At 37.9% G+C, this 72,089-nt stretch overlaps 2 protein-coding genes and 1 pseudogene across 2 annotated transcripts in view; 2 read left to right on the top strand and 1 right to left on the bottom strand.

Moving 5' to 3' along the window:
• LOC149811332 (uncharacterized) overlaps window positions 1-22,027 on the top strand; it is a 22,059-nt gene extending 32 nt beyond the window's left edge. Inside the window, exons 1-11 of the mRNA XM_089992648.1 lie at window positions 1-10; window positions 2,327-2,346; window positions 2,423-2,750; window positions 2,859-2,995; window positions 9,786-9,899; window positions 10,004-10,081; window positions 10,698-10,859; window positions 16,224-16,350; window positions 19,300-19,451; window positions 19,537-19,663; window positions 19,912-22,027. The exon at window positions 1-10 is cut by the window's left edge and continues 32 nt beyond it. Of these exons, the coding sequence (XP_089848774.1) occupies window positions 5-10; window positions 2,327-2,346; window positions 2,423-2,750; window positions 2,859-2,995; window positions 9,786-9,899; window positions 10,004-10,081; window positions 10,698-10,859; window positions 16,224-16,350; window positions 19,300-19,451; window positions 19,537-19,663; window positions 19,912-21,618 (2,958 nt within the window). The 5' untranslated portion in view covers window positions 1-4 and the 3' untranslated portion in view covers window positions 21,619-22,027. The remainder of the gene's footprint in view (window positions 11-2,326; window positions 2,347-2,422; window positions 2,751-2,858; window positions 2,996-9,785; window positions 9,900-10,003; window positions 10,082-10,697; window positions 10,860-16,223; window positions 16,351-19,299; window positions 19,452-19,536; window positions 19,664-19,911) is intronic.
• A 9,238-nt stretch (window positions 22,028-31,265) lies between these two features.
• Window positions 31,266-32,412, bottom strand: LOC149811331 (uncharacterized protein At4g14100-like). The gene is made up of 2 exons (XM_089993847.1): window positions 31,723-32,412; window positions 31,266-31,537 (listed from the first exon to the last, which is right to left on the bottom strand). The coding sequence occupies exons 1-2, from the start codon at window positions 32,375-32,377 to the stop codon at window positions 31,338-31,340; spliced, it is 855 nt and encodes a 284-aa protein (XP_089849973.1). The 5' UTR covers window positions 32,378-32,412; the 3' UTR covers window positions 31,266-31,337.
• A 10,194-nt stretch (window positions 32,413-42,606) lies between these two features.
• Window positions 42,607-45,909, top strand: LOC149811330 (LRR receptor-like serine/threonine-protein kinase RPK2 pseudogene; annotated as a pseudogene).
• Window positions 45,910-72,089: the final 26,180 nt, after the last annotated feature.

The following is a 72,089-nucleotide window of genomic DNA, read 5'->3' as shown; positions in this document are numbered from 1 at the left end:
TGAGATGCCGGTGAGTGTGCTCTCACGATTCATTCTCGACCCAATTTTAGAGCTCCCGACTCTTATCGATTCGTTTTTCTATTCCTTTTGATCGAGTTTCGGTTGAAATCTATCGTTTTTTTGATGGATTTTGGGTCCTGTTTGCATGGATGAGATTGATGGTTTCGTGGGAGCTCTTTTTAGGGTTGAAGGTCTCGTTTTTGAATCGACTGTGATGGAGGGGATCCGCGGTGTCTGTGGAGATTGAGATTTAGTGTCGTTGGGATTGTTGGTTTTGAGTTTTATATTTGGATTGATTCGATGTTTTCTGTTTGGTTCATGTTGTTTTCTTCAACCGCGTGGAGTTTTTTTCGTTGCGTTGGTTTGGGATTGTGGGATCGAGTAATTGGCGGCATTCAGGGGAGTAGGTTTTGTTTCGAAAAGACTGTTTTTTTCGTTCGTCTTTTATACAGGTTTTGAGGAGAATGAGCTATAGAGCGTCATGTTTTAGTTGTCGTCTTTTGTTTTAATAGCTTTCGGCACTCGTGCTAGACAAATTGGTTCAATTGGGAAGTTAATGAATCATGCTAGATGGAAAAAGGATGACCGTAAGGGGTTCTTTCAGTGGGCGGATTTAGTTGTACCGAGTAGGTCGACCTCAACTAACTTGAGAATATTGAAACTTGGAAAAGTGTACAGTGAAGGCCAATCCTGGTCATGGTGTTCGCCTCAGAATTGGGCAATTGCCCTCGATAATGTTTTCAGTTATCGTGTCCTCTAAAGCTGTTAACTAGTTTTGATTGGAGCCGTTCCGTTATTGGATGTTGAATTGCTCGTGTTCGGAATATTGATCCATGCAGCGTAATTGAGGCTTTAAATTTTGTTGGTAATGTAGTAATGCATTCTAATGCGAGAAAAAGGTCTTAGTTCTGGATTTGTGCATTCTTGAAGGTTATAGGAGTCTTGATTTAGAATTAGCAGCGTTATATGGGGCTGCACTTTGGGGAACTTCATCAGTTAAATTCTGAGTGTGGAAGATGTTAACATGGCTTTACCTCCAAAAGCCATATAAAAAGCAATGCTCTAAGAATCCCTTTGAGGCTAAAGGCTCCAGAATTTCTGGTTTTTAGGACCTGAAAATTCACTACATGTCCAATCTCTGTTCCTTTTACTAACTCTCATCGATTAGACTTCTGGGAACCTTTTCATGTAAACCTTTCCCTTAGTTCCTATATATGCTTAATCTTTCGAAAGGAAGCTGTAGAATTGTTATGTCAATTACTCTTCCCACATCAAATTTCTCACAGAAAGTATGTCTTGCCCCTCTTTATTTAGTAACACCTAATGGATACGGGAAAGAAATGGAGTGTATTTCTCTGTGTCCATTCTGCTTCTGCTTATTCTATAAGCAACTTATACCAGCCTAATCTCTGGGTAAGCATTGCAATGACAACTACCTTTCTTATGAAAAGCACTCCAAGGCTTTCAGAACTGTCCTTATGTCGTTGCTATTGAATATTTTAAGGGGCTGTTTGGTTGGGTAGGATTCCATCATGTACTTTCATCATTTCATACAAGGAATTGCATGGAAGGTAAGGAATGCCATGAATGTCTTTTCTGTTGTTTGTCTTGTGAGAAATGTCACTACTCACAGCCTTTGTAGAAATTTTCTGGACAAAATAATGCTAAATATCTAAGTTTTTCCTTTCGTTGTTCTTTTTTTTCATAGCCTTCCTGACATGAGAGCAGAGAGAACCGACATTGATGGATTGTCTGCCTACCTGGAAAATTTCAACTTCTATTTCTGGTCATCTCATGTTCGGAAAGTGATCACTAGACAAAAGTTGAGCTGATAAATATTTCTTGGACAATTTATTTCCCATTCGTTTCTTTGTGGTGTTCCCTGTTGGAGGTCACCCACCTAACTCCTCTCATCTTCCTAACTGCATCAGTGGAAATGATCAGTGAGGTTGTGAGTGTTGAACACAACATTTGGGGGTGGGGGATCGAGAGAGGTATATTAAGACAATGGATTGGTAAGTCAACAATAGGTTATCTAAATATAGATTAAGCATAATTAACCTGAAATGAAATTCCTATATCACCTGGTTTTGTTGCTTCTTTCCACTACTTTTATTGTATAGTGCCACCCTTGGTTGGATACATGGTAGCTATGTCAGAAAAGGTTACTCTGAATCTTCATGCAAGAAATTTGGATTTTTTTTTAATATCATGAGTAATTGGTTGCACTTGTCGGAAGACATTGATGGATTTTTTTTTAATGAATAATAGAAAGCTAATCTGCAAAAGGTGAGCTGATCAGGTACCGTTTGTCTCATGGATGCAGCTTGTTGCCTCAAAGAAAAGGTACACGCAGAGGCAGTCAAAGTATCTGCTTCAAGATATGCTGAGTTTGTTTGAGTTAACTTTGTATTAGATGCAGAATGGCAGCTGGTCAGCAAAAAAGGCGCCTGAATGCAGTAAATCTTGCAAGTTGCAAAATACCAGAGCAGCATAGAGAAAAAAGGAGGCGGGATGTGGAGTTATCTCCCTCCATATTGAGATTGAATCCTCACATTTCCCTTGAGTGGAAAGAGAATAAAAAAAGAGTTGTTGCAAGGAAGGATCAGATTGGAATTTCACGAAGACACTTATCTCCTTTTATTGATGCAGCTTCCTTGTCTCATTCTAGCACTGGCTTGGCCGATGTTTTCACCATTCCTCATGAAATCTTTGGGTTGGACAATCTGAAAAGCTTACTTTCTTATGATGTAATTACTCGATGATGGATGATCTGTTGTGTCATCCTTTCAGTATATTTTAAGTTTATGTGCTTGTAGATCATTTGGTATTTGACTCAGTCCTCAATAAAATTACAGGGTTGGAGAACCTTCCTTTCCGAGTCAGAGAGGAAGCTTCTGTCTCAGTTTCTGCCTAAAGGAATTGATGTAGATCAAACAGTACAATTATTGCTTAAGGGGGAAAATTTTCACTTTGGTAATTCTTTCCTTGAATGGTTAGTATAATTGTCTTGAATAACTATATCTTTTTACTGTCATTTGTGGTAAATATAATTTGCTAGCTTTTCTTATAGTTCAGTAAATTGAGGCATGGTGCCTAAACACAAAGTCTTGCGGTCCAAACTTGAGCATGTGCATTTCTTGGTGTTTGTTACCGTTATTGTACCAATTTGTGTATTCTTTGATCCATGTATCTGTTAAATCCGATCCATGCAATAGAGAGATGCATAGCAAGTTAGTGATGGCCACTGTCTTGTTACCTTGTCACATGGTTCTTGGTGTATGTGTTATTATCTCTGATTTTATGCTCCCATCATGTGATTTTCTTTCCTTTTCTAGTTCTTGTAGATGTGGTACTATTTTGTGTTATTTTTTTTTGCCAGATCATTTTTTTTAATCTTCAAGAGCTTTTTGTTCTAGTTTATGATGCCTTTCTAGAAAATGCCTGAAGTAAGGAATGAAGCTGTCCTACCTGTTAAAATACTGTTTATATGTTTTTGTATATAGCTGATATATGTGTATTTATAAAATATACGTATATCAGGGGCATTTTGGTCATTTCATGTCCTGTAATAAATACAGTTCAATAGGAACTGTATAGTCTTTTTCTTTATTTATTTTTTCTGTTTTTTATTTATAAGTCAAATATAACTGTTGGGAAGGCAGTCCAACTGGTCGTTGGACTGCTCCCAACGGTCATATTGAATTGGACTGCCTCCCCTCTTTTGCATGTGAGGCTCTATAAATAGAGCCCCACTACTACATGCATTTTATGCTTTTAACAAGCATATGTGTGGTGCTATAAAAATATTTTATTTTTCCATTGAGCTCTTGTGAGATTGCGTTCTTGTGCGACTCTTTTGTGAGATTGTATTTGACCCAATAGTAGCCTTTGTGTGTTTGCGATCTCTTGTAGCCCCTTGGTGGCATTTCATTGTGATTGTTATTTACTTTATTTCATGGTATCAAAGCCTTGAACTCTTATACTGGTGAAAATCATCTTGGGTGTGCTCTCTTTGTGGTGGTGGTCTTCAAGCTTATTTCTTCAACCTCAAGCTTATTTCTTCAACATTGGTTAAAGAAAATTCTCTTCCGTCATCTCATACAAGCTCAACGAAAGCAACTACTTGATGTGGCTTACCGCAATGGAAAACCATATTAAGAGAAAAAAGCTTTAGGGTTTTGTTAGTGGAACCACTAATGAACTCCAACTAAAGCGAACGAGAAGTGAAGGAGATTCAATCAAAGTTGTCTCCGAATAAGAAAAGGAGAAGGCTTTGCAATAATATCAAGACAAAATGAAAGATTGTGAGGCTAATAACTCTCAATTACTCTCATGGTTTATGAATACCATGGAGTTCAACATTGCCACTAACATCATCAAGTTCAAAAAGGCATGCGATACATGGATTTTCTTAAAGAGCACATTCATTCAAAAGGACATGGCTAGGCTATATTATCTTCAAGACAAGGTACACACTATTAAACAAGGAGATAAGAGTGTAAGAGATTTTTATGGTCTCTTATATCCGATTTGGGATGAGTTGGCTATTTTGGAACAAAAATGGGAAGGATTGGTTATTGAGATGAGAAATCAAGTTGAAAGAGAAGATTTTTTCTCTTTCTTATATGGTTTTCGATCGAAATTTGAGCAAGTTAGGTCATCTTTACTTCATAGGACCTCGACTTCTTCTATAAGTGATGTTCTTGATCAAATATGTCAAGAAGAAACTAGACTCGAAATGCACAAGTCTAGTGATGAGGTGCTTATTGTATTAAGATCCAGAAACTTTGTAAAGACTTATAAACCTACTCACTTTGAGAAAAAATTCAATGGAGAAGGATATAATAGAGGTGGATACAATGGAGGAGGATATATGAGATGATACAAGGGTGGTAAAATTACTTGTCCTCGGGGCATATAAGGCCGAATTGTCCCAAACTCAAAAAAGTGGTCGCGGTAAGTGAAGAGTCTACAATATATGAAGAAACAAGAAAATACGACAACTTTAATGATTTGATGACTGCTTAAATTGTGGAGGCCATTTCATAAATCTTAAAAGCCACTCCTATATCCGGTGTCGCCGTCTCTTCCTCTTCTCCTCCGGATAAGTTTTTTTGGATTTTGGATTCGGGGGCCTCTTTTTATATGATACATAATGAGTCCTTACTATCCGATTGCACTAATTAATATTTTTCATGTGTGTCAACCGCTGATGATACTCTTTTAAAAGTTAAAAGTATAGGAGATTTTTACAAAATTACAAGGAATTCAAATTAGTTTTTTATTCCAAATATTAGACTTATTCCAAAACGTAACCTAAACCTTCATTCGATTTCTCAAATTTTTTATTATGGGTGCAAGGTCTTCTCATCTAAGGCTTGTTGGGTGCAGAATCTCCAGTCAGGAAAGCTCATTGGGCAAGGCCATAGAAGATGCGACCTTTACTATATGGACTCTTTATGTCTACCAAAAAATTCTTTTTGTAATCATGCCCAAGAAATTGATTTAGATCTTTGGCATAAACGATTAGGACATCGAAGTATATCCAAACTATCTCTCTTTTCTTTTTTGGAAAAATTTTGTAAGGAGAAAGAATATGTAAATATTGTATACTTAAAAAAATTCAAATGTTACCTTTTGGATCTGGAACTTCTTTGACTAATGAAAATTTTGAATTGATGCATTCGGATGTATGAGGCCCCGCTCTTGTTTTGTCAAAAGGTGGTTACTCATATTACGTTACATTCATAAATGATTTTAGTAGATATACTTGGATCTACTTCTTTAGACTCAAATTTGAAGTTTTTTCACGTTTTAAAGATTTTCATGTTTCACAATCGTGTTAAAAATTAATTTAAAACAAATATTAAAATCTTTCGGAGGAGAGTCTTTCAATTGAATTTCAGTCTTATCTAAAAACTCATGGTATTTTGCACCAAAAATCATATCCTAGGACTCCTCAACAAAATAGAATTGCCGAAAGAAAACATAGTCACATTATTGAAACTACTAGGACTTTACTTATTTTAAAGGAAGTTCCAAAAAGGTTTTGGGCTGAAGCCGCTTTCACTGCGGTCTATTTAATAAATAGAATGTCTTCTCAAATTTTAAAAAACAATTCTCCAATTGAAATACTTGTTAAGACTACTCCCGATTTGAAAAGATTAACAATTTTTGGATTAAATGATTTGTGCTTCTTGAAAAACACAACAAACTCTCTCTTAAAATTATTGAATGTGTTTTTATTGGATATTTCAGATAATAAAAAAGACTATGTTATGATATGCCGATAATAAAAAAGGCTATCGATGCTATGATTAAAAAAATGATAAGCTTTATGTATCTAGAAATGTTATATTTTTTGAAAAAAAAAATGATTTGATCTTGAAAAACTTAAGGAAGAATCCGCGTATGCCTTTTTGTTTGACTTATTGCCTAAGTCTAATTATGACAATAATGAGATGAAGTTAGTGATAATGTTGAGCAAAATAATGAACCAAGAGAAGAAAGAGAACCAACTCATAACCTTATACAATATTCTAGACATGACAATAGGGAGCATCAATGTTTTTTTGAAAAATATAGTCATCCACTCAATGTAGAACCTAGTGTTAGAAGATCTAAGAGAATATCTAGAATTTCAAGTAGGTTTGTTTTATATGAATCATTTTCTCCAAATTATAGAACATGTTTTCTAGCAATCACTCGTATCATGAACCATCCAACTATAAAGAAGCCAAAGACATAAAAGAATGGGTCGAGGCTATGAAAATGAAATTAGATGCATTACATAAGACCCATACTTGGAAAGTCCAACAGATGTTCAAGGAGAAGATAACAATAGGATGTAGATGGGTATTTAATGTCCAAACAAAGAGTGATGGATCCCTAGAAATATATAAAACAAGATTAGTTGCGAAAGGGTATTCTAAAAAATATGGTATAGATTATGAGAAAACGTTTGCCCCAGTAGCTCACATGACCACAGCTATGACTCTAGTTGCACTAGCATCTATTAGGAAATGACCTATATACTGGTTAGATATTAAGAATGCTTTCTTAAATAAAATTTAAATGAAGAAGTTTACATGGATCCTCCCCCTGGTCTGATTATTGAAAATGGATCTTCAAAAGGCTTTATATGAGCATAAACAAACCTCTAAAGCATGGTATGATTGGTTTAGTGAAACTATAATAAATTTTGGATTTAAATCCTGTTATACTAACATTGTTGTTTTTGTAAGATCTACATATACTTTACTCATCATTTTGCTCTTGTATGTTGATGATATGATCATCACCAGAAATGATCAGAAGAAAATTGAAGAAATTAAAATTATGCTTACGAAATCTTTTGATATGTCTGACCTTGGTTTTTTGAGATATTTTCTAGGTATTAAAGTAACATATTTGCCAAGAGGATACATTTTGTCTCAAATAAAGTTTGCAACTGATATTGATGCATGTTCGGGAATCACAAACACAAAATATGCTGACACTCTTGAAGTAATAAATGCTAAAATATGAGCTAAAGACAGAGTCTTATTAGATGATCCAACTCTTTATAGGCAACTTATCGGATCACTAATATACTTATCTATTACTAGACCGGATATTGCGCATGCAGTACATACCATGTTAAGAATAGTTTGATACATCAAGAAAACTATATCTAAAGGGCTATTCTTATCCTCTTTCTCTTTAAATTGCATTGCTTATATTGATTCTGACTGAAGAGGAGATCTCAATAACCGACTTTCAACCATAAGTTTTTGTGTGTTTGTAGATGATTCTCTCATTTCTTGGAGATGCAAAAAACAACAGAAAATGTTTTTATCTTCCACGAAAGTTGAATATAGGGCAATGGTTACAACAACCGAGGTCGTATGGATGAGATCCTTACTTTCAAATATGTGTATTGATGTTTCAGAACCTTCAAAGTTATGCTGCGATAACAAGAGTGCTATCTATATTGCCAACAATCACATGTTTCATGAAAGAACAAAGCATATCGAGATGAATTGCCATTATGTTTGAGAAAAGTACTTGAAGGGGACAATTACTTTACCATATGTTTAATCCGAGTTTCAGATTGCAGACTTCTTCACCAAAGCTCTTCTCCTACCAAATTTTTTGTTTATTCTTAACAAACTTTCGGTGATCTCACCGTAAGTTTGAGGAGAGTGTTAAAATGGTGTATATATGTTTTTGTATATAGCTGATATGCGTATATTTATACAATATATATATATATATATATAATAGGGGTATTTTTGTCATTTCATGTCCTGTAATAAATACAGTCTAATAGGGATTGTATAGTCTTTTTTTTATTTGTTTTTTCTGTTTTTTATTTGTAAGTCAAATATGACTCTTGAGAGGCAGTCCAACCAGTCATTGGACTGCTCTCAAAGGTCATAAATATGACCATTGAATTGAACTGCCTCCCTCTTTTGCATGTGAGGCTCTTAAATAGAGCCCCACTACTCCATGTATTTTATGCTTTTAACAAGCATATGTGTGGTGCTATAAAAATATTTTATTTTTCCATTGAGCTCTTGTGAGATTGTGTTCTTGTGCGACTCCTTTGTGAGATTGTATTCTTGTGCGACTCCTTTGTGAGATTGTATTTGACCCAATAGTGGTCTTTGTGTGTTTGCGATCTCTTGTAGCCCCTTGGTGGCGTTTCATTGGGATTGTTATTCACTTCATTTCACTACCATGTCTTGTATTTTTCTTGTGGCTTCATTAATATCAGTTTCTCCTTTTTACTTAGGAGTACACCACTGTTTTATCCATCAGTGCTTAGATGAAAACCTGAATGCTGTTTGCCAATGTGGTGGTTCTGGTTACTCTTTGTCAGTATTTCATGGCACGTTCCTAAGGACTGGTCTTATGATTTTATTGATCCTCTTGCAATCTGGCAGTAGAATGTGCCACATGCCTTTAGCTTTTAGAAACAATACTTCAGTTTAGGGAGCAGGCATTGTTTTTATGCATGGAGGGGGTTTTTGTGGATGAAGGTTTGTGGTGGAGGGAAGATATTCATCATATATGGAGGGTTTTGGTTGCTCCTCTTTGTTTTATCACTGAAATGAACTAAGGAAAGAAAAATTGAAAATTAGATGATATCGATAAAGAGTAGGGAAAATAAAAAACAAAGGCGCAGTGGAAAAAATGGCTAATACATCCAGAGAAGTGTGAAGTAGATTGAGTGAATTTATATGTTCACCAAGGAAGATGTGCTTTGTATATGTTTCCATCTTCTCATATATTAGTTATGTACATCACTGTATAATGCACCATATGCGGCAATATGCCTGAGTACTTTGTGCAGCTCTGCATGTTGTGGGGCATAATCATATATTCATTCTTATTTGAGAAATCTTAACCTTACTGTTCTTTAGTTTCAACTGTTAGCTGTTCTTTGAGTGCAGTTAATTTCTCTGTGGATTATGGTTTAAGAAAACTTCACCCTTCTGTCAGATGTAAACATGCTAAAATTATATCTTTCTTGCCCTGGCAAAGTAAACAGTTAAAAAATTACTATATTTTCCATTTTGCCATGGTTATGTTGAAAACACATTGTTTTCTCACAAATCCTGTGGTATATCTTTATAATTTCTCCATGTCACACTGAGTCCTGATATGAAATTATGAATGTTTACACTTGGCATGACAAACCTTCGAAAGATAAATCATTTTTTTAATTTGTTCTTTTCTTTTTTTTTCTTTTGTGTGTGTGCAAAATTATCAATAGAAAGTAAGATTGCTGTTTGCAGGGGTTCTTTGCTTTGTTCTGGTAGTGTTCATCCAGATGCTGTGGTTCAGAGAGAGCTAATCTTCAAGGCCAACAAGAAGGGTTACTATTCAGGGTTGCAGAAATATCACAATGAGTAGGTGCCTAATTATCCATATTATCATGCTATAATTTTGTCCTTATCTGATGCAGTGGTGGTGCAGTTTATGATTTTAAAATTTTGATTTGTTTTCAATTCAGCATGCTAGCAGAGTTGCAGAGGTTGAAGGAGAGATGGATAAGTTGCAATGATCCAACAAATATCCAGAAGATACTGAGGTTTTTTATTTTACCATGAAAGGCTTTTTTCTTTATGTTTCTAAATGTCTGGTTTGATCTGTAAGATATGCTCCTCTGGAGAAGGGGGCTTTTGAATATTAGAAAACAATTAAACCTCATGTGAAGTTCATGGTGAACATAAAAAGTTTTCTTTCTCAAGTTTCAAGTAACATGCTGCTTGATTGTTTAACAACTTTTATTTTCCATCTGTAGCATGTCTTTGGTCTGTAATACCTGTTCCTTTGGAGAAAGGAGTTTTTTGAATATTGGAAAGCAATTAAATCTCATGTGAACTTCATGATGAACATAAAAAGTTTTCTTTTTCAAGTAACATGATGATTGATTGTGTTCACAACTATTATGTTTCCATCTATACCATGTCTGGTTTGGTCAGTAAGACCTGTTCCTCAGAAAACAACTAAACCTCATGTAAAGATCTTGACGAACATAACAAAATTTCTTTTTCAACTTGCAAGTAACATGATGTTTGTTTTTACATCTTTTGCCCAAAAAGGATACAAATGGTCAAAATGATTGATGTTTTCATCTTCTTGGCCATGTTTGTTATTATAAATTCCACACTATCATAATTACAATTTCTTTTCTATAAAACCAGATGTGGGAGGAAATGTCCGGAGAACAGTGTTTCATCTCATGCAAACGAATCAACACAGTTGAACATGAGAGAGAATCTTGGAGGGGCTACTGATTCCTGTTCCTCAATTGGAGATGAAGAAAATGATTTTTTGGATAAAAAATGTGAATATTCTCAAGAAAGGTAGTTATACTTCTATGAACTGAATTAATTTTTTATTCTTCAAATTTCAAGTCATTATACCTTTTATGAACTGAAGATCATCAGGAAATGTGTTATGGATGTTCATGCACCTGTTTGAGCTGGGGTGCATAATAGATTCTTCTGTGCAGCATCTTTGTGTTATTTATTGAATAGAGCAATCTTGATATTTTAGTATATTTTCATATGCATTATGTAGTTTGCATGTGTGTGTGCGTGTGTGCATGCATGTGTGTCTGTGATTCTTTCCAGGAGTAACTTTATTCTTGCGATTGTTGTAACCCAGCTTGCCCATATAAATGAAAGATGCTAAATTCAAATGAGCTGTCTCAGAATTTTAAGATTATTCAGTTAGAAACTTGGGTAACAATGTGTAATTAACTTAATTGCCAATATGTGTTTTTGATTTGGTGACTCATAGATGGTCCATGTATAGCAAAAATTACTGCAGATTGGAACTTCAGAGATCCATGGTTTTACTTGTTGATTTAGTTTTGATTTGTATTTAAATATTTCCTCTCATAATTTGTGGACTTATTGGTTCCATTCAGGGACTGCTTCCATTCAATCAAAGAGGCTAAAAACAGATTTAGTTCAAATAACTCCCATTTATGTGCATGGACTTCCTTGATGCATTGAGCTTTTCCATATTTTTGCAGGGCCGAGTTTATATTTGTTTTGAAATTTTGTCAGTTCCTGTTCTCGAGTTGGGTTTAAGCACAATCCTAGTTTTGGCAAGTCAATGCCAATAACAATTTCCTTCATGGTATTGTCTATGTCACATGGGTGTGGGTGCAGGTGCGGGGATGCGACACTTTAAAAAACCTTGGGTGTAGGGGTGTGGCAAGGCAAAAATGTAAAAAATTATATATATATATATATATATATATATATATATATATAATTTTGAAGTTTTAATAGTTAATATTGTCATAATATCATTCATCATGCATGCAATATATCAAATTAACAATCTACAATTCTATTCTACATCACAAAAACTAACACCACAATTAAATCAACCTAAATATCAATCAAATAAGTGAAGCAGAAAAGAACTAAATTACATATCAAAAGTATATCCTACAATGTATATGACGAGGAAGTAATGGATCTTAATAATTTTCTGCTTCATCATCAAATGCATCTTAAGAAGGAAGACTGAGCTTAGATAAATTGACGTTTGTCATGTTGAAATCATGCTCTCCTTCTAAGTCCCACTCTTCTGGGTTTACATCCCAAAATTTGGATGTTCTTTGTCTGTATTACAAACCCAATTTTAAAATATTGAATATAATATAAGTATATTTAAATGAAAAACTAAGAAATAATCAAATAACTAAGAGAGCAAATTAGTTCTTGTATTGATTATTGGTTCGCGAAAGTAGTCGAAGATTTGAATGAACATATACTAAATCCTCTGCACGCTTGCTGGTGAGTTTGTTTCTCTTCATGTTGTAGATTTGAGAATATGTGCTTCAATTTCTTTCACAAAAAGATGAATTAGCAGGCTAAGATAGCAATCTTAATGCAAGACGTTGGAGAAAAGGTGTTTCTGATCCAAATGTTGACCACCATGTGATAGGATCTATATTATCCTCCTCTCTCATGAGTAATGCTTGTCCATATAATCTCGAATATGCAAATTTTCTAAACTCTTGCATGACTTGATTTAGAATATGTGCTTCTAGAAAAAGTTTTGTCATACACATATTTCTATGTCTTGATAGCTCTGGGTTTAAATTTGGAGGGACACGACCAATACCACCTTCCTGCCACTTTTTTTTGCATAATATTTTGGATTAAGAGAATGTGTCATGCAATTCAAAGGAGTGTTGCTCTTATCCCATCTTCTGACTAAAATTGAATGAATATAGTTAAAAAATTCGGAATCATCTAATGTAGGATTTTTTTCTTTATGCTTGAAAACTACAACTTGTATTTTTTCAATTATATTATCCCACATTTCATAAACTTTTGTGAAGCACGAGCTCATCCTTATCAATTTCTCTCAACATTTTTCAAATAGGTTGCGTAAATTAAATGAAGTATACCACTCTGTCCCAAAACTCATCATCAACAATGAATTTCTTAATTTCTTGAGCTTTGACATCATCATCAGTACGATAGAATGTTCAATTTTCATCAGTCACCATGCTAACCAAAGCATTATTCACTTTTTTAGTCATTTTTATCATCACAATGATAGACGCAAAACGTGTTTCAGCGACCTTCAACAATTTCAGGTCAAAATGCCTATTAAATATAGCATTAGCATGATGGTGGTTAACAACAAAATTTCTAATGCTTTTGACATTTCTTTCTAAATCTTCAATCCTTTAACAAAAAGCATATGTTGGTGAATTTTCTTCTTCTTTGGGGTTGCAAATGCTCTTAAGGGCCAGATTTAAGCCCTGTGCTACACAGGGAGTCCCAAAAAATATGAGGGTACTCACTCTCCAAACTCAATGCTGCACTTTTACAAACTGGAGCGTTGTCTGTAATGATTTGTACTACTTTCTGATCACCGACTTCTTTTATGACTTCTATAAACAACCCCTTTAAATACTCCACATTTTTATATTCCCCAGATGCATCAACTGCTTTCAAGAATAATAGGCCACTAAGCGAAGAAGCAATGAAATTGATTAGTTAGATGCCTTTGAATATCTGACCACCCATCAGAAACAATATAAAATTCATTTTGCTCTCATGAATATTTTTTAATCTCTAACAACCTCTCCACATTTGCCTTCTTCTGCAAGAAGTGTGGTTCGTAGTTTTTCTGAGCTTGGAGGTATAGAACTACTCAAATTATAATTTGTCAAAGAAGTTACTAAATCCTTCCAATAAGGATTTCTAGCTGCATTAAATGGGAGTGAACTAGAATAAAAATACCTCCTTACTTTTCTATCCATCTCCTCCCTTTCATATGTATTGAATGATGCTTCTATCGTTCCTATTCTTCTACCTTCTACATTGACTTTTTTTTTTAGCATCTTCTTGGTGGCTTCCAAATGACACACTAATTACACAAGAATCAGGCATTGTCTTTCTCTTCCCATATTCTTCTTGTATTTTCTTGTATTGTCTTCGCATTGCCTCATCAACTTTTCTGCATCCTGAAATGCCATGTCCTGGTATCTTCAACAAATGAGCCTTAACTCTTGTGTAAGACTCAATAAAATCTTTTTCACAGAGCTTGTATCGAAATCTCTTGTTTTCACTACCTCCTTCAGTTTTTGCAAGCTTATCTACATGTACCCATAGTGGCCCCGCATCATGACTTCCACTACAACTATCAGCAACACTAGCAGCAAAACTCACATGTGGAATCGCTTTCCCCGTCATTTTTGTCCTGAAAATACAAAAAAAAGTTATAACTTATATTAAAATCAATCAATTATGCACACAATCAAGATTTATAATATTGAGTGCAAAGCAGGAATCCAAATACGACAACTGAAAACAAAGATATGTGAGAAATAGAAAAAAGTAAAAACCACATTGAGTGCAAAGCAATAAAAGTCAGCAAATAGAGACCACACAATAAAAATGTTGGCCTGCTTCAGAGATAGTGTTGAACTTTTTGGTGAAAAGATCAGGTGCAATATGATTGCTTAAATATTTGTCCATTAAGCAAATGATTTTTTAGTACACAAGTTAGGGAGAGGGGTCTGCACAAAACATGGAAAGATCACCCCTCAGATTGGCACCCTCTTTTGGAAGGGTAAATTTGTATAGACATCCTGCTTACTTACTCCATTCAATGAACCAGTAGGGGTCTACCTAACCCCAGCTTGACCAACTCCCGGGGCTGCTCCGCTTGTTTGGTAGGAGCTGTTAGTGCACGTCACCCTGTGTTGGGACGTTGCCAACCCCGGCTTGCCTTTAAAAAAAACAGTTGTAACTCCATACTTTTAGTAAGTAATCACATTTTATTTTTTACATATTTAAAGGGACAACTCCATGGTTTTGATAAGCAATTGCATTTTACTTTTTTTTATTTAAAGGGATTATGATTCTTCAAAGTCGACTAGGGGTTCATACCTTAGGGCTTTCCACATTTAGCCCGATAAAACGTCAAATAATTTTTTGGAAAATAGGGGCTTGAAAAATTCACTAGTTTTTTTTTATTGGCAAGCTGGGTTTAATCAGAGTCCACCAGTTCCACAACATATCATTGGGTTTTGAACGTGCAACGTTCCAACACATGGTGACGTGCACAAACAGATCCCACCAAACAATGGGAGCCCCATTGATAAAAAATCACTAGTTTTTTTTAAGACAATGAACATCAAATCACTAAACAAACTTTGAAATATATTGAACTACGACCCATTCATACTGAAATATATTGAAACATCAACATATGGTGAGAGAGAGAGGTTGAATGAGAGAGACAGAGAGAAGAGGCAGTGAGAGAGACAGAGAGAAGAGACAGAGAGCGAGTGAGAGACAGAGGTCGAGTGAGAGAGTGAGTGAGAGTGAGAGAAGAGAGGCAATGAGAGTGACGGAGAGCGAGTGAGAGTGAGAGAGAGAGAGAGCGAGTACCTGAGGAGGAGAGGTCGGAAGGAGTCATCAGAGAGCGTCGGCGTCAGGGTCGTCGTCGGCTTTAGGAGGAAAACTCGGGAGGATTAGGGCAAATTTTTTTTGCCCTAATCCTCCTCCCCTCCGCCCTTTTCATCAAGCATGTTTTTTTTGTCCAAAAATTGGACACAAATGACCCTTAGTGCATTGACCGCACCCAGGGTCCGGTTGACCGCACCGGGTGCCACACCTGCGTTGTGTCGCATCGACGCGGGTGCGGCACCCGGTTGGCCAAATCCCTGTGACTTAGGGTATTGTTGATATCACAAATCACATCATAATTCTAATACCATTGACTTGTAAGATGTGATTTGCATAGTTGATACTTGATACATATAATTCACTCATCTTATTCAAAAATACATCATTCACTTATGCAGGAACACTAAAATTCACCTTCAATAAGTTGCAACTCTCATAATCTCATTGCATTCAAATATGAAATATCTAAGATCTCAAATAGATAAATGTTTCTATACGCTAGTGTAGGAGAGCCAAGCAAGATAACGGTGTTTGTTCACGTACTTCACCTACCTAGGAGTGTCATTCAGCACCTGTGGCATCCATGGCTCTAGTCCTTTACCTGTTGAGTGCTGTTCATCTCTGTCTGGATGTTGTGTGTGAATATTGCTCGATGCCTTTGTTTGCAGCATGAACATCATACTTGGATATGTATGAGGAGTCATTCTAATTGGATGCCTCAAATTTTTGGAATAACACATAACAAGATGGTTTCTTTTGGTTGTGTTGGAACAGGTTATTAAAGCCTAAAGGTGGGAGATCCATAAGCATTTCAGCAAAGAAGAAACTGGATAACAATCTGGGAAAAGAGGATAGATGTGTTAAAATGCCGTTTGATTCCGGTGATCCTGATTCATGTAAGGTATGACATAATTTCTCATGTTTTATTTGGGTCAGAAGCCTGAAACCTGTCATCCTGCTTTGCTGGCTAGGTTATCTTGGTCGGTTTTTGTTATAATTGTGTTTTTTTAGGACACACACACACACAACGTGCATGCACGTTGAACCATTACAATTGGGTGTGTGTGCAGCGACAAAGATTAATAGCATTGCTAGATGAAACTGAATTTTGGTTTTTGTAAAGCAAGATTTTTTTTCCCAATAGTGTTGTAGATTTTAAAATCCACCAATCTTACCGTGTCAACAACAACAACAACAACAACAACTACGCCTTCATCCCAAAACAATTGGGGTCAGCGATATGAACCAAAAAAGAAATTCATTTTGGGTCTTCCACATGAATCCTTTTCCTCCAATCATTTCTATCCAACGCCATGTCCTCAGTGAGGTTCAAAGCATTCATATCCTTTCCTATCATCTCCATCCAAGTCTTCCTAGGCCTACCCCGACCTCTTTTAACTAATATATTTTCCCATTTCTCCAACCTTCTAACTGGAGCATCATTAGGCCTTCGCCGAATATGTCCAAACCACCGTAAACGATTCTCTCGCATCTTATTTTCAATGGGTGCAACACCTACCTTCTTACGTATCTCTTCGTTCCGAATCTTATCTTTTATTGTATTTCCACACATCCATCTAAGCATCCGCATCTCAGCTACACTCATTTTTTGAATATGATGTCTCTTGGCAGCCCAACATTCCGTACCATATAGTAAAGCGGGTCTAATAGTCGTCCTATAAAACTTTCCCTTCAACCGCAATGGCATTCTACGATCGCACAGCACTCCAGTAGCACTTTTCCATTTCATCCACCCAACCTTTATCCTATGATTTACATCTCCATCAATTTCTCCATACTTTTGAATGATGGATCCCAAATATTTGAAATAATCATTCACCGGTATATCTTGCTCACCAAGCTTCACTACACTCCCATCACTACTTCGTTGCTTACTAAACCGACATTCCATATATTCAGTCTTACTCTTACTCAACTTAAAATCTCTAGCTTCCAATGTCTGTCTCCATAATTCTAACTTAGCATTAACCCCAGCTCTAGACTCATCAATCAAAACAATATCATCAGCAAACAACATACACCACGGTACATTTTCTTGAATTGATCTCGTAAGCTCATCCATCACTATCGCAAATAGGAAAGGGCTTAAAGCAGATCCTTGATGTAACCCAACCGTTATCGGGAAATTGGTTGTCACCCCTCCACAAGTGCGGACATTGGTTACTACTCCTTCATACATATCTTTAATTATACTAATGTACTTGAGAGAAACACCTTTCTTCATCATTGTCCACCAGAGAACGTCCCTAGGTACTCTATCGTATGCCTTCTCTAAATCAATAAAAACCATATGCAAATCTTTGTTCCTCTCTCTATATCTTTCAATAAGTTGTCTAAGAAGATGTATAGCTTCCATAGTTGATCTTCCAGGCATAAAACCAAATTGATTCTCTGATATCATGACAACCTTCCTCAACCTAGACTCAATCACCCTCTCCCAAAGTTTCATAGTATGACTCATGAGTTTTATACCACGATAGTTTGTGCAATCTTGTATATCACCCTTATTCTTATATAAAGGCACCAAAGTACTCTTCCTCCACTCATTAGGCATCTTATTTGTTCGCCAAATCAAGTTAAAAAGATTTGTCAACCATTCTAAACCTTTCTCTCCCAAGCATTTCCAAGCCTCGATAGGTATACCATCTGGGCCAACTGCCCTTCTTGATTTCATTTTCTTCAAAGCCTCTGCAATTTCTTTCTTTTGAATCTTGCGCATGAAGTCACGATTTATCTCATGAAAAGGAATGGAGAAGTCTCCAAGATCTTGAGCATGACTATCATTAAATAGCTTATCAAAATAATCTTTCCATCTCTCCTTAATCTCCTCATCTTTGACTAAAACCCTTTGCGTTTCATCTTTGATACATCTAACCATACCCAAATCCTTCGATTTTCTATCTCTCATCTTTGCAAGCCTATAAATATCCTTCTCGCCTTCTTTGGTATCCAACTTGTCATAAACCTCCTTATATACCTTAGCCCTCGCGTTTCGAACAACTTTTTTAGCTTCCTTCTTTGCTATCATATACTTCTCCAAATTCTCATTATCACGACTCTTACTTAGATTTCTATAACACTCTCTTTTAACCTTAATAGCTAATTTGACATCCTCGTTCCACCATGATGTATCCTTACCTAGTGGTGCACCGCCTTTAGACTCACCCAATACCTCCTTAGCTACTTTTCTCATACCACCCGCTATCTTATTCCACATTGATTCTGAATCCTCCTCGAGACACCAATCAACTTCCTTAACTACCTGCTCTACGAACATTCCTTGTTTAGCTCCTTTCAGTGCCCACCACTTAATTCTAGGATCTATCCTATGTCTATCCCTTTTGCGGCATTGTCTAAATCTAAGATCTAAAATTAAGACTCTATGTTGTGTAGCTACACTTTCTCCTGGTATAACCTTACAATCGATGCAACAACCCCTATCTCTCTTTCTAAGTAGGAAAAAATCTATCTGACTCGTATTAACCAATCTTACCGTGTATAAGCTGATAAATGCTTTATGTTTTTTTGGTCAGTGGTCATTCATTACCTGTACTTTTTTGTCTGGGTGTGTTTCCCTAAAGTGCACACACTTGTTAAAAGTTAGGTTTCTGCTGAAAAACATACATTTCATTTTCTTTTTCTTCTTTAAGGATATAATGAAATGAAATGAAATGAAATGGGCAGGTGTTGCTTGTTTGGAGCTTGTAACCATGTTCCTTGTTTATCCTTAGAAAAATGATAATTCTTGTACTTGATTGGTGGGCCCATGACTGCACTTGGTTATATCATTTGAGGTCCTAACTGATTACAGCTGCCTTGGGGAATGCAGATCAGCAAGGCACATCATCAAATGGGCAAGAAACTAAATCAGACAGATGGATCAGTTAAGTTCAAATCTCTTAACCGCGTGTTGGGTGACATCAAAAAGCTTCAAGTAAAACCACATGGTGCTTTTGAGGAGAAAAAGTTGCATGACCATTGGTCAGTGAAGCTTTGCATTTGCAATATTGAACTATTATTACCTGTGTTTTTTTGTAATATTACTGCTGCAAACTTGTTTACATAGGTTGAAAATTGCCTGCACTGAAATACTGAAGGCTCATGTGGTTCGCATAGAAAAACAGTCGCAGATAAACCAATTGAAGATGTTGCTATGTCGAGAAATTGCAGATTATAGGCTTACAATCAATGAGGTTTGTTGATATCCTGTTAAGTGGAATTCTTTATCATTGCTCGACTTGCCAGTGGTTCTTTAGAAAGGCTACGTTCTGCCTAGTACTTTGAAATTCCCAAGTTGGGTAAATTCTTTTGAATGCTTTCTGGTATTCTGCTTGCTCTTGGCTATCTCTGAAAATAAATGCCATCCATGTGGATGAAAGCCATAAGAAATGCTCTTTCAAGTTATGGTACTTGAATCATCGTTCAACGTTTCTATGTTCAGGATGAGGAGAAAGAGAGTAACAAGTGTGTGTCAGAAGACTATACTTCAGATGCTGAGGAGCCCGATGTTGCTATCCATAAAAAGTGTGTTTCAGAAGACTATGCTTCAGATACTGAGGAGCCCGATGTTGCTATCCAGAAAGAGTCAGAAGACTATGCTGAGGGGACCGATGTTGCTATCCAGAAAGAGTCAGAAGACTATGCTTCAGATGCTGAGGAGCCTGATGTTGCTATCCAGAATTGTAGGCAAGAAGGGTATGTCCCCTGCACCAGCAATCTTCAAGCTTTTGAGCGGATTCCTTCACTCAACAACCATGATGAACCTGATGTTGCCTCTGAGGAGTTGGATGATATTGATGACTCGAATGAGATGACTGTTGAGAATCATGAATATGTTCCTTGTTCCACTGATCATCAGATTTTGGAAAGGACTATTTCACTAAACCATTGTGAGCCTGAACTTGTCTATGAAGAACCAGGAGAGGGTATTAAGAACTCAGATGAGATTGTGGTTGAAAATTGTGAGGAAAATGTTGAATCATGGGTTGTGAGCATGGAAACTGATCGGAGTACTGGGGATGAGCCTTTGACTCCACCTGGTTTATCTGAATTTATAGAAAATGGCAAATCAGATGAGAGTATGATTCAAGGAAGAGCTGACACTAATGGTTTCTGGTCAGCAGTGAGCACGACGGACACAACATACTATGATGATACTAGAGCAAGCCATAATTATGCATCTGTAAATAAGTTATCAATCAGACACCGTCAACTAGTTGAAGAGCAACCTGCTCATATGATTAATCTGGAGGAAAACATTCTAAGAGAGGAAGATGAAGGGCAGACCCTATGTAGACCTTCTGATGATGTGGGTTCGGCAGTGCAAATGGATAATGGGTCATCTTTTTTTTATGCATATGCAGATGAAGCACAGAGTCAGCTGGTAGGTACTCCCCTTGTTCTCAAGGGGCAGCAGTCATATCCACATCACAATATAGAGGGGATGAAACAACAAGAACTGCAGTTCTTGTTGACGAACAACAATCTGTCAGAGGGTTTTCATTACTCTCAACATGTCCAGGAGCAACATCAGCAGATGCTTGATCAGAGACAGGCCCAAGAGAAAGCGCTCTACATGCTTAACCTCATGCAGAAGAGCATGCATGGTTATGCTGACAAGAATTCAAATCGTGAAGTCTTTACAGCACCAACCAGCTCCCTTGACTGGGAAACTGATTCTGCACGTGTGCTGCCTTTCCAGTCATCAACAACCAGAGAGATGTTGGATCACCACTGGGGTTCCTGTGAGAGCCGGGCATGCTCTAACTGGTCTGGCTTGGACATTACAGTTTCCTCTCAAGGTCACCGAGGTGATGGAAGTGGTGGTGGTCATGGGGCCTTTTTTGGCTTTCCACCACAGTGTAATGGACTGGCACGGTCATCTTATGACTCTCTCAGCTCTGATCAGTATGTTCCTTCTAATGCATATGCTGGTGGGGCAACTACAGTGGGTAATGGGATCCAGTGTCATAATCAGCATTACAACTATGTGAATCAGCATGATTCTACCATCCCCCAGAAAAAGAATGGCAGCATGGCATGGATGAAGATGCCTTTAGCTGCCAGTGTGAACTCGGAGCTGATGCATCAGAATTCTATGATGCATGATTCAATAAGGAAGCCATTTTTGGGTCCTTGGAACCGGTAGCCTTTCATATGGTGGGTGGTCTTTTTGTCAAAGATAATATGGTGGTGTTCTTTTCCTCAAAGATCACATTACTTCTGTCTTTTTTGTGCTTGGGCCACAGTGATGCCTGCTTGCATCATGAAGCCCATGGAAGAAAGCCCCAACGAGGAGGCTGATCCAAACATGAGGAAGAAAAATCTGTAAATATTAGCAGGTACAGAATGACACCTTAAATTCCTCTGTACATATATCTGAAGAAAAACTCTTCAATATTTAAGCTAACCAGTGCCATTTGTGGGCATTTTCTTTTTGGTTAGATGATGTTAGTGAGTTCTATGAATTTTGCAGCCTCTAAATAATAAAACTTTCTTTGAAGGAATACATAAATTTTTTTTGAAGGACTCTAAATAGTAAAGCTTACACTCAAATTGCTGGTCTATGTGTATATCCATTCTTACAAGTGTGGTATTTGGATGGGAATTGTCTGCTATAGAAGTGTGATATGGAGAAACTTTTGGAGAAGTGGTAATTACTAAATTCTGTCTGCTGTTAGTTGGCTGATAACATTAACGATATTGATCTCCTTGCCCTCAAAACATTGATTTTTTTTATATTTCCTTACTGCAGACGATAGTCATCAATTGAGTTGGTGAGTCTGCACATTAGTGAAGACTGCAGACTTGGTTCGGGGTACTTTTTGGAGTCCTATCTCATGGGACTAGGGCCGCCCAGGCCCAGGCCCAGGCTCTGTGGTATATAAACCCTGTTGTTCTGAGGTTGCGGTTTAAGGCCTGGCCATACCAGCTCTTACTTGAGACTGGTCCCACAAGATACTTAAATTGAATGGTTTTGGAGCCTAATCCTATCTAGTTTCTTCTTGACAATTCATCTCTAGAGACGGACATTTTTAACATGACAAGCTTCTCTCTCTCTCAATCTCTCTCTCTCTCTCTCAAGGGGTTTGGTGTAGTGGGAGGTGGCCTTGGCTGCTTGGGGTGTCCCACGGGTTTACACCATCGGGACAGACTGTGAGTACGGCAGAGCTAGGTTTCTGATCGTGCTCATGAAAAAAAACTGCTCTCTCTCTCTCTCTCTCTCAATTCGCTGTTCACATGTCACACAAACACAAGAATTTTTTTTCATATGTAAACTTTTCATACGAGAACTTCCCGCATGTAAGGGCATGTTTGGAAACCAGAAAAACTCTCATGTGAAAATAAAATTTTGGCTGTGAAAAGTTTTGATACGAAAAAATTTCTAAATGAAAAATTTTCACTTGTTTGTGTAGCATGAGAAAAATAAAAAGAAAAATGTTAGAAAAATGAAGGGAAGAAGAAGAATGGGTGGTGGTGGTGGTTCTTCGTCGTCTTCTCTCTTCAGCTTCTCTGAATCCTTCACCTTGCTCATTATGTACCTCCTGTTGTTCAACAAGCAACAAGAAGAGGTATCTCTGTGTTGGGTCTCTATACACCTTCAATTTGCTCTCCAAATTGCTTACCAGAAGCTCTAGAGTCCACGCCGTTTGGTCTGCAAACCCTCCTGTGGACTCCAAACCCTCATTGTCATCGCTGCCCGGAATGACGAAGATCTGATCGAGCATCTGCCAGTAATCGCAGGCGACACTCATGTAATCAGAACTTGGTGGCGGACGGGAATCTGGCGAAGATCTGGTCGAGAAGAGCACCCGAACAGTGAGCTTGATCACCTGGATCCACCTCACGATCCCATTCTGCAGATCACCCTTGCCGTCTTCTCCCTGTCTATCGTCTCGTCCAGCCGAACTCGGTCGATTGTTGTCGAATCTGATTTGAGAGGCGCTCTCATAGAGGAACTCCCTCCGGTGGCTGTTGTAGATGTGGCAGATGTTGTTGCCGAACCCAGTGGTGGTTGTGAGATGGTGGGTGGTGGTGATGTTATCAGATGAGCTATAGGTATTCCAGCTATAGCAAGATTATCTCTAGATAATCGTTATCATCATACCCAGCTATGTATTCTCCTTTTGGCTCACCCTTTTTTGTTAAATTGTTACATATGTTATTCTTGGCTTTATCGCCTCATTGTGAGAGATCCTTATATAAGCTTGTAATGGCTACAACTAAATCATGAGAATAAAAAGCCAGTCCTGTTCTCCTCGTGGATGTAGGTCGTCAGTGACCGAACCACGTAATTTTTGTGCCTTCTTGTTTCCAAACATGGTATCAGAGCCCTTTCTATCTGGGTGTGGGTTGTTCATAGGTGATCGAGACCAACGAGAGGGAGACTCGGCAGTCACAAGATCAGTTTCCACCATGACAGAATAAGGCGTGAAGATGGTTGTTCAAGAACATAACCTCACGCTGAAGATCACTATAGTTTCGTTGAATGGCTCCAACTATCTGAGTTAGGCCAAGTCTGCAAGCCTTTTCCTTAGCGGAAAATCGAAACTAGGCTGTCACGGGGAAGATCAAGCAACTAGAAAGTACTGATCCAAAATTCGATGAATGGAAGTCTACCAACCATCTAGTGATGTCTTGGTTGTTAAATTCCATGGATCCAACCATTGCAGAAGGATACATGTTCCTTCATACAACTCAAGAGATATGGGACTCGTTGCATGAAGTTTATGAAGAACAAAATAATCTAGCTCGTATTTTTTTTCATTCAACAAGAAATCGTCAACGCCAAAAGAGGTGAAAAGCCATTACATGTGCATATCAATGCGTTAAGGAGTCTTTGGGATGAACTTACTATGTATCGTCCCCCTACGACTGACGCTAACATCATGAGACAAAGGCTAGAAGAAGACAAAGTCTTCACACTTTTGGCTAGTCTTGGAGACGACTATGAGAACATCTGAAGTCAGGTACTTCTTACTGTTCCTTTACCCTCATTTAATGTGGTTTGCTCTATTATCCAAAAGGAAGAAAGCAAACGTCAGGTTATGCGTTCTGAACCCAAACCTGACAATCATAATCAAGAGAATGTCATTTTTTCTGCTGAAGTCAAAGGAATAGATAAAGGTGCTGATCACTCAGCTATGATTACCGAAAAAAAAAACCTTTAAAGATTGACATAGAACTCATCAGAAGAGCCGTTGTACCTATTGCAAAAAATTGGGGCACATGCGGGACAAATGTTGGGATCTCTATGGCAAACCGAATCGTGACAAGGGTACAAAATCTGATGCTGCCAATGTTGTCAGCATGGATGATCTGGCCAAGTTCTTCCAGCAAATCAGCAAAGCTCATCTTACTAGCAGCAAATCCACCACCGGAGATACTCCTACAGGTAATCATCTTGCCTTACTGTCCAGTAGAAGTGATCAAAGTTGGATCATCGATACAGGGGCCACGAACCATATGACAGGAAAATTACAACTTCTCTTTAACGTACATTTTGATTTAAAAAAACCGGTTTTTATAGCCGATGTGACATCTATTCCTGTCCAAGGTGAGGGAACTACATCCTTTTTCCAAAATGGTAAATTGACTGCTCTGTATGTGCCAAAATTTCCCACAAGTCTAATGTCAGTTAGTCGTATTACAAAGGATTATCAGTGTCTTGCTATTTTTTCACCTAAGGATGTAGTTTTTCAGGACATGAAGACGAAGAAGATGATTGGTAAAGGGGTTGAACGTGATGGTCTTTATGTGTTAGACACGGCTATGCACGGATTGATAGCTCGACAAAGCAAGGAAGAAGCCAACAGGTTATGGCATGCTCGTTTAGGACAACCGTCTAATATAGTTTTGATGAACTTATTTTCTGATTTACTTCATCTTTCTCATGCTTGCTATGCTTGTGAATTTTCAAAATCATCTAAACTTTCGTTTGAAGTTTCCAACACTAGAAGTGATGATGTGTTTGATCTTGTGCACACGGATGTGTGGGGGCCAGCACCAAGCGTGTCCCACGAAGGATACAAGTACTATGTTACCTTCATAGATGATAAGTCGAGAGTCACATGGATGTATTTTTTGAAGCAAAAAAATGAAGTCTCAAAAATCTTTCAAGTTTTTTATAAAATGGTTTACAGACAATATGGGTGAAAAATCAAGGTGCTTAGATCCGACAATGGGGGAGAGTATGTGAACGAATCTATGAGAACCTTCATGGATGAACAAGGCATCGTTCTCCAAAACTCGTGTTCCGACACTCCTCAGCAGAACGGTGTGGCTGAGCGAAAAAATTGACATTTGCTTAATGTGGCTCGTGCTCTCATGTTTCATATGCACGTCCCATCTGTTTTTTGGGTTGAAACCATAAGTGTTGCTTGTTACATTATAAACAAGACTCCCTAGTAAAACTCTTCAAAATATTATTCCCCTGAAGACCCTTCTCAACAAAGATATCTCTATGTCCCACATGCGTGTTTTTGGGTGTAAGGTTTTTGTTCATGTTCAAGAGAGACATAGGAGTGAATTTGAAAAGAGAGCCATTAAATGTATTTTTTTGGGATACTCCAATATAAATAAGGGTTATAAGTGTTTTAATCCTGAGAATCGCAAGATGTTTATCTCTTGAGATGTGAAGTTTTTTGAAACTGAGCCTTTCTTTAATTATTCCATGGACATGAGCCAGGGGGAGACTGATCATTCACTCACTCTTCTCTGTCTGTCATGGTGTGATGACATCTCTTCTTCTCAAAAACCTGTACCTCAAAACTCAAGTGACTCATCTGAACCTGGAACCTCTTCAGATCAAACTGAGATCAATGAAGCTTCCATATTGGAAGGAAGAAACCAGAATGTCAGGCGTTCTGCGAGGATCATCCGACCCCCCACCCGACTTCAAGATTATTATACCTACTTGGCCACCAATACAACTGCCCATTCTATTGAAACATGTTTTGACCTCGACCGTCTAAACCCCTCCTATTTGTCATTCTTGGCCAAAACCTATCAACATCATGAACCGACTACCTATGAAGAGGCTCAACTTGATCCAATGTGGAGAAAAGCTATGAACGAAGAGTTAGAGGCTCTAACCAAAAACAATACATGGGAACTTGCAAAGCTCCCAGAAGGGGAGAAAGCAGTAGGATGTTGATGGGTCTACAAGATTAAATATCACAGCGATGGAACCATTGAAAGATTCAAAGCTCGGCTCGTTGCCAAAGGGTATACTCAGGTGGAAGGAATAAACTATTTTGAAACCTTTGCTCCCGTTGCTAAAATGAGCTCCATAAGAACATTGTTGTCTGTAGCAACAAATAAAAACTGGAAACTATTCCAACTGGATGTCAAAAATGCTTTTCTACACGAAGACTTGGAGGAAATCGTTTACATGAAACTACCTCCAGGATACTAGCAAAAGGAAGAAATGGCGTGCAGACTTAAAAAGGCTATTTATGGATTGAAACAATCCCCAAGAGCGTGGTTTTCTAAACTAAGCGAGGCTCTCGAGGAACTGAATTTCAGAAAGTGCACTTCCGACTACTCGATGTTTGTTGCAAATAGAAAGTCTGGTATAACTATACTGATAGTATATGTTGATGACATTATTCTTACAGGAGACGATATTTCGTTTATGCAGGAGGTTAAAAACTTTCTCTATCTTACGTTTGAGATCAAAGACCTTGGAAAACTATGATATTTTCTGAGAATAGAGGTTGCCCACTCCAAAAAAGGCATCTTCTTATGTCAAAGAAAATATGTTTTAGATCTCCTAAAAGAAACCGGATTTCTCGGATCCAAACCAGCCGATACTCCCATGGATCCCTGTCACAAGCTGCGCACAGATGAAGGAGAAGCTCTGGATGAAATTTCAGTTTTTCAACGACTAGTTGGAAGACTTATTTATCTTACTGTTAATCGCCCAGACATTTGTTATGTTGTTAATGTCATCAGTCAATTTATGCATTGCCCAAGCACCATTCACCTTGATGCTGCCCATAGAATTCTGAAATACATAAAGAGTGCTCCTGGCAAGGGAATCTTGTTGGCAAGAAATGACCACTCCAGAATTCTGGGATGTGCAGACGCTAATTGGGCAGGAGACCCAAACGATAGAAAGTCTACATCAGGATATTGTGTGTTTGTTGGAGGAAATCTAGTCACTTGGAAAAGAAAAAAACAAACTGTTGTGGCAAGATCAAGTGCAGAAGCTGAATACAGAGCTATGGCTCTATGCACATGTGAGTTGGTTTGGATGAAAAATTTCCTTAAGGACATTGGCATTGAAAGTAATGATCCAATGGAACTTCAGTGCGACAATCAAGCTGCTATATATATTGGTGCTAATCCCGTGTTTCACGAAAGAACGAAGCATATAGAAGTCGATTGCCACTTTGTTCGTGAAAAGGTTCAACAAAAGGAGATTGTTACTACTCATGTGAGCAGCGAAGATCAAGCTGCCTATATTTTCACCAAGGCATTGGCTCGTGAAAAGCATCAAATAAATATGCGCAAGTTGGGTCTCATAGATATTGGCAGACTAACTTGAGGGGGAGTGTTATCGGATATGCTATAGGTATTCCAGCTATAGCAAGATTATCTCTAGATAATCGTTATCATCATACCCAGCTATGTATTCTCCTTTTGGCTCACCCATTTTTGTTAAGTTGTTATGTCTGTTATTCTTGGCTTTATCGCCTCATTGTGAGAGATCCTTATATAAGCTTGTAATGGCTACAACTAAATCATCAGAATAAAAAGCCTGACCGAACCACCTTCTTGTTTCCAAACAGGTGATGGGGAGTCTAATCAACCTTTTCTTTTGCTAGGAAACATTCTTCCATCCCTCCACCCTATTTCTTATAAAAAAGTGTACTTTAAAAAAAAAACTCTCTAAATAAACCTGGCACGGGCCAGCCTGGCAGCCTGTAGGTCTGTCTTTATAAACAAGTGGTCAGCTCGCAGGACACCTTAAGCCTGGCCTACATATCTGGCAGCTATACCCATGCAAATAAGTGTACCGACGTATCAATATTGGTCAGGCCTGGCCTACATATTTGGTGGCTATACCCATTAATTTGTGGTGATACATTAGATAGATCTAAGGTCCAAATGCAAAATCTAACATTTGGATCATGTTTACTGTTATAATAATTATTTTCATGCATTAAAGTTAAATGAAATATGATGTTTTATACTATTTTTAAACTACCTTTGTTTTTTGTTTTCATGAATTGTAAGCTTTTGATTTTCACTATCTCAAAAATAAGATCTATTAGACATGATAAAACCTTTTATCATAATACATCTGTACATTTGGATGTACCATTTAGTGGTTAGATTCATACAAACAACCTTATGATATTATGGTATAGAATTACCTTATATCTTCCTATAGGGTGCCTCTCACTCTATTATGTATATATACATAAGAAAAGTACTCGGAGTGAAAAAAATATGATTTTCGAAGCCTTGACTATTAATGAAAATCTTAAGCTGTTGATTTTTAAATCTTATAAAAACTTACCTGCACGTTGAAATCAAACAATCTAAGAATTGATTTCTATAAAATCAAACATGTAGAACACATCTCTACGGTCAGATTTAAGAAAAATATATAAAAAAACCTTCGGAAGCTAGTAGGCCGGTGGTAGGCAGCTAGTACCTCTCTCTCTCTCTCTCTCTCTCTCTTTATATATATATATATAATGGGTACATGCTAAATGAGTTTTTCTGCTCTTTGGTGTTTTTTTCCGTTCTGACCAGTGGTGGAGCCATGGGTGGGCGGTCGCCCACCCCAAAATTAGAAACCGAAAAAAAAAAATTCGAACAAGTGGGCATGGGGGGGGCGGTCGCCCACCCCAAAATTAGAAACCGAAAAAAAAAAATTCGAACAAGTGTCAGGTATAATATCAGTAATAGTTTTTTGCACATTATCCAATAATTATGTTACTTTACCTTATATTTTTACATACATTAGCTTAAAAGAGTCTTTGATTAGCCCATAAATGAATTGATTCGGACCTAAATTCACACGGGTCTGGACTGTAGTCCGACCTGTATGCAGCCTTAGACTCTCTCTTTCGCTCTCTCTATATGTCTCTCTCCCTTTGCCGCCAAGGCCGAAATAGAACAGGAGAAGACAACCATCTTTCTCTGAAACCGATGGCCTGCACCATCAATTTTCGGCGTCTAGATGAAGGGCTGGGAGACCAGAACAGCAACAAGTGGAAGAGATCGGCTGCCAATGACGGTGGTCAGCCCCTCGCCATGGAGATCGACGACCACCCATCTTCGAAGAGGGCGGCCCTCCCTTCCGCCGAGGACCCGGACAGACCCACCTTCGGCAAGCCCACCTACGATGGAGACATCGCCGGGAACTTCTGGCATTGTCCCTGAGATCCGAAGTCTGCCCACCCAACGAAAAACTTCTGGCTCCGCCACTGGTTCTGACCCCACAAATGTGCTGGGCATCGTTGATTTACGAGAAATCCATACCTGAATCATGTGTTTTGAAGCCTTAAAAATTTACAAAGATTTTGGACAGTTGATTTTTTGAACGTTATAAAAACCCACCCATTTGTCAGAATCTAACACTTCAAGAGCTGGTCCCTATAAAATAAAGTACATACATCACATCCGTGAGTTTAGAATTTAAAAATAAAATAAAAAAAAAGCTTGAAAAACTCATTTAGAACATTTCATGTAGCACGTACCCATTATATATATATATATATATATATATATATATATATATATATATATATATATCTGTCTCATGTTTATAGATTGCAAAGGTTACTATCTGGAAGGCTTAGGCAAGGATTACTAAAAGATCTGAAGAAAAATGATGAAATAAGTGGACAATCAGAGTGATGAAATGTTTGTTGAACGAATTCGAATTGAGAACATGGAACTGAGGTATGATTATTAGGAGAGATGTTCCATCTATGGTCTTGTTGTTTCGTGTTATCAAGTAATTTTAATTTGCTAATAAAGCACATATTTCAGCAATTCATTCAGTTATCACTTATTTGAACTATGTTATGTGCATTTTCAGCTTGAAAAACTTGCTGAGAAAGATCACTATTCAAGAGCCAACTTTTGATAGGATGATTGTAGTCTACAGGTGATACTGTATTATCTCACTAGTGTGTTTCCAACAACAAAATATGTTCAAACTTTTCATGTATGAGGTACAATATTTCCATGCTGGAGAATATTTCTTCTCAGACTTGGTCAGCTAGTCCATTTGATGATGGCTGTAAATTAGTTCTGTTGATATATTATTTGTAGGTAAGAATACATGCAGACACGATTATGTGCAGGTTAGTTTAATCTGAATGTTCTTGTTATTAGGCCTGCAAGTAAGAGGGGCCATGATGATCGTGGAATTCAATTTGTAATTTGTTTATTTGTCAGTGACCTGTTTTCTTACAGTGTGAATGTATATATGTGCTTTGGATCTCTGTTTTCCAAAACTGCAAAACTATTGTTGCACATTCTTTCATGGACGAGCTTCACAGTTGTATCTATAGTTCAAAAAGTAATATTTTTTTGATAGGCAAGTTGGGGTTAGGCAGACCCCCACCAGTTATACAACCGTACCATTGGGTAGTTAAAAAAGTAATCAAAAACACTTCAGAGTGATTGTCTTCTGTGATGAACATGTATCATGTGCCATCCCTCATCTGAAGAACATTACGCCTTACTATAAGGATTACTAAGACTTGTTCTGATAGGACACACGCACACAGCCATGAGGGGAAAGAAACAGTATTTCATCAACAAAGATGAAAAAAAAAAACGAAGCCACACTGATCATTTATGGAATTTTAGGGAACCTCACAAAGGGTGAGCGTGCATTTACAGAACAGAGTAATTCAACAGGCCTTTGACACCACATTTCTGTGCCAAATTCTTCATAGAAACAGCATCGATCACAGAGTGCAGGCTCGTTTTTTCTTCCATTTTCTCCTTCTTATCAAAACAGTAAACAGGCGCCTGCCACTTTGCATCTTCCAGCACAGCCCCAACCTCAAATGTCATCACATGAGCAGACATTCCTGAGAAGATTACACCACCACCATTTTCAAAACAAAGGCCAAACCAGAATACCAACAATCAGACGTAATTAAAAGAAGAAAAATATAACAAGAATTATATGATGGCAAACCAGAATACCAACAATCAGAAGTCATTGATAGAGAACAAAAAAAAGCAAAGATAACAAGAATTATATGATCACTACCTGTGAAGAAAAGCCAATGAACAGGCCTCTTGGTGACAACATCCTCATAATACCAAATGAAATCAACCTTGGTCCACACATTGCACAGGAACCCATCTACATGCTCTTGGCCTAAATAGGTTGCACCATCAAGCCAGTTGGTTGGCAGAATCCCTACTTCAAAGTGCATGGTTCTGCACTCCTTGTTGGCATCCAAGGTGTAGTAGAAGGAGGTGCCATTGGTCCACTCGAGGTCAAAGAGGAGCTTGCCGAGCTGGTTCTGGATGATGTTGAAGTTCCTGCCGTTGGGCCAATCATACCATAAGTCAACGATTTGGAGTTTGCCTGTGGAGTTCATGTAGAGCAAGGAGTGGAATTGTTCAGGCCATGGAGTTGGGGTTGGATCTTGTGCTTTCCCATGTGATATGAGGATGAGGAGAGCAAAGGAGAGGGCAACTGCCCTTATTCTGATGTTAGTCGCAGCCATTGTTGAGAGAGAGAGAGAGAGGTGCGGGTTGTGCGGAACGACGATGACAGGGCTTTTGAGTATTGTGTGGCTCTCTTTAGGATTGGCAATCGATAAATATATTATATTCTGTATTATAATATTCAGCATTATATTACGGGTGCTTCTACGGTGGTACTGTACCACCACAACTACACACTTGGTTTTCATAAATCAAAGCAAAATCTAACTTTTGATCATGTTTAGCAGTTTAACATGTTTTTTTACTGTAATTTTTAAAGTTGACTGAAATATAATGTTCTATATCTTTTCTAAATTACATATATTTTCTGAATTGTGAGCCGGTAATTTTTTGGCGTCTCAAAATGAAATCTTGTGGCGTATCAAACATAATAAAACTTTCTGTCAGAGTAATTAAACCATGCTAAACAGATCTGTATGATTACCGTCCAAACAAACAAAAGTGTGTACTCTATGATATCATAGTACAAAACCATCATATATTTTCTATTATTATATTATATAAAAGTAGATATTTTATAAAATATATACAGGTCGGAGCAGGCCCATGTTCGACCCACTGACAACCAGGCTAGGCCTAGACTAATTCTGATTTGGGTCGGGCTGCACGAGCTGCCCAGGGGTGGTGGGTCAGATGATGCCCACAGGCTACAGTTAATTCAAAGGTTCCTAGTGTGTGTGGACGTGCATGTGCTTTTTTCCTTTTATTAGGGCAATGTAAAAGCCTCCATCACCAGCCGTACATTGTCATTTTCCTTCTTATAGAACCCGTGAAGTCTTGTCCTTATATTTTATATTTACGTGGAGAAATCGCACCCCATGATCAGAGACTAAGTCAACCCATCTCTGCCTGCCGTACTTAAGATTACTGTCCTGGCAGCATAAATTTATAAAAACGTTTATCCTATCTTGCCTTGTAAAAATTTACAAACTCATGTCAGATATAAGATCATACACGTGTCTATGTGACAAAGACTATAAAAGTATGTTTGAAATAAAACAATGGTTCTTTTCATTCCCTAACAACTGTTCCAAGTTCAACATTTGTTTGTTTGGACGGTACTCAAATGCTATGTTTTAAATATTCGTTGTTTGATGATGCTGTGCTGATAACTTGAACAGTCATGGATAATAGGTGGAATTACTTCATTTTGAATCGTTCATCTACCATTTTACATGTTTTAACAAGTTTATCATGGTTTTTTGTCTGGATATGTATCCAATTATGAAATTATATCTAAAATCATGAATTTTTCTTGAATATGGATTTAAAATTGAATTTTTGCCCCAAATATAGATCCTGAATGAGATTTTTGCCCCGAATATGGATTTTTGCCTCGAATTGAATATTTGCCCTGAACATGTATTTTTGCCTGAATATGAATATGAATTTGGATTTGGATTTTTGCCCCAAATATAGATTTTTGCCTCGAATAAGGATCTTGAATGAGATTTTTGCTCCAAATAAGGATCTCAAATTGGATTTTTGCCCCGAATATAGATCTCGAATTGGATTTTTGCCTCAAATATGGATCTTGAATTGAATATTTGCCCCGAATATGTATTTTTGCATCGAATATAGATCTTAAATTGGATTTTTGCTCCGAATATGAATCTCAAATTGGATTTTTGCCTCGAATATGGATCTCTAATTGGATTTTGCCCAGAATATGAATTTTTGACTCACTCATTATTCATGCCCCTAGAGATTCGGAGACTTCCAAAAAACATATCGGTCGAACCAGCCTAAGAACATGTAATATCAACTGATCATGCTTAATTTCTGCATTATATATATATATATATATATATATATATATATATATATATATATATATATATATATATATTAGTGCATGATCTCCCAAAAAAATGAAGTAAAAACCCATTCTTGTCAATGTTTTTGAGAAACTGTTTTAAAATTCAAAATAAAGATAAAATCGCCAATTTCAAACCTTCCCTGCATTTTCAAAGTATTTTGATTAGTTTAGAATTTTTTTAATTCGTAGTTTAATTAGTTTAGTTTAGGAGTTGCAACTGACATTTTATTTTAATTAGGAGTGTTCTTTTCTAAAAACACATTTTTCTAGAAGTGTGCTCATTTAAATTTTTTGAAAAATAACTAGAGTTTTTCAGAAATTTGTGTGACCTAATTAAATTAGTATAAAGACCCTCTTTTCAGAAGAGAGGGACTTCTTTCCCCTTGGATTTCACATCCTCTGCCTTCCTTCCTTTCTTCTTTCTTCTTCCCCCGTTTCACTCTTGGCTGGTTTCTCCCTCAATTCTTCCTTCTTCTTTGTTTCGTCTTACTTCTAACCCTTGCTATCACCGGCTTCTTCTTATCCCCATCGTCAAAGGTACATGCAACCCATAGAAAAGAACACTTCTTCTTCTCAACCCCTCCATCGAAGGTAAACTGTGAGGTTTGCTTCCTCTCCTCCGTCTCTTTATTTGTTTTGGCATTTAGATTAGATTAGATTTAATTTGTTTCATTACATGCATACAAAAAATATATATTTTCTCATTACATACATCATATTCTATTTTCTGCATTTGCATCGTATCTAGAATAATTTGATTCTTGCGTTATTCTCTGCATGTAGGTTAGGAAAAGTTTAAATTTATTACAATATTGTTTATCTCAATTAGGTCAGTTTTGCCTTAGATATTTTTTTAGAAAACGTGCAGCAAGGCATCCTTGTTTAATTCGGTTTAGGGTTTGTGAAGTCAGCAAGATCAAATGCAAATTAGGGGGTTCACACAAACTTTAGTCAGACCTGGTCACGTCAGTTATATTTTCAATTTTTTTTTTTGTAATATGGTCGATGTGAACTGCCATTCACGCAATTTGCGTGATTCATAGAGTGTGCGTTTATGATCTGTCGAAACTTAGCACACGTTGGCTGAACCAAACTGTGAGATTGGCACGACCTGCGATCTATAGACTCATGCTATACAACATTATTTTTTTATCATGGTCATGAGCAGTCCATACCAGATGCATGCGTGATCATTATTCAGGTTGTTCGGTTCACTGGGATCTCCAAAATCATGTCTTGGATCTTCATGCATATCTGCGGCCTGCACTTTTTAAATCAGTTACTTGATAGCTCTTTAGAGTAATTAACTCGATTAAGTTGCTTTAATCTTTATTAGAAATTAGTTAGGTTGTTTAACTTATTGTTCTTTTAGTTTAGTTTAAAATATGCTCTTTAGAGTTAACGTTTTCTTTTATTGTCTTGTATTTTTTTTTGTTACAAGTAATTCAATTATTAACTTAATTCAATTTTTTCCCTTCCTTAATTGGGTTTTCTTTTCTTTTTCTTGCATTAGTTACTTATTAAATTAGTTAGAGTAGGTTTATTCTTCCTTTAATAATAATAGGTAGTTTAGATTCAATGTTCTACTTGGGAGTTATAGTTAAATAGTTTGTTACAATTAGTGTGTAGCTCTATATGGTTTCTTTGTTCTTAGTCATCATTTGATTAATTTATTATTAGTTATTAGCTCTTTTTATTTGAATTTCAAGTTTAATTAATTAGACCAGATTTATCTGTCTTCATAAGCTTCTTTTAGTTAGTCATAAATTCACGTGTTCTTTAAAATTTGTTTTAGTTGTTGAAAAGTAGTAAGAACTAATTAGTTGTTAGTCATGATTCAATGTTTTTCATAAAGTAGTTAGTTAGTTGTTTCAAGTTGTTATTTATTTTGTTACTTAGTTAGTTAATTGTACAAAGTTCGTTTATAGTTTGTTAGAATATTGTTTTCTTGATTTTTTTTATAAAACTAACTTTAGATTTCAGTATAGTTCTCTTCGTTTGTTTGTGTGTTTTATCTTTTTGTTTTGCAGGAAAGCAGTTGTGCGTACGATAAGCCCTCAAAAGTACTTCTGAAGAGCTCTCTTAGGTCCTTAAAAGGTTTTCTTAAAAGGCCCTTGGAATCTCTCAGAGAGCCCTTAAGTACTAGAGCTCAAGCAACTGAAGACCCTTTTCTTTTCTTTTCTTTTCTTTTAGCTTATGTTTATTCATTTTTTAATTTGAGTTTGTAATAAGGCATGTAATTATTTATATTCTTTAAGCCCTCTGCATAGAGTAGCACTCTCATATTAATTAGTTTTATTTTAAAGAAAATAAGCTTGCATTTTCATAGAATACAAAGTTTTTCTTTGTTTTATGAGTTCGACCCGAACCTCACCGCTTGTTTGAACCGGTTTTTATAATTTAATGCATAATGATTTTTTTTTGAAAAATATTATTTAAAAATACTTATTAAAAAATAGCATCATCAACTATCAGCTGTACTAACAAATTTCACTCTCAAGAAATTTTCCCAATATTTGATCATGTCAATATAGCTGTCAAATCTAGCTGAAAAAAATCAAGTTTTCATGCTTTATCTACTCAATTTGTCCTCTTAGATGCATTCAATATGGGTTTTTTTGTTGTGATTAAACAAGCATAAAAACCAGATTGTATGCCATGCATTTGCCCTTTTTGGGGGGGGGGGTTGGGCAGACCCCTACATGTTATACAATGATACCATTGGGATTAGAACTTGCAGCATCGTAGTGTAAAAAGAAGGAAAAAATGGTTTCTACCATATATAATCAAGAATCGGTAGAAAACGAGATATTTGGACACCAAGACAATTTTGGTACAGGACGAGAGATTCGAGACGAATCAGCCGGTCACAGAATAAAAGTGAAAGGCCCCTACTGTGGGAAGCGGATCAGGTCATTTCGACAAGGAGGGAAAAACTCAACCGAGCATTGATTGCAGGTTCCTCGATGAATGCCATGTGGCTCGGATGGTTTTAAGCTTTTTCGTTGGCAGCGTTCTACCGTTAACTATTTGAAATGTAAAAATAAATAAATAAATAAAGTCAGTACGGACCTCGAAAGGCTCCTTACGGATTTCGGGGGGTTCGTGTCTCATCCCGTCTCCCTCATCTGAAATCTCTCTCTTTCCATCTCTCATCCGCCATTAACAAGGCCATAGGGAAGGTTCTCTCTTCGGTGGTTTGCAGAGGACTTCCCGGCGAGCCTTTGCCTTGAAAGTGGAGAAGCCTGCACACACACACAGAGAGAGAGAGAGAGAGAGAGAGAGAGAGAGAGAGAGAGAGATCTTACTGGCAACGAATTCAGCGATGGTAACGGATGAAGGAGGAAGCCGCCGGAAAAGTTAAAGTGGGGCGGCGAGCGATGGAGAATGGGGCCCGATAAACCAAGTTAAGGTAGGGAAAAATTGCCCTAACTTGGGTTTTCTTACTAAACTGGTTCCCCCACCGGTCGTTGCAATCGTATGAGAGCAACCGGATAGCAGAGAGAGGGAGAGCTATCCTCCGCTAGTGGCTCTCCACTTTTAGGCCAGAGGCTCGCCGGGAAGTCTTCTACAAGCCATGAGAGAGAGAGAGAGAGAGAGAGAGAGATGAGGGAGACGGGACCTGACAGAACCCCCAAAAGGTACCTCGTCCTTTGGGTCCGTACTGACTTGTTTATTTTTTTAAATTTCAAATAGTTAACGGGCACAACGCCATGAACGGAAAAGCTTAAAAACCATCCGAACCATGTGGCGTTCAACGAGGAACCTGCAATCAATGGTCACAATGCTCTGTTGAGTTTTTCCCTCATTTTCGAAATGACCTGACCTGCTTCCTCCTTTTCCAAACCCTTCAATTGTGGCTTTAACCGACCAAGAGACCTAAATATATCTTTTGTGGTGCATAATAGCCTGCACTGCACAAGCATAGTGACGAAAACCTGTTTTTTATTATTATTAAGCCAGTAAAAGGTTTATTATGAGCTCACAAGTAGGGATGACAGTGGATCGGGGGAAAACGAGGCCCGGCCTCGCCCCATTTGGATCGAGGATGAAGGGCATGAAACGAGGATGGAGGCCGGGATGAAGGTTTAAATTCATCCCCGCACGGGGATGGACTTACACTTTCCCTCACCCCGCCCCATCCCCATTAATAATATTACTAAAATATCCTAACCTAAGTAATAAAATTATAAAAAAAATACACTTATATATACTAACTAGCCCTAAATTGTATTAATAAAAAAATGGAGTCAGTCGTTGACTTGTCGCCCAGAGAGAGAGAGAGTCTCCCTTTGCCGCATTCGCTTTCTCCTCTCTGCAAAAAAGAAGAAAGAGAGGTGTTCGCTTCTCGTGATGGATCGCCTCCTCTTCCTACCGAGGAAAAGGAGTTTCCTCCTCCTTTTTTCTTTATGGAGTTTTCATCGTCGACGATGACCGATCGAGCTAGGACTTCTTTTATAGGTACGGTTTTTCTTTTTCTTCTTTTTGTGATTGTTATTATATATATTTTGTGTATTTTTTGGTTATTTGTTTTGTGAATTTCTGATTTGGTGTATGGAATGAGGTTTTGAGAGGAATCAAGTTATTTTGAGGGGGTTTTAGGGTTTTGATTTTCATATGGGATGGTGTTTTGGCGGGGGTGGGGGCGGGGGTGGAGGTCCAAAGTCGCCCCCGCCATGGGGATGAAGGTTAAGTTTTTGAGCCCGCCCCCGCCCCGGTCCAGTGCCATCCCTACTCACAAGAGCTTCTATCTGGCTAGGTGAGTGGACTTAAAGACATTCAAGTTGAGACATGCAAGGTGTATGTCTCTTGTTACAAGGTCAAAGCAGCAAGATCCTTGATTAGGCAGGGGGCCGGCCCCGGGGTTTTACATCATGGGGGTGTGGCCACCATAGCTCAGCATGTTTTTTCCAATCGAGAAGGTCTTTGAACCCGGCATTAGTTTTTTTTATGTAATAAATCTAAAAAGAAAAGCTTTTTATGAAACCAGGCAGCCATGACTTTGCTATTGAAATGCTATAAATGGTGTTATTCAGAGGCATTGCTGGTAAACAGTTAGTTGTAGTTTTTTGTTTTTTTTTGTTAAAACCCGAAGATACAGCACTTGAGCGTGGCGACAGACGCCATTTCGGTAGCGTAAAACTCCGAGGTAGAACCCTTGCCCCCGGGACATATGCTGGGCGTTGGCTTATGCAAGGGTATAGCATCCACAAGAATTGAACCCTAACTGGCCATATGACAGGCGAGGCTGCACTCTAACTACACTAATAACTTTACTTTGAACCCTTTATTTTAGGGTTAGCACGTTAAGCTGATTGAGATCACTAAAACCCTCTCAAAAGCATTGGCTTTGTTAAAAAATATCTAATTAATTATTAGGGTAAAAAAAGATAGTGTTTTAACTTTTAAATTAAGATTACAATATCTTTTAGGGATCCCTGTCTTTTATTACTTTTTAGAGATTATGTTTAATGTTTTTTTAAATGAATGACTTAATTTATCTTTAAAAGAATTTCATATTTTTAAAGTTGTTATCACTTTTTAAGCATATTTTGATCATTTCAATTAGTTGAATGATGATACTAAGGTTAATATAAAGGATTATATAAGCACACAAGCTAGAGAGAGAAAGAGAGAGAGAGAGGGGTGTTGGACTTTTTTTAAGTAGTCAAGAAAAAGCCTCTTTGGCAAGTCAAAGGAGTTTTACTCGCGCCGACGTGGACATAAACTGTAAGTACAATAGGCTGAGCCAGTGCAGCTAGGTCTATGCACCTGGAGCAGTTTATCCGAGTAAAAATAAAAAAGTGAAAAAAGAGGATAAAAGGGAAGCAACTTCCTCTTGTGGATTAAGATGGCCTCAATCCCACGGGGTCCCCCAGCTTGACTATCCAAAAAAATTGAAAAAGGGTGTCCTCCAACCAAAGACTTTATCAACTAAAAAAGGCATGCATGAAATAGCTAAGAAATTAGCTAAGGGGAAAAGACATTCCTCGCACATATACACTTTCAATGCAAGACGATGTCAAAGATCATGACTCTCTTGTTTATTTATTCAATAAACAATTCAAGAAGCACTGAGACAGTTGCCAATTCCAAGCTAAAGAGGACCTATTCAAGCAAGAAAGCACGTCGTTATAGAGAGAGAGAGAGAGAGAGAGAGAGAGAGAGAGAGAGCTCTCAAAATGAAAGCCCATTTGACAAGTGAAAATATTTTCTAAAAAGCTCATTTGTTGAGAGACCAACTTTATTATATTGATCCCAAGTGTAGGATAATGCCTTGAAGTGTGATCCCATGTGGGTCATAGACCCCTAATTTGAACTATGAAGCCCTCATGTGATCCAATCCACCTATTGTCTTAAACCTAGCTCTTTGCCTAGAAGCAAGTGTAGGGACCATGACAAACAAGGTGTCATTGAAAGTATAAAGTGTGTTTATCAAGATTGTCAGTATAAGCGAATTCCAATGAGGAATCTCTCCTAGTTAACATCAACCAAACGACCTTTGTGTTTCAATTGTTTTAGACTCTCTCTCTCTTTCTCGTGAGCCACTGCCTTTCTTTGTGTCCAATCAAACATTTTTTAACACCAAATCAAACTTTGTTATATTTACACATTTTTTTTGAAAGGTAAAATTTTTTGGATGATATTTATACTCTTTTAACACTAAATCAAACTTTGCTGACATCTACACATTTTTAACACCAACTCCAAAGAGATGAAAAATCAACCAAATTTTGAGTTTTTAAGCATTGGTTGGTGGTGGTAGGTACGCTCCCCAAAAACTACTTTAGAGAGAGAGAGAGAGGCACACGCAATTATGAAAGCATTGGGTGAACAAACTCAGAGATAGACAATCATCAAAGCAAACCAATTACCATCTCCAAGATGATAAATACCATATACTTTGACGGTTGATCATGATCACGATAGATCATTACCTTGATCAAGAGGCATTAATCGAGTGCCAATCACACTCACAAGCATGTAGGTGGTGATGATGATTAACGACGATAACGTTATTGATGATGACGCAGACTTCCCTTATGCTTGGATCACATGACCGCATACGTAGTAGGGAAGTAGATCAGGTCATGTTGAACATGAGCGTTTTTTCTCATGCGGACATCATGGCCGTCTGTTTGCATTTTGGATGAATGCCACATGGTTTTATTGACTTTTGAGTTTTTTAAAATGCAAATGGGATGGCCAGGATGTCAGCATCACCAAAAATGACCTGATCTGGTTTAGTATAGTAGTACCAAACAAGACTCTTTTAATACTCGGGATGGGTAGTGGATCGGGGTGGATGACAAAGTCTTTACTCCTATAAATGAACACCTCAAATTTTTCAAAATTTTGTAAATTTGCAATGCTCACAGTGCCTTATCGGACGGGTTTTGATTTTAACCTCAATCTCTATTTAGTGTTCTCCATCCTTGGTCCAAATGTCGCAAGGTGAGGCATAGCTCTATTTCCTCTCAATCCACTGCCATCCTTAAGGAGGTAGAGAAAGGTTTACTAACGAAGATCGGGGATGAGGCAAGGAAAAGAGTAAGTTCATCCTCTCCTCCATCCTTGCACAAGTTTTGATTTTAACATACATCTTTGATTTATTTCTCGGTCCAAATAGGGCAAGGCGGGATGAAAATCATTTTCCAATCCTTTCAGGATTAGAGGAAGGAGCAGAGAGAAATGGGAGCTCCAAATTAAAAGAATGCAAAAAAATGATGAAAGATTCAACAAATGATTTTTTGTTAGAGTTATATATATATATAAAAGATTTTATAATATATATAAAAATATAATAATAATTTTTTTATAGAGATCAGGGCGAGGGCGAGGGCGAGGGCGAGGGCGAGGGCAAGGGTAAGTTCATTCCCGCCTTCATTCCTACATGAGTTTTGATTTTAACTTCCATTCTCCATTTCATATTTTTTCATCCTGAAACCAAACGGAATGAAACGGGTACCATCCCTACCAAGGACACATGATCTCTCTCTAACCCCACAAAACAAATAAAAAAAATAAAAAAGTTACATGAAGGATCAAATCTTGTGATGGACAACAGCACTCAGGATACATCAATCAATTACCAACCAAATTATTAAAATAGAAAATCCATTGAGGATATATCAATGATCAATTAATGCACCCAAACTTCAAAAACCAGAAAAAAAATCCAAAAAAGAAAAAAAAAAACCTCTCTCCCTTTCTCCATCAACGGCCCCATTAAATTGAAAAAGATTCAAAAGGATTGGTTTTCTGAATTTTTTTTTTTAATGTGAGTGTTTATATACTTCGAAGCACTCAATTCTGTTGTTTGGATTCGGTGTCAGCCTCTATTTTTGTAGTTTTTTGAAGTCTGAGTCATGTGAGAGGGAAGATTTTATTTTTTCTTTCCCGGAATTCGAATATTCGCCGCGAATTGGTTTTCCGGCCGACGGAAAACCACGTGGATCGTGATGCATCCGCAAGAGAATCTCTGTTGGTGATGGATTCAATGAAGGTAAGAATACAAAGAAAAAAAAAGGGAAAAAAATCCCCTCACAGAACCCAAACGCCAAGCTCTCTCATTCTCCTATGAGTTCTCCGGCGAGAATGCGCCACCTCCGCCTCCTTCCGGCGTCTTTTCCGGCCGTCCTCCTCCTTCTTCCCCTCGTTGGCTCGTTGCTAGGGTTTTGCGATTCACTATCGGCCGATGGTGTTGCCCTTCTTGGGTTCAAGGAATCCGTTTCCAGAGACCTGCTGAACCTCCTCTCCGGCTGGAATCCGGCCGACGAGTCGCCGTGCGGCTGGTACGGCGTTGCTTGCGACCGAATCTCTGGCCGAGTCATGGTGTTGAACATCACCGGAGCGCGGTTTCCCGGCCGGTTTCTGTCTCTCTTGCCGCCAGACTCCGGCGGGAACTCGTCCGCGCTTGCCGGAACCTTATCGGCTTCAATCGGAAACCTAACGAGGCTCCGGGTGCTCTCCCTCCCGTACAATGCGTTCTCCGGCGGGGTTCCGGTGGAGATCGGTCGCCTCCGTGCGCTCGAGATCCTGGAGCTGCAGGGGAATAACTTCTCCGGCGTGATTCCCAGCCAGATAAGTGATCTTCCTTACCTCAGGGTGCTTAATCTTGCTTACAACTCGTTTTCCGGGGAGATTCCAGCGAGGATCGCGCAATGTACTAGCCTGAGACGGCTGAATTTGGAAGGAAACTTCCTGAACGGAAGCTTGCCGGAGAATCTGATCGGATTCTCCAGTCTCAAATCGATCGACTTGTCTTACAATCAGCTCTCTGGCGGCATCGCCAGGAAGCACTTTGGCCACTGTGGGTCGCTCCAGCGCCTTCATCTCTCCAGCAATTCGTTCGTGAACTTAATCCCTCGGGAGATTGGGAATTGCTCGAAACTCCGGTCGCTTCTACTGTCCGGGAACATCTTCGAGGGAGCAATTCCGGCCGAGATTGGCCGGCTTCCGGATCTCCGGGTTCTGGACCTCTCTAGGAATAGTCTCACTGGTAGGATTCCTCGGGAGCTAGCCAACTGTGTGAATCTCTCTGTTCTCGTTCTCACCAATTTGGTAGATGTCTCTTCCTTCAGCAATAGTCTGTCTTACTATGATCTCTCTTCGAGTTTCAGAGACGAATTCAATGCCTTTGATGGTGGGATTCCTTATGAGATTTTTCTTCTTCCACATCTTAGAATTCTTTGGGCTCCTAGAGCCAATCTCAATGGCAGATTGCCTTACTGTTGGAGGGATTCATGTGAACTCCAACTCCTCAATTTGGGTCTTAATTACATTGATGGAATCATACCCAGTGGATTGAGAAAGTGTAAGAAGCTTTCATTAGTTGATCTAAGTTCGAACAGCTTCCATGGACGGATTCCGTCAGGTTTACCTGTTAGGTGTATGGTTTACTTCAATGTGAGTAGAAATTCATTGTCCAGTTTGATGCCTGAATTTGCTGAAACAGGTTGTCATGGTGGTGTTGGAATGCCATGGTATAACGATTCGATGAACTCTCAGAAACTATATCAAAATCTTGAGTACCTGTACTCTGTTCTTCTTTATCAGTCTGTGAATATGACCAATCCCTTCTATTTGTTTTCGACCAATGGCTCCATCATTCTACATGACCTTAGTTGGAATAACCTTTCTGGTCCAGTGCATTTCTCTTCGATTGCTGATGGGTTATTAGTTGATAGACCATATTATGGATTGTTACTCAGTAACAATCAGTTTGATGAATCACTTCCTGGCTCAACTGGTTCAACATGCCGAGATTTGCAAGGCTTTGCTGTGAATGTAGGTTTTAATCAAATCTCTGGTGAGATACCTCTTGGGTTCTTCCTGAGCTGCCCTCAGATGGTGGATTTTATCGCAGCCTATAATCAGCTAAGCGGTCGGATCCCTACCGATATTGGTCATCTGTTCTCGCTTTCAAATGTGGACTTGAGAGGCAACCATTTGAATGGAACCATTCCTAACCAGTTGGCGAATTTGAAGAGCCTACAATCAGTTCTTCTAGGTGAAAACCAATTAACGGGAGAGATTCCTGCACAGTTTGGTCAATCTGGTTCTCTTGTGTCACTTGATCTTTCCAACAACTCTCTCACTGGCACAGTCCCTGCAACTCTGGCAAATGCCTCGAATCTCCGAATTTTGCTGCTCGATCACAATAGACTTGCAGGAGAGATTCCTTCGTCTTTCTCAGGGTTGGCCAATCTCATTGAACTTGATGTTTCTTACAATAACCTCTCTGGATATGTGCCAATTCTTCAACACCAGATCAACTGTGATAACTTCAATGGAAATATCTACTTGCACCCATGCACATTTCATTCTTTACCACCACCAACGATTCCTCCAGACAAAAGCGATACACCTATGAAACTGAAGACAGGTGATGTAGCAGCGATTGCTTCAGCTTCTGCTGTAGTATTCAGTCTTCTAGTGCTGCTGTTGGTCCTGTACCTTGGCAGAAAGGGATATATCAAGCTTCCAAGTCAAAGAAGAAAGCTGGTTGTCACATTTACCAGCACCTCTATCGATCTCAATTACGACAATGTTGTTAGAGCAACAGGGAATTTTAGTGTTGCTAACTTGATTGGGACAGGAGGATTTGGGGCGACCTACAAGGCTGAACTAGCCCCTGGCTTTCTGGTTGCAGTGAAGAGGCTTTCATTCGGTAGGTTCCAGGGGCTGAAACAGTTCGATGCAGAGATTCGAACTCTTGGAAGAATTCGGCATGAGAATCTTGTAACTCTAATCGGGTACCATACAGGGGAGAGGGAGACCTTTCTTATCTACAATTATCTGCCAGGAGGCAACTTAGATAGCTTCATACACAAAAGATCAAGAATGAACCTCCGCTGGCCTCTAATTCGCAAGATAGCTCTTCATGTTGCGAATGCGTTGGTTTATCTTCACTATGATTGTGTCCCTCGCATTGTTCATCGTGACATCAAGCCAAGCAACATCCTGCTGGATAATGAGCTCAATGCATATTTATCTGATTTTGGACTTGCGAGGCTGCTTGAAGTAACAGAAACACATGCTACCACTGATGTTGCTGGTACATTTGGGTATGTAGCACCTGAATACGCCACCACATGCAGGGTCTCGGATAAGGCAGATGTGTACAGCTTCGGTGTGGTACTTCTGGAGATGTTATCAGGGAAAAGGTCGCTAGATCCTTCATTTTCAGAATATGGAAATGGTTTTAACATAGTTGGATGGGGAAACATGCTGCTCAAGGATGGGCGTCTGTCAGAGTTCTTCTCTGCAGGGCTTTGGGAAGCTGGGCCACAGGAAAAATTGGTAAGGATGCTTAAGGTTGCAAATATGTGCACGGTCGAGCTGCTTACTGTTAGACCATCAATGAAGCAAGTTCTGGAAAAATTGAATCTGTTGTAGCTGTTCTCATTGATATTTGATGTTGAGCTTCTGTTACTTCAAATTGTAGCCTATGTGCTTCAGCAAAGGGTGTTAATATCTGCATGTAGAAAGGTTGGTGCTTGGAGCTGCTCTATGAAACTTCTTTTATGTATCATATGAAAACTCTATTTTCTATTTTTGTCTCCTGGTGGTGATGATATTTGCTTCTCTTTTCTCATTCAGGTTAGTCTAAGTGGAGGATTTTGCTTCCATCTACTGCTTCAGAACTTTCGGGTCATGGGCAGGTACTGAATGACTACAATTTCTAGCTTCATTTTCATGTTTCAAAGGTTATGGGATGTGGAGCTGATCGATTTTGGCTTCGTTTGCAGTATATGCCATATGAGACCACCACAATGACATGCATTCTGCTGTTTGATTAGCTGATTTATGTGACAACCAACTGTTTCAGAGCCGTGTTGCTGTGGCATCATTGTCTTACTCTGCTGCAGTCGTTTTACAGAGGGCCTGTACTTTGAAAGTTGAAAGTTTGAGAGAGAGTTTTGGTGGGGTTGCAATTCATCATGTATTATATGATAATATTGCTCATTTGTAGAACTGGAATTAGAATTATACCATTTCTTTATTTTATCTGACAAATGTACTGCAAAATTTGTAGGAATCTCCTTGTGTTATGAAATTTTGATTTTGGGCCATCCAATTGATCCTAGTTTGCATGGACACATTCCTGTGGGCAGTTTGTAGACAGCCCCTTCATCCAGAGGGGACAATGAACAATATATACACAATTAGCGCAAAGGCACAAAAGCTCAGTGGGACACTCCTCTGCTTATTGCTAAAGGCAGCAAAGCTGCCGATATGAGAGCTTCCCCGGCTGGTTCCATGGGTATTGTTGTTTATGGTTCCTTATGGGCATGTTTGATGGCACGGGACTAAAAAAAAAAACGTTCAGAACACTTTTTTTTAACAAACATTGAACGCTGCGGATGCACGGGACAGCGTTCAATATGCAGTGTAATTGTGGGAAGCAGATCAGGTCATGCTGAACATGAGCGTTTTTGCTCATGCCCACATCGTGGCCGTCCACGTATTTTTCTTTGACTTTTGATCTTTTTAAAATGCAAATCGGATGGCCACGATGTCGGCATGAGCAAAAACGCTCATGTTCAGCATGACCTGATCTGCTTCCACATCACGTGCATAGGTGGGCCCCTTTTGTGAAAGGTTCTCTCTCTCTCTCTCGTGTGAGTTGCCGGACGTGCACTGGCATGCCAAATGAACATGTGATATTTCAGTTTTGTTAAAAAAAATTGCAAAATACACGATGGGTCTACCACGTCTAAGCACGAAGCAAAATTAAAAAAAAAAAAAAAAAAGTTTCCTGCTAGTGTTGGTAATCGAGCCCAACAGAAGGACTTCAAGCTTTGGTCTTTTTTGTGGTGAGCCAAGCCAGTTAAACGAGCTGAGTTTGAGTGAGCTATTTATAAAAATACTATATATTTTTTTAAGATTACAAATTAATAAAATTTGACCCCTAAACCTACTAAGCCAAGCTGAAACTAACTCAGTAACAAGCTTATACGAGTCAAGCTGAGCCGAGCGAAACACTCCTTGTTCGTGTTCAGATTGTTGACCTGTTTCACGAATTTGAACCAGCCACAAATGTCTTATCTTATTTCTCAGCCCTTTCAGCCAATTGCCTGATGTAAAAGTATCTCATGCAATCAAGGCCACTCAATCACACATACAAACAAATCAGAAGCACTCAAAGGTGGACACAATCTTAACGTGCCCACCACAATACTCATAAAATTCATTTGAATTATATTGACCACCTTGATCAAATCTTAATATATTGACTTTGCATCCAAGTTTATTTTTAACTTCTCAATGATATTCTTTAAATTTACAATATTTTACTTTATGCCTCTTATGGTTTGCATATGAAGCAACAATACTTTTATAAGTTGTTTGATGGTTCTAAAAATATCATAACAATGTTTAAGACATTCTAATTATAGTTAAAGTCTTAGTCTCTGTTATTTGCCATACAGTACCCTAATTGTAGAATATTTTCAGAATAGTGCTTTAAGAAATTATTGTTTGATGCATGATGCTATTAAATATTATATTTTGATAGTTTAGTTATAGAAATTCTGGTATTTGAACTTTGTTTAATATTCAGAAATGTGATTATGTGTGCATGATAGTGTTCTAGACTTTTGAAATTAAAGAACATAAATAATTTTTCTTGAAAATTACAGAAAGAGGAACAACATTTTTAAAAACTACAAAAAAAGATTTTAGCACACTTTAGAAATTTTAATATTGACTCTTGATATCATCCTAAAGAATTTGTGATTGATTGTTTTATTATGGATATGGTTTCATGGATGGTCATAACTAATTATGTCATGTTATTGTTTATTTTGGTTTGGAATATTAAACTTCTACTTATTCTTATTTGACAAAATTTTATAAATTATAAGAAAAAAATAACAAGCAAAAATTGTGCTTCTAAACTTGCAAAGACTGATAAGTTAAATGTGATCAACTTTCCTGGACGAAAAAGGAAAATCCCATTGACCCTGACCCTAGAAGGCATAGAGTATGTGTTGGACAAAGAAATGTCTGAACCAGGTGACAAGGTAAAAAAAAATGATAAAATTGTATATCAAAAGTTAAGAGAAATAATTTAAAAGAGAAGACCATCATGCTAGCTTATATGGAGGACAATTTCATTAAAGTTTTCAAGGATTATCCTACTGCAAAGAGCATGTTTTATGCTATTGCAACAAAATATGACATGTTATATGGAGGACAATTTCATTAAAGTTTTCAAGGATTATCCTACTGCAAAGAGCATGTTTTATGCTATTGCAACAAAATATGACATGGTATCGAAAACCCACATCCAGCTCCTTTTAGAGCAATATAATTCTTGTAGGATGAAGAAAAATGACAATGTCGTAGACCATGCGAATAAGATGTTGGTGATGGCCAAGGATTTGGCGATTGTCAAAAACATCATTTTTTATCATATGCAAATATCTACAATCCTGAATAGTTTGCCCCCATCTTGGAAAATAGTCACAACTGCTCTAAGGCTTATTGAACTTCAAAAACTTGGATTTGACTGAGCTTCAACCCAAATTAGCAATTGAACAAGCTCATTTGAAGAAGGATAAAAAAAGTGAACTATTAGTAGCCTAAGATGTTGGTGAGAATAGTTGTAAACCATTTAAACCCCACCAATTTAAGAGAGGACCCATCAAAATTTTGGCAAATATAATTAAAAAAGGTCCAATATTCTAAAAGCCACATCGAAAAGCCTTTAAGATCAAATGCTTTAAATAGAGAAACATAAGCATATTAAGAAATATTTTTGATCTCGCAATTATATCAATAAAAAGAATGGTGATAGTTCTGGAGAGCTTGACATCGTTTGCATAGTATCAGAATGTCTATTTGCTGATCAAGATATTCCGGAATGGTGGGTGGACTCTGGAGTTGCTTGTCACATTGCAAGGACCAAGGAGAGAGTGGTGGATCTCAAAGAATTTGAACCTGGAGAACATCTGTACACATGGGAAATAATACGTATTGTGAACTTATGAGAGTTGGGTCATATAGATTGAATGTGTTAGGCATTAATGTTCTTATGTCAGATTTACGACCTTAGCTAAGAAGGGTTTTGAGATCAGGTTGTTCCTGATAAGAACTTTGTGGGTAAGCATCGTCAAATTAAGTTTGAGGGTATATTTAACAAAGATCATGGTTTGTTTAAATTGAATGTTTTTTATATGAATAAAGAATCTGTTTCTTTTGCTTACATGGATAGTGCATTGTCCCTAGATGTGAATGTCTGACATGAAAGATTAGGACATGTTAGTTTAAAGAAAATGGTTAAATTAGGATTATTACAAGATTTTGATGAAAAATCTTTTAGTACACATAAAATCTATATTTATGAAAAAATGGCAAGAAAGCCTTTTCCAAAAGAAGTAATTAGAGCATCTAAATTATTGAAGATAGTTCACACTAACATATGTGGACCTTTTAGGGTTCAAACCCACGAAGGCATACTTTACTTCATCACCTTTATTGATGATTTTTCTAGATATAGATACATTTACTTAATATCACATAAGTCTAAAGCATTTGAGAAATTTAAAGAATATCACCGAGAAGTTGAAAATCAACTTGGATGCAATATAAAAATATTAATTAAGATCTGGTGGAGGTGGTGAATATACTTTAAATGAATTTTATGAGTATTGTCGAGAGCATGGAATTGATCTACAAACATCAATGCTTGAAACACTACAACAAAATAGTGTATCTGAGAGATATAATAGAACTCTCTTAAATATGGTTCACTCCATGTTATCAAATGCATCTTTACCCACAGAGTTTTGGGGTGAAGCTTTTTGCCCAACTATATATATCCTAAATCGAGTTCCTTGCAAAATAGTTATTTCTACCCCTTATGAGTTATACACTGGCACAAAACCATATCGGTGTCATCTTCGAAGATGGAGATTTATAGCTCATGTAAATATTATGGATTCATCAAAAGATAAACTGGATAATAGATATATTAGGTGCACTTTTATTGGATACCAAAAATGGTATAAAGGATACAAATTTTATGATCCCAATAAGGATTTGATTGAAAGCAGAGATGTTGAATTGTTAGAAAGTCAAAATCTTAACAATAATGCCCTTGAAGATGATAATCATGATTCATATGATCTCATTTATGATGATTAAACTAAACTGATCGACATGCAGTTAGGTAATGAACCAACTGTGAGTGATCCTTCCATTCAAACTCTTAGTGGTCATAAGACATCACGAGCTCCTCCTTTGTATTTAGGTGATTATAATGTATACTTGGCTGAGAAGCTATGTTACTTAGTACATCTAGATGAAATAGTTGATAATTTAACTTGTAGTAAGACAATCAACTCACATGAATAATCAAACTGGGTAAAAGCTATGGACGAAGAAATTAAGTCTATTGAAAAAAACCAAGTCTGGAAACTAACAAATCTACTTGAGAAAAGAAAGTTCATTAAGTGTAAATGACTTATGAGAAAAAAATATAAATCAGATGAAACTGTTGACAAGTTTAAACCTAGGTTAGTTGTAAAAGGATTTTCGCAAAAGGAAGGATTGAACTATATTGATACATATTCACTTGTCACAAAATTTACATCAATAAGGATAATTTTAGCCATTGTGGCACATTATGATCTAGATCTTTATTAGATGGATGCTAAGAATACATTTTTAAATAAAAATATTAAAGAAATATTTTTTATGAAACAACCTAAAGGTTATATAGTTAAAGATCAAGAAAATAAAATGTATAGGTTGAAACAATTCTTATACAGACTAAAGCAGTTACCACGACAATGGTATCTAACCTTTTATAAAGTCATAACTGGAATTGGATATATACTTAATGTACTTTATCGTTGTGTTTATATTCGAAAAAATAAAAGCAAGTTTGCAATTCTGTCTTTTTATGTAGATGATATATTGTTTATTGAAAATGACAATAATATGATTGTTAGAACCAAGTCATGGTTGAATTTACAGTTTGAAATGAAAAACATGAGAGATACATCTTATGTTCTTGAAATAAAAATCATACAGGATAGAAAATCTAGACTTTTGTGTCTCAGCAAAGAAAAGTATATTGATAATATATTAAATTTTTTTAGAATGTATTAATACTCTCGTAGCTAAAAGGTTCAAGTTAAGTAAGAATGATTGTCCAGGTGAAGGACAGGAAAGATTAAATGTCCCTTATGCTCAAGTTGTTGAAAACTTGATGTATTTAATGTTATGTACTAGACCAGATATTAGTTTTGTTGTAGGTTTTGTCAGTCGATATCAAAGTAATCCCGATTAGCCACATTGGCAAGTTGTCAAGAGATTATTAAGATATTTAAAAGCGACAAAATTTGAAATTGTGTTATTTGGCTGATAGACTGAAAATAACTAGTTATTATGATGTTGATTTCGTTGGTAACAAAGATGATAGTAAATCTACTTCTAGTTATGTTTTTTTTTTGTGAAGGTATTGTTTTTTGCTCATGTAAGAAACATGATTGCGCAGCTTAACATACAGAGGAAGTAGAATACATTGCATGTAATGTTGCTATTACATTTGTTGTATAGATAAACTACTTCATTAAATATTTAAAGTTGAATATAGTTGATGGTCTAGTAAAAATATATTAGGATAATTAGGCAGCTATCAATCTGATAAAAAGTAGAGCAAATTCTTCTAAAAGTAAGCATATATTGGTAAAGCCTACTTCTGACATGATTACATATATGTGTAATTTGCTAGCCTTGATATAGTGCAAATAAGTCGATGCAAGATTTTTAATGCAAGTGAAAGACTTATACAGTGAGAGGAAAAACACTGAATAATGATTCGGCTCTCACGGCTAAGTGGGAGATGTTGGCATGTAATGGCTAAGATGGTCATGAGGCCTTAACAGTTGGAACACATGCATTAAAGAGTTAGTGAGCCAACTTTCTTTTGACACATGGGTTGCCAGGATGGTTGAGTTTCTTTGGGCTGAAACGGCAACCTAAAGGTGGTTAATTATAAATAGAGCCCAAAACTGTAAAAAACACATACATTCATTGGTGTAAACCCCCTTGAATCAAGCAGTTCTCTTGCTGCTCAAGTTCCCAACACACAAGAATTGGTGTTGCCTCTCTCTTTTCTGTCTTGCTTAAAATGAGAGAGGTAAACTCTTTTATATGATAAATTTGTTATACCTCACGTTAGAGTCCTTGTAGGACTTTCTCTGGATACATTAGCAGTACAAAATAATAAGATTGCATAGGTTACCAAAACACCAACTTTCTTAAAATTAGGAGCTCATCATGAACAGGAAACCTTCCAACAATAGGAAGCTTTCTCCAAATGTGTAGATCCTCTTCCAGATGCGTCTAAACTTTGCTTGATGACCAAGACTCCCATTTGAACCGGTGTTTGGATCTGGACCATCATCCTGAGTAGTCATGAAATGAAGCAACAAATGCTCAATGAAAAATACCCACTTTTACTGGTGAACTCTCTCTCTCTCTGAAAAAGGAAGGAAACATCAGAAAAACATTAGTAAAACCCAAAAGAACCACAGGCATTTGAGTGGCTGATGAAATTTGAAATTATGACACTTATCATGACTACGACAGAAGAGAAAATGTTCATCTAGGCTCTCTTTTCCACCACTTTGGTTGTTTAGACAAACTGAATTTCGATTTCCCCAATACCCTCTGTTGTTTGGGAATAGTGGTGTTGCCAAGCATTGAGGATAGAGTTGGCACAATACTATATTTCTAACACCATTCACAAGAGGGATGTCTTTGGCAACTCTTTCCCTAGCAGCACTATTTGACAACACCACATTTTAGCAAAACAATAGTCACTGAAAGCGCCTACCTAGGAGAAAAACTTGTTCTTGAAGCAAGAAAGAAGCACCATGCTTCCTTGAAAGAGGGGAAAGCATGAGAAAACTCACTTCCAATTTGAGGGAAGCACATTTCTCATATTATAGGAAGTGCACTTCCCCACTCACTTCTCAAATTGCTTTCCTCTGGGTTCCTACTCAATTCTTATTGCTTTCTCCTCGTTTCTCCCTTTGTTTTTTGTATTTTTTATTTGAATATTTATTATTTTTTGCTTCCTACTCACTTTTCGCTCATTTTTCATTAGCAGTTCCTCTTCACCTCCTCGCTTTCTCCTCATTTCTTACATGTTTCTGTTTTTTTTCTTTTCTTAACAGCCCAAAAATAATAAAAAAATATTAGGTGTCAATCATTATGTAACACATGTTAAAACCATTAAAATAATTTAAAAAATAATATTATTTTTTGATATATTTTATATTTATTAAAAATTAGCTGAATTGGCCCTGCGGCGTATCAAAATTTTGCCGATACGATGCATATCGGCCCAAACACACCTATACTGATAACATTGATGCTAAGGATATCACTAGATTTCCTTTTGTCTAGGACAAGAGAAAAACTTTCTCATCAGGGGCCACATATTGGTAGGTTTCCATTGGTAAAGCCCTTGAGGTTCCCTTACCCACCAAGGAGTACACCCAGCTATGATGAACTTGCATCAAAAGGATGCTCTCCATGGATTTTGAACTCATGATGTCCTGTTAACATGGTAAAATTCATAAGTCACCCCTACCACAAGAGTGGAGCCCTTGTAGGCAGGATATTAACAAATGGTTCTAAGATGTTACCTGTTGAGTATCATTTATCTAAAAGTGGGCATCAGGACAAATACCTAATGGGTAATTCAGTATCTCCCAAGCTTGATAAGAGTTAGCCCCGGCCGGCCTGTCTCGACTAATAAATGGATCTGACTTGAGTAGGGCATAAGATTTGCATGGTCCAGCATGGCCCATTTACTAGTTGGGAAAGAGCTGATTGGACTAGACATGATTTCTTAGCTGGGCCATGATGATTCCTCATTTTCATGTCTCGCTTGTTAATACCTCCTTTCTTTCTTACTACATTTTGTTCTCTCTTTCCAAAAGAAAAATATAAAAACGACAAATTACATTCCTAATGCCTCTTAGGCTTTGATTGGGAGCTAGTGTTAGGTCACGTTTGGGGCCCCCATATTATTGTAGAAGAACTTATGTAGAAGTTAGTTTTGGGGATGACACAGTTTAGAAGTTCATATGCACGATAAAAAAAGGTTGTTTGAAAAATGTAACTTGAAAGTAGGGATGGCAGTGGGGCGGGGCGGGGCGGGGGACAAGGTCTCCACCCCCACCCCGCCTCAAGATTAGAACCTCCATCACGGGCAGGGATGTATTTTAACCTCCACCCCCGCCTTCATCCCCGTTTCATGTCCTCCATCCCCGGTTCAAACGGGGATGAGGCGGGGTGGGGCGGGGATGAGGCGAGGAAAAGTGGCAGGTAAAAGGGTACGTCCATCCCTGCTTCCATCTCCTAACGGGGATGGATTTTAACCTTCGTCCCCGCCTCCATCCCCGTTTCATACCCTTCATCCCCTATCCAAACGGGGTGAGGCGAGGCGGGGCCCCGCTTTCCCCCGGTCCACTGTCATCCCTACTTGAAAGGACTTTTAAACATAAATGGTGTGTTTGGCGCATTAGTCAAGAAGGCCATCAAAAGCAATGTTTTTGTAATAAAAGACCAAATTACCCTTGGCCTTCTAAAATGAGTCAGGTTTGGGTCGGGTATAGGTTTAACCCATCCAGCCCAACCTGAACCCAACTCGAGGTGGGTCGGGTCTTTTCATGGTTCGGGCCAACTGAAGTGACTGAGTGTTTTGCGAGAAAAAACAAGTTAATCTAGTTATGTTGACAGAGACTTGATAGCTTCGATGTGGTTTTGGTATATAAAAAAACTAGACTATACTTTGAGGGAAAACCATATATATATATATATATATATATATATATATATATATATATATATATATATATATATATATATATATATATAAGAGAGAGAGAGTCTTACACCGGTGGAGGGAGACAAAGAAAACACTAACATTTCGTTTATATAGATGGCAAGTTGTAATTTTGTCGGTATTAGAGGGGTCTCGATGTCCACATCGCAATGTAAAAGTTCGCTCTCTAATTCCCACTCCATCCCACCCGTGAAGAACGACTCCTTCCCATGAGAAGGAGCTTTTTCTCCTTCATATTTTAATGGTTTAATCATGGGTCTAAAAATGAGAAGGAGCCCTAAAGCAGTGGCGGAGCCAGAAGTTTTTTCTTGGGTGGGCAGACTTTGGGTCTCGGGGACAATGCTATGGTCTTGAAGGACGATCCATTTATTCGGACCAGTGACGGAGCCAAAAAAATTTCGCTAGAGGAACAGTCATTCGTGGAGAGATAAAACTTAAATAAGTCTTTGAATTAAAATAACAATTGTTACAAACACAAACAACTAAATTTATGAACATAATAAGATAAAACCTTAAATTGTACTTTTAAACTAAAATAAAAATTGTTCACTTAAGAAATACAAACAACTAAATTCATGAAAATTTTACAATTGGCATCTTCTATTTTTCATATTTTGAAAACAATTCATAATTGCATCATCACTGATGGTATCAAATGTCTCCTTCTCTATGTAAGTAACCAAAGCATCATTGATCCATTCATCTCCCATTCTATTACGTAGACGACTTTTGATATTGTTCATAGCTGAAAATGCTCTTTCAACACTTGTTGTTGCAACTGGCAAAGTTAATGCCAACTTAATCAATAGATACACATGAGAAAATACAATGTGCTTTTGAGTTGCTACCATCATCTCTGCTAGCTCTGCTAAAGATTTTAAACTTGAAAACTGATCACTGTTTCGCATGTCTGCAATATATATATATCCAATTGATTTTTCAGTCTAATTATGTTTACTTTAGAAAAGTCCTTAGGGTAAAGCTCAGCAAGACGAATCAACTTATCTTTATCAAAAGCAGAAAAAGAATTCTTTGGACTCAAGCATGCCATTGAAAGGAGAAGCTCTGTATTTGCTTCAGTGAAACGATCATTCAACTCTTGAAGTTGCAAATCAATAATAACATAAAACACATCAATACGATAATGATGCAATGTGGTGATCTTTTCAACCTTACGTCTTGGTCATCCTTGAGGTGTATATGAGTCCCCTAAATCAGGAATCAGAATATCAAATCTCTTACAAAATATGAACACTTTGTTTATGAGAGAGTCCCATCCATTGTCTCTCAGACCTTGAAGGCACTGTTTTGATATAGTGACTAAACTCATAGCATTCACAATGTCTTGATCTTTTCGCTGAAGTGCTTGCGAAAGATCATCAGTTATTCCCAAAACTTTACACATCAAATGTAAGCAAAACACAAATTCAAAATCTTGCAACTGATGATATAAAATAATTGCATCTGAACTTTTTCCTGAATATGTATCTTCTGCAATGAAATCTAACACTTGAATAACAGAAGAATACATACTGAGTAAATTAACCAAAGCATCGTAATGAGAACCCCACCGAGTATCACCAGGTCGTTTGGAACTTATTTCTTGATTTAATCCTCGTCCTATTTCAAGTTCACCCAATGCAAGTGCTTCGGCAATTCGCATAAATTCTACTTCTCGAATAAGCTCAGATCTCTTGCATGAAGTGGAGAAAAAAGTTGACAACCTGCCTAATATATTGAAAAACGCATCAAGCAATGAATTTTTTTTAGCAACACCAACTAATGCCAATTGAAGTTGATGTGCAAAACAATGAATATAATATGCAGATGCATTTTCATGTAATATAAGACTTTTCAATCCATTAAACTCCCCTCTCATATTACTTGCTCCATCATAACCCTGTCCACGCAAACTTGATATGCTTAATTTATTCTTACAGAATGCTTCTTCAACTGCTTGTTTGAGTGATAGAGAACTTGTTTCAAGAACATGCACAAGAGTAAGAAATCGCTCAACCACTCGACCTTTTTCATTAACAAACCGTAAAACAATAGCCATTTGTTCTTTAGTTGATACATCATGAGAATCATCAAGTAAAATAGAAAAAAAGGTATCTCCAAGTTCCATGATAATAGCATTTGTGGTTTGTATAGAAGCAGCCTTGACAATATCCTTTTGTATATCAGGAGATATCAATTTGTTATTTTCTGGAGCACTTTTCAATACAACTTTATTTATGTCATCATTGATCTTTGCAAATATCTTCAACAACTCAATAAAATTTTCTCTATTAAGAGATTCTTCAGCTTCATCATGCCCTCAAAATGCCAATCCTTGACTTAACAAGTATCTAATTGCATTAACAGTTGCCCAAAGGCGAAGTCTATATTCATCTTTCTGTCGAATACTTTGTTGATAAAGTATAGAATCAATATGTTGTTTTTGTTGCATCAAATTTTGACACTTCATTCGTGCTGAATTGTGAAAACTGCCAGAGCTTCCAACATGTTTATCAAACCTCTTCTTGTCTTTCCAGTTATCAAATCCTTCAGATACGAATGCCTCTACACTAATCTTCTCTGTGCTTTTTGGCCTGAAAAGATAACACTGCAAACAATATGCTTTATGCTTACTTGTACTATACTCCAACCAATCCTTATACTCATCATACCAAGCTGGAATGAACCTTCGTTTTTGGTGGTTTAGTTGAAACATACAATCTCGAGGTTGACAAGGACCTCGGATCATATATGCTCTACGAACATTATCTTGGATATTAGGATGATAACTAGAAATAGAAGGACAAAGTGCAGGGTCTGCAGGTAACTCTGATTCATCATTTTCTGTTTTGCATATTTTCTGACTTGGTTCTCCTTCTCGAGTTACAGAAGATTTATCAAAGATTGACCTTTTCGTTATAAACTTATTCATTCCTACGCAACGAAAAAAAAATATGACAATGTTATATAAGCCAAATCTCATTGCAAAAAAGGATCGAGTAAAATGAAATGACAACAAGAACAAGAACAAGGCAGGGGGCAAAGCCCCCTGTTGGCAATCAGAGGAGGCAGTGGAAGCAAAGTCCAGTGTCAGTCCAAAAAACAAGTTCTTGATGAATGATAATTCATTTAGCCAACTCATAACACATCTTAACTTTTAATAACTTTTTTTCATAAAAGTAAATAAGGCTGAGCCTAAAACTAGAGAAACAAAATAATGAAATATTAGGTACATAAGCTTGCTAGCCAATACTTGTTTACTTAATTAAAAGGAATTAGGCTGAGGGCCCTAATTCCTCCACATCGGCTATGACCAATTACAAATATGTTCCCAACCTCTACTTAGAATGAAATCATCAAACATGAAGAAAAGGGCATTCACTATGATGAAAAGAAGAAGCAATTAATAGCGGGAGAAGAACAAAAGGTCCTTACCTCAAGAGTATTCACAACAAATTCAAGGGCTGCGTTAGTTTCAGATGGCCCGCTCTGCATAAAACCAGAATATTCAATAAAAATTCAATATATGAGAATATCTATTCATAAACTGATGCCTTAGGTATAAGGTATTGCAATTTAGAAGAAAAGAATAAATATCTGTCAGAATCCTATAACCACCAAGCAAACAGAGTACCTCAAATGGGGGGACCAAATTGGCAACATTTCGGATGGTAAACATCAACAATTTGTTGGGATATTTGTATTGTCTATTGTGTTCTTTCTATCATATTAGGGCTTCTTTGCCTAAGATATATTTTTTCTTATTTTTTCCATTCTTTGCCTAAGATCATTCTCCTCAATAGATGCAGTTCTTGATCGTCTGACCAAATAGACGGTAACTGATTGGAAAAGAAGTGATTAGGTTTGTCGTGGATGGATATGCCTCTGATGCTGGCAAGGTTGTGTGGACATAAAAAGCTTTCAATCTTAACATGCTGTATGGCAAGCCAGGGAGCTTGCTTCCAATCAACCATGTTGGTGATTTAGTTAAAACTTAGTTGATGTGGCCTTCTGGTATTTGCTGAAAGGACAGAACACACTGATGAACATTTTCTGTGTGAAGAAATGTTTGGATCGGCTCTGATAGATAGAACAATGCCTCTGTGTGTGCGCGCGCGTCTGCATCAGTGCATAGAATATCCAACCTAAACCTGTGTCTAGGTATAGCCTTTGGATTATGTGGACTAATTTTGGGCTTCCATTTTCTTGGCTTGATGCAACCCGACATTGAACTGAACTCAATTAGATGTTATATGGGCGGCTTTGGGTGCACACACATGGTTTGGATATCTGACCCATTGACAACCCCTAGCTGCAGGAGATGTCCTCTACTGCTGTCATTTTTTGAAAAAATGACGAAGCAGCTACTTAACTTTTTGATGTTGTTCAAATAATTCATCATTTTGAATTCAAATAACGCAAATTGTTTCAAACACATAAATGTATTATAGTTATTTATGGTGGAAGTATCTTCAGTAACATATCTTCGCAAATTGATCTATTTAAAATGTTTTTTTTCTGAAAATTTTCTGTCTTTTCAGGTATTTGCATGCGGATTTGTTCTAACACATTTCTTTTCAGTTTATGGTGTCTTTGTGTGTGTTGGGTAAGTTTTCATTACATACGATTATTAGTAAGAGCTAAGATATTAACATTTGAAATGTAAGGCTAGAATACAAGAAGGCTTTAATAGTAGTAACCCTTTTCTTCCCCCTCTTTTTTTTTTGCTTAAAAATATGAAGTTGCATGGCCTGTTTCTCTTCTTGCCAAATAGGAAACAGTTTCTTTCCCTCTTTTTTTTTTCTCTTCTTTTACACAGTTATGTTATCTAATATGAAAATGACAAAAATTGTAACATCCTCATGGTAGAAGCTACAACATTACAGTTTTAATATATTCATAGGTTTTAGATTTGTGTTTCTTCAATATTTTTTCTTACATCAATTCTTTTCAATTGTCCTGCTTTTCCATAGTTTTCTGAATGTTGTCATGTTTCTTTGTGCATGTCTCTTTGTCATGGTGGTTCTACACTAATTAATTTGTTACATTGTTATGCATGGTGATCATGAACAATTTCTAGTTTTTCGTTCACGAATACTCTAGGAGGGTCATGTTCATTGTTAGGAGAAACATGAGGGATTTCTGGGTTTACATTGATCTATATTTGGTTTATGAGTAGATATTCAAATATTATGATATCAACAGTTTCCCCTTTTTAGTCATGGAATAATTATTTCATGAGTATCAAATGGGAAATGCCCCATCTTTGAGCGGCAGTTTGAACCACAAATTGACTGAAGTAACCAATTAGGTAAAGTAACGGGAAGAAATGAAACAAGAAATTAAAGTGTATGACTACACAGGCAGGGGGGAGCGAAGCCGACGGCTAGCGATGGGGGAGGTTACCTGCGGCAGTGCGACGGCCGACGGCTAGCGATGGTCGCCGACGCGAAAGGAATATGACGGAGGAGGAAGGTTCGGCTGCGACACCAGTGGCTCGCGTCGCCTGAGCTTGCAGCAGAGAGGGAGAAGCTCGGAGGGGGCACCGGCTCCGTGGGTTCACCGAAGGGACGCCGGTGGCTGCAGAGCACAGGGGAGGAGAGCCGGCGAATGGGGTTGCCGTTGCCGATGACAGATGGGGAACACCGGAACGGAGGGGCAGAGCACAGAGGAGAGGAAAAGTGGCGAGGGTTTTACCCCTCGCCCTTTCAGCCTGTGTCTTTAAAACGCAGGCTCTGGACTTATCGAGAGCTCGGGTCTCGAGTCGACTCCGTTTCTCGAGTCCCGAGTCAACTCAGTTTTCTGAGTCACGGGTCTACTCGGTTTCAAATGTTAGGGTGGGCGACCGCCCACCCATGCCCACCCTTGGCTCCGCCACTGCCCTAAAGTTAGCCATCCAAACACCTTTTCATCTGGAATATACTGGGACCCATGCCTTTCAAGCCTTAAGAAGAGGCACCAAACACAGCCTTAGCAAGGATATTGGAGGGGTTCAGCTTGTCTGGTAAGAGCAGCTAGTGCACATCACAGTGTGTTGTGTTGGGACGATGCAAGTTTGAATCCCAATGGTATCATTGTATAACTTACGATTATCGTGTTTTATATGGCCCATCTCTGAAAGCTACAGATATACCTGTTCCCCAATGGGGTTTGATCCGGGGTCTTCAATTCAACCCTTATACAACCCCAACCCACCCAACCCCCGGCTGACCATGCAAGCAACCCCGCGGTGGTAATAAAAAAATCAAGTTATGCTCCCATAATAATCATACTAGAACCTACAACATAATAAAGGCTTAAAAATAGGCTAATCCATGCCACATTATAAACCATCTTCCAAATTTTACTCCTACACCTAGTTCATTACACAGAATAACCACAAGGATATAGTGAAAATGACCCAGTTGAATATGTGTCTATACTTAACAGAGTAGTATATGGGTTTAAACAGGTTTTTCCTTCATGGTTTGAGAGTTTCTATCTGAAAATACAAAAATAAGGTTTCTACGTATCCTCTATTGATCATTTATTGTTTATCTACAAAGGTAAAGGATATATGATTGTTTTGCTTATATACGTGGATGACATCATTTTTACAAGAAGCTTAGATAAACACATTCAGGAAGTAAAAGAAGAACCAAACAACTGTTTTAAGATGAAGGATCTTGGTTAGTTAAAATATTTCTTAGGAATTAAAGTTGATAAAAGAAAAGATGGGTTAATCTTAACTCAGTATAAGTATATTGTGAATATCTTGTGTAAGATCTGTATGTATGACTGAAAACCTTTGCTAACTGCTATTACTATGCAACAAAAGTTGAGTGTTAATAATGGAGAATCGTATGATGATCCAACTAAGTACAAATGTATTGTGAAAATGTTATAATACCTTACCTTTACAAGGTCAGATGTTGTACATGCAGTATACCAAGTGACTCAATTCATGCATCAACCAAGGACCACCCCATATGGAAGGAGTTAAACGGATTTTAAGGTATCTAAAGGGTATCCTAGGTGATGGGTTGTTTTATAAGAAAAGAAGTCATAAGGAAGATCTATTTGTAGTTATGGCCTATTCAAATGCAGGCGATCTAGATGAAAGAATGGCAGTTTTAGGGTATTGTAATATTTGGAGGTAATTTAGTTTTATGATCACTTAAAACAAAGAGTTATAGCTTAATCAAGCACAAAAACCGAATACCGGGTCATGACAACAACTACTTTAAATTCGACATGGATACAAAATTTGTTACATGAGTTGGATGAGATAATCCCTAGATCAGTTTTATTCAGAGTGTCATAAGAATTTCATTGAATCATGTTCATCATGAAAAAACTAAGAATATAGCGAGTGATCAACACTTTATCAGAAGTAAAATTAAAGAGAAAAAACTTGAAGCAAGATTCATAGGTTCAAAAAACTAAGTAGCAGATCTCTTTACAAAGAGCTTAGCAAAGCAAAGGTTTTGTTTTTTGAAGTTCAAGTTGTCCATCATGATTACCATGTCCAACTTTGAGAGAGGCTATCAAGAGATAATGTCAGCCGGGTATGAATATTGGATTCAGATCCAAATCCAACATGAATAAAACATTATGTTTCCTAGTTTGTGCAGTCTTATTATTATTGTTGTTTCCTAGTTTGTATAGTTTCCTTATTAATAATGTTTCATTTATTTTTAAGAATCAGTTTTCTTTTTATTTATTTTTTAGAGTGTTCTGGACATTGAGATGTGCCATATTTATTAGGTGTCATCGCCGATGGGCTCAGACCATTTGTGGGAGCCGTGGTTGAGCTCGTAAAAGATGAGGTGCTTTTGGGCATCGATGGAGGCCCGACCGGGTCCTAGTCAGCCTCGGAGTAGTTGAGCTCGATGGCAATGAAGATGAGGTTGTCGAAACCATAGTCGATGGGGGCGATGGAGTAGACGAGCTTCTGCTTCTTGCAGAAGTTGATCATGATGGCACAACCCTTGAAGTCGACAATGAGGAACTGGCTGGGGACGATGTGGTGTCAACAAACCTAATGCAAAACTTTCTTTTGATAGAAAAAATTCCTCCACTAGAAAAACTTTTTTTTTTAAATAATTTTTTTCTTGTTTGGAACGGTTGGAAAAGATGTAATTTTTTTCTTTCTTAGTTTCACTTTTCCTACTATATTTTCACTTCCAAACGTGCACTAAGGATAGGAAAGTTAAAAAGATGGGGCCACGGTTATTTGTTTCACTGTGAAGATGTCAATAAAGAAGCATTTCGATGCAGAACTGTTCCCTCCATGTGATATCAAAAGTACATCTTATTACATGGACATTCAACAGATAATGCTTACATTTTCATCCTTAGATATAGTATGTATTACAACTGGTTATTGGACACCCTTTTCTGCAATGTGCAACTTCCAGCATAGAAGCTACAGGCAGGCATCTGGATCAAGCACTTGGCTATAGCATGATTTTACTCTTGTAGTCGATTGGTCGAGTGACTTGAGTCTCCATTGTTCCCTATTGCCAAGGGATAAGGACCTTGGATTAGAGTCTTATTGTCTAAACCCTTCCATGGATGAGAAGAGAACCAATGATTCTTTGTCTCTAGAAAACACAAATGGAGGAACCCAAGTGTGAGATGTGCGTTCATGGACTGCAAACACAGACAGAAACAAGCAAAATTTACAACTGTGTTTGTGAAAGCACATGATGAGCTTTGATCAGACCTTGCTCACTCTGTATCGGTGGGTTGGTGTGCCAAGAGCATGATAGCAACCCATATGCTCCTTGTTAACAAATAATGCATGCACCTGATTTGTTAATGTCTACTTTGCTTGAGCTTACAGGTTTCATCACCTAATTCCTATATACTTGGATCCGATGTGGAAAGGAGGCATGAATACATGATTTCTATGAAAAATTGGGACACGAAAACATGTATTTTAATCTTTAATTAATAAAACTATATTTTTTTATAGGTAGCATTATTAATGTATATCTTTTTTACATGTAAGATTCAAAATTTTCAGGTAGAAGCACATATACTAATGTTTAAAATCAAAATTAACAAAAATAATCAAGTGTGAAACAAATATGTCATCATGTGTCATAGTGTGCTTTCTTCCCCATCCCACTGCCACGTGATATGTCATCATGTTGGGTCTATTCGGTGTAATATTGGTGTAGCTGATTATTGGGCTGTCAGCAAAAGGAAGGAGGACAAAGGGTTGGAATGCTTGGAGGTGGTTTGGAGTTGCAATAGTTAGTTAGCATTATCACTGTAATTTTTAACGTTTGAGAAGGTTCTTAGTTCAGATTGCTTGCTTGAGAGCAAGGTCCAATCTGCTGCCTGTTGTATGAGTTCATCTTCGTTCTTTGGTTTCTCTGCTTTCAGCTTTGGTATGTCCAAAATGGTTTTGGTCTTGTTAGGTTAATAAATCCACAGAGCTCGGTTGTGTGTGTGTGTGTTTATATAGAACCTTAATTTTGATGCTGATGACAGAAAAAATGTGGAACTGCATCGAGCAGTAAGGTGAATCTGACATGTGCAATATGTATGGATACAATGAAATATGGGGACACATTTTCTGCCATTCCTGCATTACCAGTGCCATCAATCTCCTGAAGAAATGTCCAACCTGCCGGTGGAAGCTATCTGAAAAAGAAACGCAGAGGATTGAAAAGCTCGAATTTCTCTCACACGATTTCTGAGAGACCGAGCAATAGTATATATAGCTTAATGTAAGTGTACATAGAATTTGATCATGCTACAGCACATGGACTGTGATAATGGTTATCATAAACCGATAATACAAGAGAGTTCTAAAGATGTGAGAGTTCTAGAGAGATCTACAGCACATGGGCTATTGGTTTAATGATTATCATAAACCGATAATACAAAGAGAGTTCTATTCATATTATCAGATTATTGTTTTTGATAATCTTAGAGTTCTTTGATAGCGCAGAGTTCTGTGTCACGACTGCAACTTTGCATTCATCGGACTCTCTGAGTGTAGGTTCAACACGTCTGCACTTCTTGTTTACATGACCTTTATCATGCCCCTGCAAGCTCAACGTGGGGTCCACAACATTGAGCTTGTCTCTGAGAAAGGTGAACCGCCAGGCCGTCCACAAGCTGATAAGAGGAATGTATGAACTGAACTTGTAGATGTCTTTTTTGCATATGATCTCGGACAAAATGAAAATTAATTTCAACATGTTTGGTGCGGGCATGAAAAACTGGATTTGTTGCGAGATATAAAGCACCAAGGTTGTCACACCACAGAATGGGAGGTGGAGTAAGCCCACATCCTATTTTGTGCAGAAGAGATTTGAGCCATAGGAGATCAGAGGCAGCACATTCAAGAGATTTATACTAGGCTTCAATGTTGGAATGAGCCACCATTAGTTGTTTGCGGGAAGACCACACGATTAAATTGGACCCTAGGAACATGGTGAAACCGCTCGTGGACTTGAGATCATCAAGACTACTAGCCCAATCAACATCTAAAAAGGTACTAAGCTGTCGTGACAAGGACCGTGAGAGGTGCATGCCATGATGAATAGTCACTTTTATGTAGCACAAAATATGCTTGATCGTGGACCAATAAGCAATTGTGGGTTGGTGCATGAACTGACAAACTTTATTGACCGCAAAGGCAACATCAGGTCGTGTGATGGTAAGGTACTGAAGCCCGCCCACAATGCTGCGATATAAGGTGACATCTTGGAAGAGTGGGGCATTATGTTTAGACAGCCGAGTAGTGGCACTCAAAGGAGTGGAGATGGGTTTTGCATCAACCATGGTAGTGCGATGAAGTAAACTGAGCACATAGGCACGTTGAGAGAGAAGAAGTCTTGAGGGACCATAGAGTACCTCAATACCAAGAAAATAACTGAGATGGCCCAGGTCTTTAATGGAAAAGGCTAGGCTGAGTTGTCGAATGAGTTCCTAGATAGCGACAGTGGAGCTGCCAGTGACGATAATATCATCAACATAGACCAATATATATAAAACAAATTCACAATCTTGTAGGATAAACAATGAGGCATCAGATAGGGATATGTGAAATCCACGAGACTGAAGATAAGGGTTGAGTCGTTGGCACCAAGCACAAGAAGCTTGCTTAAGGCCATATAGGGCTCTGTCCAGCTTGCATACATGTTGTGGAAATGTAGGGTCTTCAAACCCAAGAGGTTGTGCCATATAGACTTCTTCAGAAAGAAGGTCATTTAAAAAGGCGTTGTTAAAGTCCAGTTGATGTATAGGCCATTCTGACGAAACATCAAGAGCAAGAACAACACGAACGATAGTGGGCTTTACGACAGGATTGAAAGTCTCAAAAAAGTCAATATCTTTCTCTTGATGAAAGCCCTTGGCAACAAGACGGGCCTTATAACAAGCCACAGAACCATCAGCATGTCGTTTGATGCAAAAACCCCACTTGAAACCAACAACATTATAATGGGGACAAGGAGGGACAAGGTGCCAAGTGTGGTTAAGGTGAAGGGCATGAAGCGTAGTCATGCGTCACTTGGGATCAAGGTTGACTTGTTTGAAGGTAGGGTTCAGGATTAAGAAGGACAGCGATAAAGGATATCGGGTAGCGATCAAGACACAGGGTTTAAGAGAGTTAGTCATGGAATGGGTAACCATTGGATGAGTGTGATCAGATGGGCGAGTAAGAACATGTTTAGAAGGTGGTAAGGCATTGGGAACGAGTAAGGGAGAAGGTGGGTCAGGCATGGATGGGATGGGGCTCTGAGGAGGAGGGACGGGAGAGGAAGGAGGAAGGGAAGAGACATTGGTAACGGCTGAGGGTGAGGAGGGTGGTGGAAGAGGGTCGGGCGATGGTAGAGCAATGGGAGAAGGCAGAACCCAAGCTAAAGAAGTAGAAGAAGAAGGACAAGAAGAGGAGGTAGGCCTAAAGACAAACTCATTAAAGTAGACAAGTTGAGAGGTGTAAACATGACGCTGGAAGAGATAGCCTTTGTGACGAGAGGGATATCCAAGAAAAATACAGGAAAGGGTTTTGGGTTGAAGTTTAGAGGTATGGTAGGGTGTTAACAGGGGACAACATCGAGACCCAAACACGAAGATGGCTGAGTGAGGGCGGTTTGTGAAAAAGAAACTCATATTTTGCGATTAAGAACAAGAGTTGGTAGGCGGTTAATAATATAGACTATAGTGCGAAAAACATCTACCCAGAAAGAGTCAAACAAAGAGAAAGTGTGTAATAGGTTGAGACTAGTTTCAACAACATGCTGATGTTTGCGCTCAACAAGATTGTTTTGCTCCGGGGTATGAGGACAGGAGAACCGATGAAGAATACCATTGTCCCATAAAAAATGTTCAAACGCATGGCCAATGAACTCTCCCCCATTATCCGTTTGGAAGGTACAAATAGAGAGTTGAAGTTGCTTTTCAATAATATGCTTAAAAAAAGTAAAGCATTCAAAAACCTAAGACTTGGTTTTCAACGAAAAAAGCCATGCAAAATGGGAAAAGTCATCTACTATAAGAAAATAAAATCGAAAACCATCTCATGAAGATACTGGAGCTGCCCCCCAGACATCAACATGTAAAAGTTTCAGAGGAGCTGTGGTAGAAGGTCTAGATTTAGCAAAAGGAAGCTTGTGAGCTTTCCCAATGAGACAAGTCTCACATTCTTTTATTTTGTTGTGCTTATTAACAGAAATAAAATGAATGGAGTTTAAAAAAGAAACAATCTTTTTATTTACATGACCAAGGCGTTGGTGTCATATATCGAAGGATGTTGCTTTGCCCGCATATGTTGCCATCTGCAATTGACCATCAACCTTGATTAGATAAAGTCTCATGTTGAATTTCGGTCCTCTGGGGCGAATCTTGCATGTTTGTTTGTCCTTAACATGAAATTCAAGAGAAGTGAATTCAAAGATACAATTATTATCCTTAGTAAATTGACCCACATATAACAAGTTCTTCATGATAGCAAGAACATTCTTTAAATCAAATGAAGAGTTGTGGGCTTTAATAGTAAGATTAGCGGTATGTGAGATGAAAAGCATCTTACCATTGCCAATCATGATGTGCTCGCCCCCTTGATACTGAGATTTCTGAGAGAACTGATGATCATCCATAGTTAGATGATTAGTAGCACCGGTGTCAGGGTACCAAAAATCATCAGTATTTTGCTGAAGAGACATAGCCAAAAAGGCTTTGGGAATGTCCCAACACGTTTTGGCCACATGTCCATGTTTACCACAATACTGACAAGTAACTACTCTATGACCACTCTGATGTTGAGGCACAATATTGACGTTGGACAAGTGTGGAGATGAACTTCACCCTTGTCCTCCGTCGCAGCCTCGATAGGGACCTTGTCCTCTGCCCCTGAATGAAGTAAACACATTTTTTTGTTGTTCTTGAGGTTCAGGAGGCTTGGCATGAGTGGGGAGTACATGTCATTCTTGATTAAGGAGCAGATTATACAGATCTGTGAACATGTACGTGGCTGAATTGGTGGTGGTTGAAGTTACAAAATTTTCATATTCAAAAGGAAGGCCGTTTAGGGTTATTTGCAGTAGTTCTTCATCTTCTACAGAATGACAAGCGGCGACTAGAGAATTTGCTAAAAATTTAATACGGTCCAGGTAGGATAACATGTTCATGCTTTCTCTTTTTATAAAAGTGAGGTCTTTCTTCAAAAGCATGAGTCTCAAAGGTGATTGAGACCTGTATGACTTTTCCAGAAGAAACTAGGCTTCATGGACTGTTTTTGTTCTTATGATTTGCCCGAGAACAACTTTAGAGACAGTTGCTTTGATCCAACTGAGGATCAGCTGGTCAGAACGAATCTAAATAAGATAATTCGGATTTTCGGTCTTACCTCCTTCTTCGGTAGTGAAGAGATTTGGTTGGGGACATGATCCATCAACAAACTTAAGGAGATCCTAACTTATCATAACAGATTCAAGTTGTGATCTCCACAACAAATAGTTGTCTCAATTTAACTTTACTGAGACAAGGTTGGTGATGGCATTCTATTGGGTTATGGAGGACGAGAAAGACGATGAAGCGGCCATTGAAAGCTCGTTGGAGATGGATGGCTATGATACCATGAAAAAGAGACAGAGGATTGAAAATCTTGAATTTCTCTCACACGATTTTTGAGAGACCGAGCGATAGTATATATAGCTTAATGTAAGAGTACATAGAATTTGATAATGCTACAACACATGGACTATCGATTATGATGTTATCATAAACCGATAATACAAGAGAGTTCTAGAGATGTGAGAGTTCTAGAGAGATCTACAACACATGGGCTATCGGTTTATGATAATGACCTATAATACAAAGCGAGTTCTATTCAGATTATCGTATTATCGTTTTTTATAATCTTAGAGTTCTTTGATAGCGCAGAGTTCTGTTTCACGTCTGCAACTTTGCATTCATCGGACTCTCTGAGTGTAGGCTCAACACGTCTGCACAGAGCCGGACCTATCAAGAGACCAATGAGACTTGGGCCTAAGGGCCCTTGGGCCAAAAAAAAATTTAGGGGCCAACTTTTAATAGGGATTCCATTTTCAATAGGGGCCCCAAAAAAATGGAGGCGCTGCCCTCGAACTCCTACTATTGATAGGGGGCTCAAAAAATTCCGAGGCGCTGCCCCCGAACTTCTACTATTAATAGGGGGCCTATTTTTAGGAAGCCCATTTTTAACAGGGGCTCAAAAAATTGGAGGCCCTGCCCCCGAACTCCTACTATTAATAGGGGGCCCCTTTTTTCCCTCCGCCTCAGGCCCCATAAAACACAGGTACGGCCCTGCCTCTGCATTTCTTGTTTACGTGACCTTTATCACTATCAACCAATAATATACACCGGATTTATCTCCCTGGAACTGCATAACTGATTGATCTTGATCTTAATCTTACTTAATATTTTAATTCTCTTGTTATTTCCTCCTGCACCTCTTTGGCTACAGTTCTTGTAATGGGGAAGGATTTGGGTGCCGTAATTTTGATGGGGATATGTTGGAAACTTTGCCCACTTTGGGCATTTGATTACCGGCCAGGTGCATCCCTTATTCTTTTTGCATATCAAAGTTGAGAATCTATCACAGGTATCCCGAGATTTCGTTCTTTTTGCTCTCCCCAATTGCTATGTATAACTCTTTGTTCTTCAGGAATTTCAGTAGTGTGTTCAAGGGCAGGTCATCAATCACGGATGACCCAGTTCATAATAGTCTTGTTCCTGAACGAGGAGCTTGCCTTGACTACTTTTTGGCTATTTTGATAAAAAGCTGAGTTCAAATGTGACGCAATTTTGAAAGTAAGCTCAACTTTCCAACCATGAGATATGTTTTCATTCTGTTGATCTCATCCATTGGTTTCTTACTCGTGCAAAGGAACTATTTCTTGGCAGCTTGGCCTATAGTCCTAGTCCTGCAAGTTGGATGGATTATCACACGCATGGTAGAGGGCGGATGAGAAAATAACTTGTGAAATATTTTCTCAGAGGGATGCATGGGGCATTGATATCCCAGAAATAACAATTTTGAAGTTAGTTTCTTTTTCATGGAACAAATATGCTCTTAATTCACAAAGTTTGCAGGCCGCCTTCCACCGGGAAATCTAAGCTAATAGAGCGAGCTGAGGTGAAGTTCTCCTAGGTAAGTTTTTCCAATATATCACCGTCACCTTTGTTCTCTTTGGTAATGAAGCCTCTTATGTTTCTGTATATCAAATAGGACAAGTGGAGGAAAAAAGAAAACTTCGTTCTAAGGGTTACCTCTTTAAAAAAAGTGACTTTTAACTTGTCCAGCTAATTTATTCAACTAATGTTAAACCAAATAATTTGATGGTTTCCTTACTGCAAGTAAAACAAAAATTTTGATGAGGGAACTCCAACTAGAACAACCAAATTTGTTAGGCCACAATTGCAATGGGTGTGATCAGTTTGCAGAACAAAATTGGGCATTATTTATGCAAAATAGTTGCATACTGAAATTAGATCAAATGGCCAACCCCATGTTGTAAAGTTGAAGTAGAGTGATTAGATCATGTCAGCTTACTGAGCCCACCAAAGATCTAGTAGTCGAATAACCTGGCTGGAAAGCTGGAATCTCCGCTAAATTTCTTCATGCGTCTTTCATCCTTGGACCCACTACTGAAAAATCACTCGAAAAAAAAAACAGAATATCTAGCGTCCATCACCAAATCAAGAAGAAATATGTGCAGAGGCCTCTGAACCATAGGAAGAAGGGATCACCCATGTAACCAAAGGAACAGTATAAATGGAAGGTATCTCAGAAAAATTAAGTTTTGAAATATAGATACAACCTAAGCCAGAAACATTGCAAAACTCAGCTCCAATGTGGATGCCTTTTTAGAGACTGAAATTCGAAACTTTAGGGAAACATGGTAGTGTAGAATCAAGGTTCCAAATTTCTACATAGGGTTTTCGATTTCTTTCGTAGAGAAAATTATTGTTAAACACTCTCCAAGAAGGATTCCAGTTCTTGAAAAATCTATGACCAGGTTCTGCCAAACAAAAAGATTTATCTCCATTGCTTCCATATGAATTTCACCTAATTGAAAGAAGCCCTGATGAAACGGATATAAAAGAATTGGAAAGAATCCTCTTGCTTGACAGTACTCGGCAAGAGATAGCTAAAGAAATAAAAAGTCCTTTTCGGTTGAAGGATTTAACAATTATCTCATCATCAGAAACAAAA

Source organism: Nuphar pumila, chromosome 17 (genome assembly GCF_984573655.1).
Source record: "Nuphar pumila chromosome 17, dmNupPumi1.hap1.1, whole genome shotgun sequence".
Classification (NCBI taxonomy): Eukaryota; Viridiplantae; Streptophyta; class Magnoliopsida; order Nymphaeales; family Nymphaeaceae; genus Nuphar; species Nuphar pumila.
The sequence above is the reverse complement of the archived record's forward strand: the minus strand, read 5'-3'. Positions and strand labels throughout refer to the sequence as shown.

Excerpts from the sequence above, each read along its gene's own strand:
- LOC149811331 (XM_089993847.1), bottom strand. The coding sequence starts at position 32,377 with ATGAAAACCAAGTGTGTAGTTGTGGTGGTACAGTACCACCGTAGAAGC. Across the intron at positions 31,538-31,722 it reads TCATTGGCTTTTCTTCACAG|GAATGTCTGCTCATGTGATG; the intron begins GTAGTGATCATA and ends TAATCTTCTCAG.